This window comes from Haemaphysalis longicornis, unplaced genomic scaffold, assembly GCF_048455015.1.
Source record: "Haemaphysalis longicornis isolate Haplotype H1 unplaced genomic scaffold, Haemaphysalis longicornis Haplotype H1 scaffold_1, whole genome shotgun sequence".
NCBI classification, from domain to species: Eukaryota; Metazoa; Arthropoda; class Arachnida; order Ixodida; family Ixodidae; genus Haemaphysalis; species Haemaphysalis longicornis.
The window spans coordinates 371,071,605-371,143,693 of NW_027526203.1; the positions used below are offsets into that span (position 1 = coordinate 371,071,605).

General features: G+C 48.5%; 1 protein-coding gene and 1 pseudogene across 1 annotated transcript; one reads left to right on the forward strand and one right to left on the reverse strand.

Moving 5' to 3' along the window:
• Window positions 1-26,563: 26,563 nt before the first annotated feature.
• Window positions 26,564-43,251, reverse strand: LOC144155082 (uncharacterized). Its single transcript, XM_077686325.1, has 6 exons — window positions 42,693-43,251; window positions 33,991-34,094; window positions 32,903-33,003; window positions 31,647-31,778; window positions 28,584-28,684; window positions 26,564-27,637 (listed from the first exon to the last, which is right to left on the reverse strand). Exons 1-6 carry the CDS (start codon window positions 43,052-43,054, stop codon window positions 27,304-27,306), a joined length of 1,134 nt encoding a protein of 377 aa, XP_077542451.1. The 5' UTR covers window positions 43,055-43,251; the 3' UTR covers window positions 26,564-27,303.
• A 25,949-nt stretch (window positions 43,252-69,200) lies between these two features.
• Window positions 69,201-70,538, forward strand: LOC144171464 (uncharacterized; annotated as a pseudogene).
• The last annotated feature ends 1,551 nt before the right edge of the window (window positions 70,539-72,089 follow it).

Here is a 72,089-nt window from a genome sequence, read left to right on the forward strand (position 1 = left end):
TCCTCAACAAAGTAAATTTTATGAAGCAAGGCATGCTAAGTAAGGGCGTGAGATAACCAGTCGGAAAGATGAGACAAACAATATCGCATTAATGCAGACCAATGGAGACTAACAAAAGTGGAACGCTAGAATTGAGTAGAAAAATTCTAAGACACCTAAGCACTCCTTATGATGTAGTGAAAGCGAAAGCATTAGTGTGGAATTGTGGAACGTAGGTGCCTCTATTGTGAGTTCCGCCATGTTCAGCCGCTGCTGTTGATGTAGACGGTCCAGAGCCCGTCGCTGTGTTCGCCGCAGCGAATAAATTTGCGGTATGAGTGATGCGTGCAAGGCAGCGCGTTCATTTTATGCCCGGTAACGACGTGGGGACCAAAGTGGCGCGTGTCCAGCGGTACGTATGTGTTCTCTCATTGTCAATCATCCTTCTGAGAGGCTTGGCCAATCGCCCTTGTTAGCCCTGCATATAGGCTATTAGCGGAAGGTGCTTTGCTGATCATTTAGTCGCTACTTGTAGAATGGTCATGCTCGAATTTCTTTTGTCTAACGCTGAGTACATGTTCGTATAAGCACGTTGCAGCGTCAAAGGCCACAACCTATTCGCGAGGTTCACATCTATTCAGGTAGATGCACAGAGGTTTGGTGGCCCATGGGTTCCGTGCTTGCCTTGCATGCTGAAGGGTCCTGATTCGAATTCCACCCTGGGCCAGATTTACCCGACTTGCTTTTCGACGCAGTTATCAACCTATTACTCAGTTTATAGGAGCCCCCGTTAGAAATGAGGCGCCATTAGGAGCATTAATTGGCCCGTTTTCTATCCTATAAACAGTCGGCCATTTTGTGCACTGAGAAAGCCGGATTTTCGACCAACATAGGTAACGAATGCTTTTGCGTTAAGAGTAAGTGCTCATCTTTAAAACCGAAAGTTCGAGTTGACTCGTGGACTTATCCTATGCGTTATTCCCCTCCACCTACCAGGCAACACAATTCGTGTGGATTTACCCGTCTTTTTCACCCGCGCAGACACCTTTAGCGAGTCCTCATTCCTCGCACCATCTGCGGCATATTTACTTTGGTACAGTGCGCAACACCCTTGTCTATAACACCGAGTTCAACGCGAAGCTTTCTTCGTGCGAAATCAAATGGCGACGGTCAAATTCAAAGTCGCTGCGATCAAAAGTTCAAACTGCGTGCGAGTCAAAGTCAAAACTCAACGAGTCAAAGTTTAAACCATGGGCGAGTCGAAGTCCAAACTCAGACGACAACCAATCCCTCACAAGAAAGCTTCGTGTTCAACCATCGTTGTCATTAGACGGAGGGGTGCATGATTTTTTTTTTTTTTGCTTCGGTTCTGTTACTGAATAATTGTATAATTTCGTCTCATCTGTGATGCCTGCGCCATTTTTCTCGCTCCGGTTTGCGTTTGAATATAAAGTCTGCTGTTATACAAAAAGCAAACGCAAGAAAATTTAAAGGTCAGTATTGGACTCGAACGTCACAAGATAGCATCTTCTGGCAGTTTAACGGAGAGTTCTCGTCCTGCACTTGACATCGTTTCGATGATCACCATACCATCGAGGAAAAAAGTGTTACAAAAAATGCCCCGGGAACTCCAACTAGGGGACCATGAAACACAAGGTGGCTTCGTTGGCGCAGTGTAATCGTAATCGCTGACATCTTTGAGGCGGTCGAGTTCTTGACCTAACTATTGTAAGCTGGATAACGAATTCCCTAGGTCACTAACTAGGTTAAAACGCTTGCTGAGGTTATGTGTCAGGGCACGTTCGCTTTATAGAAAAGGCGAGGAATTGGAACATAAAGCTGGTTCTAAAAATGTGTCTTTTTATGCCGCTTCGCCATCCTGCAGCCAGCGTCCGGGTATCCAATCTATGGAGGAGTCGCGTCTTGGACCCATCTTTGTTCACCGTGACTTTCATATGGCCTGGGGCTGGCGACAACCAGACGATCCAAGACCTGCTGGAGCGCGCCGCCACGCCGCGCACACCGCTGCAAGCCTCCGAGGGCAGCGCCGGCCAAGAGAACGTATCGTCGGAGCCCGCTAGATTCGGGCTCCACGCCATCCTGGCGATTCCTGGCCGCGCCCCGTGGCGTCATTCCCTGGCGGGTATTTCACGGCGTCGCGAGCCGCCCACCACCAGCGTACTCAGCGTCCAGGACAGGGCCCTCCCGCAAGGCTCCCGCCCTCTCTGAAGACGCTCGCCACTTGCCATGAGCCGGACAGTCGCGGAGACGCCCCGCGCCAGACACGCTGCAGCTGCCCTCAGCTGGAATGGATGGGGCGCAACTGGGGGTTCGTCGAACCAGGGATTCTTACAGTGATCAACTGTTTGTGTGATATAGTGATTTTTTTAGCAGTAGTTCCCTACAACGGTATTGTTTTGCTTCTTATTCTATAGTCGTAAATATTTCTGTACTGAATTGTGCTCTATAAAACCCTAAAATCGGAATCCTGGTTTCTGGCGATGGTGGACATGGGTGGAGTGAGATGGGTGCGCGGAAGGCGGGATGAAACTGCTGATTTTGAGAAGTGAAAAAGCAAAGTAAAAAAATCCCGGGCCATCTCCGCTAACGTGAAACCTGGTGAGGAGCGAAGCATGCAGTATACAGGGTGTCCCAGCTATCATGCACCAAGATTTAAAAAAAGAGTTATGGCGTTACTCGACGAAAACCTAGTGCGTAATGTTTGCAGTACTGTGGAGAAGCGGATAGTAATTTTTTCGTTAATGATACTTAACTAATAATTGTAATTAATTATCTAACTCGAGAAGTACTGTCCTAATCACTGAAGTGTCAATGAGGCACTTGTAGGTACCCGCGTGGGGCATCTAACTGCGGTATTTTCAGCGACGAACTAATTGCGTACTGATTTATTCTGACTGATAAAGAAAACCCGCGAAATATGAAAAATACCACGTGACGGCGCTTCCGCGCGCTTTAGAGTTCCTGTATATAACTCCCCTAGGGGAGCAGAGCAGAGTTGCGCGTCCATCCGCCATCTTGAGTTCCAGGTCGTGCGGGAAAGCCACCCTTCGCGCGTGAGAAGGCTGCCGCCGGGCCGCCGCGCCAGTGGCGAGGAGGAGTGGCGAGGAGCGGCCGGGCAAGAACTGGTGCGCGATATTGGACCGCTTATCAGATGAGCGGCCGCCACTGCCGCCGCTTCCACAACCGCCGATGCCCAGTTGAGTAGAACGTGGTAGAACTGACTGTGCGCTGCACTGAAAGCGGGCTTTCTATCGAACTGGAACCCGCGGCATGTGGCAATCAGACGCGCAACTCTTGCGCTACGCGATATACAGGAACTCTAGCGCGCATTGTAAAGCAGCGTCCCCAAATAAGCTGATTGAAAGCAACTGCTTCGCCTGTCACCCACCCGAAGAGAAAGCGCATCACCTTGATAATGGCATGCCTGGAAGGAGCAGCAACAGCAAGGTTCGCGGGGCGGGTGTGCAGATAAGGCACAAACTCGGTCGCAATTTCTTCTTTGTTTCTTTTATTTCATTCCGGCTAACTCAGAGGCAGCCTGTTTGAGGGCATTGCTTTACGATGCGCGCTAATGCGCGCGGAGGCGCCGTCACGTGGTATTTTTCATATTTCGCGGGTTTTCTTTATCAGTCAAAATAAATGAGTACGCAATTAGTTCGTCACTGAAAATACCCCAGTTGGATGCCCCTCGTGGGTACCTACAAGTGTCTCATTCACAATTTAGTGATTAGGACAGTACTTCTCGAGTTAGATAATTAATTACAATTAATTAGTTAAGTCTCATTAACCAAAAAAAATGCTGATCGCTTCTCCCCAGTACTGCAAACATTATGCACTAGGTTTTCTTTGAGTTCCGCCATTACTCTTTTTTTAAATCTTGGTGCATAATAGCTGGGACATCCTGTATAAGTCTATTCTTGGCGCCTTGGCGTTTTTGTCAATGGAGATAAAACCGTTGTGGGGTAGAGGTGTACAGCTTTGCTGTAAAAGCCTCGTGTCTTTGAAGCAAGAGCTCTTTTGCGCGAGGCGTACATGAGTGTGCCAATGTTGTTGTTTTTTTAATATGCGTCACGAAGCGCTCCAGCGCGAGGCGTAAACGAGTGTCCCGGTGTTTTTTTTTTTTTTTTTTTTTAGTACGCGTTAAGTCCAGCGCGAGGCGCGAACCAGTTTCCCGGTGTTTTAGTACCATGACTACATGATACGACGACGACGACGAAGACGACGGGAGAGGCCAACATCCCCAGCCCCTCAAGGGCTTCGCCCCTCAAAAAAAGACTCCATTCCACTCTGACAGGCCTAGTACGAGCGGCCGCCTCCCCGAGCTGCCGCAGCCGCACACGCACGTGGACCTGCCATCTACCATGTCCCCTTCGCCATCCCGCAGCTGCGCTACGGCGCGTGACAGCACATGTATCGGCACCGACGCAAGACCAAGACAACACACCGTCACCGACGCAAGACCAAGACAACACATCATCGCCGGCGCAAGACCTTGTCAACAGAAACAGCGCAGACGGCCACATGGATTTCGACGCCTCGAAAGGAAGAACTGCTTTGACACCAAACCCATGGCGTCAAATCATAAACTCCCGCAGGAACAAGACCGTTGCTGAAAACCAGGTACGCCCCACAAACGCTACAACGCCTGCCGTCCCCGCACGAAAAATACCGCCTCCTTGCTTTCCGCCAAACTGTCATCCGACCTCATGACGGCCTTCGCGTCGGAGACTGGCCTTCTCGTGACCTGGTATGCAGCCTCGTCGCGGCAAGCGAGATCCTTCCTACTCCGCTGCTATTGCTGAACTTAAACAGCAGCCTCAACGTTTCCAGGCACTTTTCGCCTCTAACTGCCAGAATTGACACCCTATTAGCCTCCCCCTCCAAGCCCCGCCGCCCCCACCAGCACCCCTTCCTGAACAGATTCATGCACTCATTGACACGAAGATAGTGGAAGCCATAAAAGAACTGATAGCATCACAAACCGAGACTCTGGCCCCCATATGTAGTGGCATCCAGCAATAACTGAACGGAAAAACAAATTATAGAAGACCATCCAAGGCATACAGAACTCCCTGGCTTCGACTCACCAACCCAAGAAACTCAAACATCACCCTTACCATGACAATCCCCCGGATACCGACCTCGTCGTACTCCAGTGAAACTGCCGTTCCCTCAACAACAAACGACACCAGCTAGACTTGTTTACCAAACAAGATCCTCCGGATGTCATTGCCCTGCAAGAGAACAACACTCCTACCCCCGCCTACCACATTATACCGCCTTCACGCAAGACCCCCAGCATCGCACCGCCACTTTCGTACGTAACTCCCATCCGGGCCCAATCACATTGTCTTAATCAAACCGTACCTCATACCTTTGTAGAGCTCATCTCCACAAGGCCGACTGGTTCCAGCATCTTCATCCTCAATACCTACAGTCCCCCATCTGATAACCTCCACAACATTGAGGCACTGATTTACGAAGCCGCATCCCTGTCCAAGGACGCCCCTTTACTTCTCCTCGGAGATTTCAACGCCCCACATCCTGCATGGGGCTACCATTTTGCCTCCAAGAAAGGCACAGCCCTCCTACGCGCCACCCAGAAACACCAGTTGATCCTCCAAAACGACGTCACCTTCCCAACCCGCACCGGCAACAGTGTTACCAGAGACACCACACCTGATTTATCATTCATTAAAAACATCTCCAGGATCCAATGGTCCCGATGACCATCATCTCCTCTCTCTTCGCTTCCCAACCAAAAAAAAAAACGACCCGGACGGGCACCGCACGCCTGACTCACTGGTCTGCCTTCCGTGAAGATCCAACCCCTCTCCCTGCAATAATCCAAAATTTAAGTGACTGGACCCAGGCCCTCGATCAACGGGTTAAAAAGCACACCCAAGAAATCGCACTTACTGACAGCACTCCGGCAGTCGACCCCCACCTTATGCACTTTTGGGACGCGGGTCGTAGTCTTATTAAACGCTGGAAACGGCAGAAGCGTAACCGTAAACTTAAAAAGCGCATGGCCCTCATAACCCAGCAGGCGCAAGCATATGCCGCCGATCTCCAGAGACAAAATTGCCACTCTTTCTGCAATCAGCTCCAAGGCACTCTCCACACAAAGAAAACGTGGCATCTCCTCCATTCCCTTCTCGACAACACCAATACTAAGAGATACACAAACCACAGAATACATCAACTAATCCGCAACAGCGCTGTCCCCTCTCAAGAACTCCTGAAGTCGATCCGTGGCCATCTTTTTGGCGACCCTACTACCTACCCACCCATCCCTGACACATGCTATACGGGCCTAGCTAACAAAGCACTAGACGCCCCATTTACCTCCACTGAACTTCAAGCTGTCCTGGCCCGCCTCACCCACAACACCACCCCAGGAAAGGACCATATTACCTACCGCACTCTCCGCAATCTCGACGAGAACACACTCCAAGGCCTCCTCGAACTTTACAATTATCACTGGCAGGGGGGAACTCTACCTGAGCAGTGGCGGCACTCGGACATCATACTGATCCCAAAACTCAACAAGCCACTGACGCCGACTACTCTTCCACCAATCTCCCTGACATCATGCATCGGTAAACTCTTCGAACACCTAGTACATCAGCGCCTCACCGCATACCTGGAAGACCACAACCTCTACCCTTTCACAATGTTTGGTTTTCGGCAACCCCTATCTACTCAAGACGTCCTCCTGCAGCTCAAGGAACAGGTGGTCGATCACCTGAGCCGCACCTCTCCCAAAACAATCTTAACGCTCGACGTCAAAGGTGCATTTGACAACGTCACCCACGAAGCCATAATGAAAAACCTCAGTACAACGAACTGCGGCGTAAATACCTTTCGCTTTGTAAAAGCCTTCCTTGAGAAAAGAACAGCTACACTCCGACTCGGCCCTCTACTCTTGCCTACTTTTCACACCCCGGCAAAGGGCACACCACAAGGATCGGTTATTTCGCCTCTTCTCTTTAATATAGCTCTGCTTCACCTCCCTGACAAACTGCTAGCCATTCCCGGCCTACGCCACGCATTCTACGCTGATGATCTGACTCTCTGGACCACCCAAGGCTCTAGCGGTGAACAACAAGACATCCTTCAGCAAGCAGTCGACACCACTACTGCTTACCTTCAGCCCAGGGGATTGACCTGCGAGCCATCTGAGTCCGCCCTACTGGTCCTCCGCGCCCGCACAAGAGGCCACCCGGCTGCGCCCACCCCTGACCCACAGGTCACCATAAGTGGCTCTTTTATCCCCCAAGTTACCACGCTCAGGATATTAGGCGTTCCCTTCCACTGGGATGGTTCAGGCTCTTCCCTAGTCCCCCAACTGCACCGAACAGTCTCAGAGCTCATCCACCTTATACGCCGAATCCGGGGATCGGCATACGGTCTAAAAGAGCCAGACACTTGCCGTCTTCTCCAAGCCTTCATGGTCAGCCGTCTCACCTACGGAACCTGGTTTGTGAATCTCAGACCCCAAGAAACCAGCAAGCTGGACGCCCTACTCCGCAAAACTTACAAAGCTGCCTTGGGCCTCCCTACATTTACCTCTAATGACCGTCTACTCACACTTGGGCTGCATAATACCCTCAGCGAAATTCTGGAAGCCCAACGAACCTCACAGCTACAATGGTTGGCCCTTACTCCCACTGGCAGGAACGTGCTTCGCACCATTGGCTGACCCACCTCGTCTGCAACTCACGAACTTCAACGCATGCCTCTTCACATTCGCCAGCGGCTTAGGGTCGCCCCAATCGCAAAACATATGCATCCAACGTTCAATAGGGGAAGGCGAGAAGTTCGTGTCAGAACGCTCACAAGGCGATATGAAACCGACGCCCAAACGCGCCACACGGATATCGCCCATACTCCCAACGGTTCACACACCACCCTCGTCACCCTGGACTCTGCCTGCCATCTCGCCACTGCAGCCACCTACAAGCAGCTACCAGTTCCCACAGCAGAGGCACTCGCCGTCGCTCACGCGACCACCACCCACCAAAAACAGCCCTACCTAACCATCATCACCGATTCTCAGCAAGCATGCCGGTGGTATCAAGCTGGCCTGGCACCCCATCAAGCTCTTCCCATATTTCAATGTGCCCCCCGAAGGAATAGAGATAACAATAGTTTGGACCCCTGGCCACTCCGGTCTTGCTGGGAATGAAGCGGCCCATGCCGCAGCCCGTGCTCTCCACAACCGGGCACTCCCCTCTGCAAGGCTAGATACCACAGGACGTCCAGATTCCGCAAGCACCACCTTAACACCGCTAGACTCTACCTATAGCTCCATCATTTCCCACTACACAAACAACAGAAGAAGGTACCCTCCTCCACACCCATCCCTTACCCCCCCTGAAGCCTATGTCTATCGCCGCCTTCAGACAGAAACTTTCTATAATCACACGATTCTCTCACACATCTCCCCATCCCTCTTCCCCCATAACTGCCAAGAGTGTGAGACCTTCTTCTCCTGCCTTCTTCTCCTGCCCGCAGCACCCAACCCCCCTTCACTCCCACACCCTTGAGCAGTGCGAGTACGCTCAGCAACTCGCCCTGGTGAAACGAGCTCTGGAATCGGCGCGGGCTCGCGGCCTCCTGGACATGGGAGGCTGACCACTTCCCCTTCCCTCTCCCCTAAAGCTCAAATAAATGCTTTTACCACCACCTACATGCCTTTTTGAATTTACGTCATTTGCTCAAGTCACAGAGCAGACGGCATTGTGATTTTTCACTTTGATGTTGGCGACAAAAAAAAGTAAGTTTAAAGTGTTGCTACGCAATTCTGGCTAAAATCTGGAATGTCCGAGTTAAATTACCGTTTTAGTCGTTTATTGGTTGGTTGGTTGGATCCGGAACAAGAGTGGCGCGTACCCACTCTGGGGGATTGGCCAAGTCTTATTGTGATTTCACTGCTGAAGAAGCTTAGTAATTAGTTTCAAACGAAGGGAAAATAGGGTACAGTGATGCTAACAATTTTGGAACCAAAAGAAATTCAATACTACTGTACCAACAGGTATTTCAATAAACGATTAAAAATGGGTTGATGCTATTGATAACAAGGCAAGCGACCTGTTTCGGCAATAAATGAGTGAAGAGCGCGAAAAAAATCCCCGTTGCACCGACCAAGCCCGACTGCCCCAAATGACAATAAATTAGGCACCGACAAGGCGAGACCCAGGCGCCGGAGGGGAACCTCCAGGTAACGATTTCGGAGGGAAGAGAACCGCCGGCAAGACAACAGAAAGTGGTCAAGTGTTTCCTCTTCTTGACAGAAGCTGCAGATGGCCGATGGCGCTATGCGTGCACGGGGTAGATAAAAATTCAAATTAGGTGTTCGACATCGAAAGCAAGCCAGTGTGACCTCGCACAGCCGAGACTGCGCAAAGTCACACTTCCAAGAGTACCGGAGATGCTCAATGTCTGGGCAGCCAGCGATGCTGTCTGGTGGGAAGCTGTCCAGTGAACTGTACCTTCGAAACCTAGTTGCAACAACGTAGGGTATCGGGGGCACAGTATCAACCATAGGACCATTCAGTGCTACTCCTGCCTGGTAATCATCGGTTTCGTTAAGTAAGCACCTCTGTGGCCTGGGACCCACGCCAAACGGATTTCCCAGACATGTGCCGGTATAAGCATCGACAGCGATCGACGAAGTGGAGTAACGGTTGGAGAAGATAAAGCGGAGCAAACCGAAAAAGAATCCGTCACAATGATCACCTGGGAATGCTCTTCGCTGAGCTTTCGAAGGGCGAGCGCGATTCCCAAAAATTCTGCCAAATATATTGACGTGAAATTTGGAAGACGAAGAGGAAATGCCCAGTCAAGCGCAGGTGAAAAGATACCTACACCAGCTTTTTTGTCTCGAACAGAAGCATCTGTGGCTATAACCACATGTGTCGGGAACTCTTCTAGGTAGTTTGCTAAAAGGCCAGATATCGTTCTCTCCGGCAAGCATTTGGCATTGGAGGGGAAAATGTTGACGAAGTCAATGTCCACCATCGCAGTGCGATGGTCAAACGTAGGTACAGATAATATGTTGATATTTAAAGGGGCGAGCAAGGACTGGACGAACACTACCTGTGGACGCTTGTACATGGGCCATGATTGGGCAAAAAAGGACGCTGAGGAGTGTACAAAAACCATTTGTGATCGTGATATAGGCAATTCCATTGCACGAAGGTATGCTTCTACTGTCAACACCTTGAAACGAGATATCAGAGGAAGGATTCGAGCCTCCCAGTACAATACCCGAATGGGGACGTACCTTGGCAATCCCAAACACAATCGCAAAGCTTGCCTTTCTAATGTAATCAATGGTCGGAGCTTGTAGAACGGATAACTAGAAAAAAGAATACAGCCGAATTCCAGAATAGGGCGCACGTACATGCGATAGAGCATAAGGAGGACGTCTCTGCGCATACCCGATTTCTTATTACAATATTTCTTCAACACGGAAACCGCTCTCCCCCCTTTCACCGCAATGAAGTTAATATGAGGACGCCAATTCAGAGTGCTCTCATACAACACTCCTAGATATTTCAGAGAGGTAACCTGCGGTATTGATTTCTGTCTGTATGTCAGATCAATCGAAACTGGGTATTTCACTGGGAATGCCAAGAGTGCACACTTGTCGACATTTAAGGATAGGTAGAGGCCATCCAGCCATGACTCTAAAGTCGACATATAAAGCTGTAGTGACTGAAACAAGACATGTACATTACTTGAAGAGCTAAAAAACGCCAGATTGTCAGCATACAAGTACGACTGTACGCCCGCAATAACGGGAACCTCGCTGAGTAAGACATTAAATAAAACCGGAGAAAGAACGGATCCTTGAGGTAAGCCTCGCGTTTGATTGTAATGTGAGGAGGTAACGCCACTCTAAGCAATAAAGAATTTGCTACCGGTTAAAAACATCCTTACCCACGAAGTAATATATTCGGGAAAACATAATCGATAAATCTTTTCTAAAAGTATGCCATGTTCCACGCAATCATAAGCTTTGGCCACATCCAATGTCACAAGCGCTGCGGCCTCTTTGGAACGACGAGCCAGATGAAGGCGGCTCTCTAGGTCTATGTGCGCCGACCATATCGAGCAGCCTGGCCTGAAGCCCACCTGTTTATTAAGATTCGCTGAAGATATGAAGATTTCTTCCGCTTCGGGTAAGTATCCATGACTGGGATGATTGGCGAGTGCTTACTCCAGCCAAATATGTCTTGATGCGCCTGAAGTGCGAGTCTTCGAAAATATTACGTAGGCAAGGTAGAGGTATGTAGATTGATGATGGTGATGATGGTGATGATGATGATGCCCTCGTTATGGTTGGCGCGTACCCACAAGGGGGAAGTGCCAGGGTTAAAGCGTTGACTGTGCTCCGGTAAGAGATTATAGGCTTAAATGACTTTCTAAAAAAGAACATGAGGCCGTGTTGTGAAAAAAGTGCTCTGATAAGAAATGCTATACCCAGTAATTATTGATTGCCTTCCAATTAAATAAACCTGTTTGGAGAAAGGTAAGCTTGAATAAAATCACAATTACCTCCCTCTTTTCACATAACTCAGATTTGCGGCCCCATGGTCGGTGTCATCAACATCATCCACTATCGGGGTGTGGATACCGTCATCACGTTCCACCATCAGTGTCATGCTCAGTCACAGAACGTCAACTACGGCTACCGAACTTGCAGCTCTGAGGGTGGCTTTCGCTCATATTGTCAAGCAACCTGCACGAGAGTGGGCCATCTTTACAGACTCAAGGGCTGCCCTTCAATGTCTAGCGTCTTTTCCAAGAGACCAGCTTGTGTCTGACATACACGCTTTACATCTTCAAGCTCTACAAGCGCACCGTCACATTGCAGTTCAGTGGATTCCAGCCCATTGTGGGATAACTGGCAATGTGAAGGCGGACATTGCTGCATCCGTTGCGCATAACCATCGTGCATCGGCAATAGCTATACCATTTTCCAGGAAAGATGCATCTGTACTTGCATGCAGCGTGGAACCTTGGATGACGTATCACGTCATTACGCGCCGCTATCGTTCATCGATCCCAACTGAAAATTTAAAATGCCACCAGGACTTTCCAAGCGGGTAGAAGCAATTCTACATCGCATGCGGTTGAATGTCGCATACACGCACAACTTCCTCTTTAAGATAAAACAGGCTACGTCGCCACTCTGCCCACACTGTGATGTGCGAGAAACCCTGCAGCACCTGCTCTGTGAATGCGCTCGATTCAGTGCTCAAAGAGTGTCCCTCGCAGTGGCTTTGGGACTGCCGCTTTCCGTGGACATGCAGCTAAAGGACGTTTTAGGCCCATGGGCTTGTCCCAAACGTGCTTTACGAGCTACCTAAGCTATGATAGAGTATCTGCAACTTACAGGACTAGACCAGTCACTGTGAATAGCTCGCCGTCTCTGTGCGTATCAAGCTCTTGAACATCATCACCATCATCTTCATCACGTCATCAACTGGCGTAGCAAGTTAGGCATTTTAGCCCAGCTAACATCGCCAGACTTCATTAAAGATTGCTCTCTCTCTCTCTCTCTCTCTCTCTCTCTCTCTCTCTCTCTCTCTCTCTCTCTCTCTCTCTCTCTCTCTCTCTCTCTCTCTCTCTCTCTCTCTCTCTCTCTCTCTCTCCCCCCAGAGCGCAAAATAAGTCCGATAAGGTTAGCTTATACTGCAAACCGGTATCCACTCCGAACGCAACCTCCGTGCCACTCAGATATGGCGGAAGCAAAAAAAAACTGCTCAAGGGCCCAGCGCATACATAATTCAGTAGCCAAAATCCCTGATACGAATAAATTCAGCCTCGTCGTTGCGAAGCAGAACTTGGTGGTCGTACTTAATTTTGCCACGAAACAGAAAGGAGATTCTTCCAACCAAGAATAATCTCTGTCAGAAAAGCCGTATATGGATAAGTAGCGAATAGATACCGAAATCTGCTCCAACGCAAAAAATATTGTTGAATTTGAAGGAAAGCTCGGGTAGCTAGATCAGGAGGACTATGTGCCTTGACATTGCCCGTGAGACCCGTGAGCACAGGAACCAAGGTGAAACGTAACTTCTTCGTAGAAACAAAAAAGAAATGCTTGGTTGTGTGGAGAACATGAAGAGGCATTTAGTGCCGAAATGACCGTCATAGAATCGGAGTGTATATGATTATTTCAGGTATACATAGTATGACACTTTGTACAAAGAACGAACATTTGCTGGGAAGTCTGACGTAAAAATTGGTGTGCTGCACGGAAATAGTAAAAAAAAAATTACACCATCTTCCCGTAGGGGAGCCCTGAGCAGTATGCGAAGCAGCAATGGGGTCGACTGAAGTTCCCATTAGTTTTCAGTTCGTAGTTTCCGTTGACGTTCAGCTTCACGTGCCTTCGTTGCATCAGTAGCTTCTTGACGTAGTTTGAATGAGTGAAGGACATAAGGCGCGTTCGTAGCACATGCTCCCATCTCGGTTTGTAGCGCAGTGGGAAGAGCGCCCCGTACCTCCCGTTGCGGCCAGAGAGTCGTGGGATCGAAACCGGGCGCCGCCTAACTATTTCTCTTTATAGTGGACTGCGCTGTCGTCAGCCCAAACGCTGACGGGGCTGAAGAGACGCGCATGCGCAGTAGAGTGCGGACGGCGGACAACGACAACGAGGGAGGGAGGGAGGGACACAGCCCCGACCATGAGATGCTTCGCATCTAAAACAGGCATCTTCAGACACATAACGAAGCATAAACGCGTATATAAATAAATGCGTTATTTCAATTCCTGCATGCCACCACATGCTGTACAGCAGAACATCGGCCAATGTTATGGTCACGTTGCTGGAGTCGCAAAAAGTAAAGTATCTTGCAACAAACAGGTACTCACCCAATCCGCCCAGCATTTTCAGACTTTCTGAGTGAAAAATTCACATCAGCTTACTGTGGCTGTTCCCGCCTGAGCCTTCGTGCCTGACTTCCATATGCACACACCCTCCTACATAAGAGAAAAACTGGTTGAAAGGCTTAAGAAATTTCTTGTGGCACTTAAGTCTGCTAACATGCTTTTTAGTCGACGCTTGGCAATATTTATCAAAATCTTCTTCACAGCTACACAGTGTTTGCATCTCTTTCTTCACTTTGTTCCGTCGTGTTTTGGCCCGAAATTTTTTGACAGGCATGCAGACTGGTAAACCTTCATGTCACAGATCTGCCACAATCCGAGTTCTCACCGGGTGGAGTACACATATTCTACTCACTTCACAACGTCCACCCGTCACACGATATGACGTCAACACTACACGCACTGGGCTAACACTTGTTCCGCCACTGACGATGTCCTGACAAACCATGGTGGTACCACACTCGCCTCCTAGCTACTCTGGAAATGCGGGTTCGATACACATAGGAACTTAAAGAGGCCCTAAATAGGCTTTTGGAGGTCGCCATTTCAATCGCGCAATCGCTACAATACCCCTTCACAACAACGGATACCAAATATTGAACCAATACATTTAAACAGGGGCCGTACGAACACGCAGACAAGATATTTATATCCTTGTTAACGTACCGATTCTCGTCGCCACATTGCCGCGCTCTCACGTGCGGTAATGCTCTAACGCAGCCTCTATAGATATGAAGCACTGAACGGTACGGCGCCGCTATTGGTCGGTCCCTTTAAATGTTGTAGCCAATCAGCGTTCATAGCTCTGGGGGAAACGTGGGTGCGGCTCCGGCAAGCGGCGCTCCGGCACAAGCTTTACGGCGTATTATAGCAAGGACAAATGTAGATCGTCTCCATACATCACACGAGCTTAGCTGAGTTTGTAGATATAGTGCGTCGTTTACAAGGTACGATTAATGGAGAAAATGTGCTATTCGTACTTCTGTTTCGCGCGTTACGACAGAAACATCGGTTGATTTTGATTCTCCGTTTCATAGATGAAGTTGAGTAGCCCTTCTTCTGGGCGTAACTTACATTTTCTACAAGCGTGCCAGACGCGTACGCCTATGGAGCTTCGGTTAAGCGTAGTCAGCGAAGCGTCGCTTGCCACGACATACGGATAGCATACATAGTGTGAAGGTACGTTCGCTTCGTTGACCTTACGAAGTTTATTACGTTCTACGATCTAACAAAACAGAAACACATTCGTCGCGGCTCCAATTTACTCGGGTGTACTGGCCGCCTTGGTCAACAAGCCTGTCGGACTACGGAAACTTTCGGTCGGCCGGTGTGTTCGTATCGTCGTCGGAGTAATATGACAAGGCGCGATCTCTGGATTTGGCGTGCCAGCAGGTTATCGTCACTGGCGGTGTGAATGCCTGGTGTGACTGCGACGGAACGCAGACTGGGGCGTTCATGCATGGTGCCATGGCGGAGAGCTTCTATTTGTTCACTTTAGTTTCGGGGTTGGCGTGTGTCGATAGAAACAAAAATTTCCCCCTTCATGTTATGGTTTCGCCGACAGTTGCATCTGTAAAATGTACTGCAGTTTGTTTTCTCCATGGCACCGAACTCGGCCGCAGGCTTTCACTACACGGGCTCAGTTACAGCCGCAGACAGAAGTTGAATCACCGCGGAGCAGACCGGCCGGCCCCTGCCAGACTGTTTCCGGCCTCCTGCGCCAGGGCTATGCGCATGCGCCGTAGCATTGTAAAAGAGGCGGACTGTGTTTCGTGACGTCAGCGAAAATGTCCTCAGGGAAAGTACCTAACACGAAAGTTCGTATGCGGACTACAGTTGCTGCGAACGACGAACAGTCGTGTTGCCTTGTTTACGTTCGCCTTCATAGATGGCGCGACGATACCGCTCGAAGTAACGTGTCTGGAGGCTGTCCCTATCCGCACGCCTCGCGCGGATTATTTTTAAAACTGTCCGCACGCCTCGCGCGGATAATTTTTAAAACTGTCCGCACGCCTCGCGCGGATAACTTTCAAAACTGTCCGCACGCCTCGCGCGGATAACTTTTAAAATTGTCCGCACGCCTCGAGCCCGAATGCAGCGCCGTGTGCCAAGTTTCTTTTTCTTTGAGTTATTATGGACGCCCCAGTTTCTTCCTCTCTCAACTTGGATGCTACCCGCGTGTTACGTTGTTGTGGCCAGTTACTTAACCCAAGTGCAGCGTTGGTCTGCTAACGCTCAGCTTCACGTTGCGTGCTGTCCTGAGCCAGCTCACGGGTGAAGCCGGCGTGCCAAGCCTTCGTCGGACGACGAGAAACAGCGACCACGACGACACCGATCCATCTCCTGAAGAATCCAGGACGAAATTTGCCATCGTTCGTTCTGCACTTACTCTCCTACAAGTCGCGTTGCCATCAGCAATAACATGCAACAATGTGCCAGAGATCACCACACGAACAAATGCCGTGCTGTGATATGGCGGCGAATACAGTGAGGTGAATATGATTGTGTGCATCGGGGCGTAGAGCTCGACGTACTGCCACATTCGGCTTGTGATTGCGGTGACGGCGTAGTACATGGTAAATGCGCGAATGAGGTGTGTACGTGGTCCAGTGCAGGGTGTGTTCTCTGTGGTATCGCCCTTCATGTCGGCGCATTCGGCGGCTAAGTGCGATGCTTGCGCGGGCAGCGACATGGATCAGCGGGAAGCTTAAAGGGGCCATGCAGAAACGCAGGTTTGGTTCATTCGAAAGGTTGCCTCGTTAGATACATACTGACACCATTATTAACGTAACACGAGGGTACGTAGAATAATGCTCACAGCACAAAATAAAAACAACTCATGGAAAAGGAGAAGAAAGAAGCGCTGTTTGCTGTCATTTAATCTGCCCGTTATTTCTATTGTGAGCATTATGGTTTACCAAATAGCTCGCCCGTGATGTCCTAGCTATGCTAGATGTGGTGAGGTGCCAAAGACCCTTCCAAAACGCTGCGTACAAAAAATCAGTCTTAAAGTGGACTTCATGCCAAAAAATTTGGTTTTAATTACAACTGCTCCACTTTAAAGCACTCGCTTTCATGGAAACTGCTGTTATATGAAGCGAGTCTGATGCATTTCAACAACATGCAGCATTGCTACATTCTTTCTGAGTAGCGGCACATTGTATGCTCTGCGGTTATGAGCGCGTCGAAACATTATAAATGTAGTATTCATGCCTAGAGAGAGAGAAAAAACTACTTTCTAGGCATCCCTAGTCCAGGCTGGCTGGCTGTCTCTTAATCTTCATTAGGAGGCGGCCAGTCCGCAAATCTCCCAGAGTCCCTCACTAACCCAAAGGCAGTGGGCTGCCAGAAGTTCTTGCATCGACTTCTCGTCCATTATCTTATCCGCATTCAGCCAGTCTTTCCAGGAGGTGATGTGGTAGCTTAGGCAGGTATGGTGGATGGCACTCCCAGTAAAGGGGTCATACTCATGGGGTGTGAAGGGCAGTTGGGTGTAGGGCAAGTGGGGCAGGAGGATCCTATTTATATAGTGGACACAGGGCGGGAAAGAAGGAAAGGGGTTATGCATTTCAGACTTATAGATGCGGCTTCCCAGGGCAGGGTGGGGTGCAGGCTGGAGAACACTGCCTACTGGCACTAGCACATGCGCAATATGCGGCCTTGGATATACAAAGCTTCTCAACAAAATTGTACACAACTCAAGGTCTGCTATGATGCCAAAGAGGGCACTGGAAAGCATTTCATCACACGAGTACTGGCTGTGTCACATTTTTCTTTGTAGTTGTTCCAGCTACGCTGTTTTTTTCTCTTGTGCAGAACCAACACACTGCCACTGTTGTACACTTTGTCACATAATGTGATATGTGTTGACCCCTAGCCAAAAATTCTCCATTTGTCCAACCTGTGCCACCAATGTATACATTCACTCTTGAGAAGGGAGATTATATCATAGTCATCACAGTGTGCCTTTGAGAGTTCTTTCTAGAGAGGATGTATCCATTAATCTTTTGTATTATGCGTGCATAAACAGCACACATATTAAAAGAGAAGTTATTCACAATGTTCGTTTCTTCCTACGAGACTGAACTGGACATATCTCTTTAGACCATAGGCAGTGCAAGTGTCTCAAGATATGTACTCTCTCATGCTGTGGTGTTTATCAATTTCTTTTTCTTGGGTTGGTGTTCTTCCCTTTTTTGCACCGTTTACTTTGTATTTACTTTGTATTTTGATTCAGTTTACATTAATGATTTCCTTTAAAATGTACTTTTTACGCACTGGACTCTGCTAGCAGTATTTCCTTGTTTCTCGTTTTTAACGTTTCTTGTTTGTCTTCTCCCTGCTGTACCCCTAATGTCCAGCATTCACCACTCATTGTAGTATGGCATTGCAAGCCCATGTGGCGTAGCAAGCCTTGTCACTAGCAGGGCTGACCTCACCAGTTCACATTACAGAGCCCCCTTTATCTCTCTCTTGGTGACCATGGCGTACATCAGATGTCGCCTTTCGCATTTTGAATATGCGCAAAGATTGAAATTGTTTTATGAAACAGTAAAGTTCCAACTTCTGAAAGATTACATACACACAATAAGCTATTTGTACAGTTGCTCAAATTGGAAATTTAATGTCAGTAGTCCTTTAAGGGCAAAGGGTAAGCCAAATTTCTTAAAAAAGTGACTTTTTTTGTCTTTGCTATTAGGGAAGTACACCTTCTTATGCACATTTTCCAAGGTTGTATTTCTGGCTAAAAAACAGTTTTTCTGTGAGCAAGTAGAAAGTGACCATGTCCGATTTTAGAATGTGCTCCGTGTTTATTGTCATTTTTTCCATCAAGAACCTCCCAGCTCCAGATCAAAACACTTAGTTTGGAATGAGCTGTATTAAGAAGTTGCTTGGAAGCCATTGCATAGCTGATGTTTCATCCAAGGCAATCCAAAGATACTGTGCATCATGTTTTTACCACATTTGTGCTTCAAAGCCACGCACCAAAAAATGTCTTTGTTGGGCTTCACCCTCTCAGGATTGCAACATTGGGTGCTGGTCTTTCATTCAGTGATGGTAGCATTGCAAGAGCCAGCATTCGAAATAATTCGGAATGAACCCTGTGCGCAACAGCACCAACAAGTGGCTAAAAGAGGTTGACTCTGTTCGTAAAGATACTTTGTGAACAGAGCTGCACAACAGCCGACTAAATAGGCAAGGCAGGACAGACGACTGGCTGAAAAGCGAAAACATGATTTCGACGGTGATTATGAAGCTGGTGCTTACTAAATAAATGACTTGAGTGGTGTTTGTGGCAAAAAAGTGGTTTTTCGCCTCATTTCTTATTTTTTAACTCAATTATCTCAAAACTGTTTTTCACGTAGGTACCATTATTTCCTATATCTTCCAGGAGAACCGGCCGATACTTTTTTCCTGTCATCTACATGTTGTCACATCTACTGTGCCAGAATTGAAAATATGCACCCACTGGTTTTCTTGTTACAAAATTTTTAATATGTAAAGTAAGCCAAAATTTAGATACTGGCGGAAAGAAATTCGTGAACATTGTAATTTTAGTGTGATTTTAGTAATTCTGGTACAGTTAAAACAGCCCCAAATTTGAAAGAAAATCATGTACGCATTATGTAGATGCCTTTAGTAGATGCCGATAAAAGTGTACCTCGAAATGGCCAAAAATGCATAGGTAGTATAGGGCTTACCCTGTGACCTTAAATCGCCTTTATTTTTCACAGGGGCAAGTAAGATGAGAATAGAGGCGGTATTCTCGTAACTGTCCCTTTTGAAAACGTCCCTTTCATCGTGACGTAACTTCCGGTTAAGAGGTGGACATTGGCAGCATGGAAGAAGGTTGGCAGTAGGTTTGCCGCGCTTGCGTTACGTCACTTCTGGTTGTTGGCTTTTAGTCAATCAGGGCTCGCCAAAAGGGACACTTTTGAAAGGGATGCAAAAGGGACAAAACTCGAGAATACCTCCCCAGGGCTGTTTTCGACATAGGTGGCTTAGTAGCACCCACTCTTCACTCAGCACAAAGGAAAAATTAAACACAGTTTCGTTTCAGGCTGTTATAAAAGGACCATTAACTTGTTCATAATTTTGTAATGAGAAGGAAAATAGGTGACATCGGTGCCAGAGAAAGGTGCCCAGAGGTTGTTTTCATTCATGTCAAGTACAATTAGAATGCAGTAGTTTTTAGTGTTATTATGCAAAAGGAGGGGTAGTAATGTGGAGTGATATGCGATTGTTAAGGGCATGATTGTTGCATTTTATTGAGTGCAGGAATCATCACAGTTGAAACACCTTACATTATACAATTTCAATGTCGAGGCAGTGCTGTTGCTAAACTCGCCATACTTGCGATGTCAGCTTGTGAAATGAGAGCAGCCTTGTAAAACTTTACTGAAGGAAACGCCGAAGATAAACTAATCTCTGAAATCCGCTTTCACGCACTACTAACGTTTTTCTGCAAGAAGTTGAGCACAATAAGATTTTTTTAACAGCCTCATGTCGTTTTCAAATTTTTTTTGTGGATCATGCTCCTCACCTTCTCTTCCACAGATCTTAACTCCGGGTGGCTGCTGTTAGCCTGAACAGTAGTTTATGGCCTAGTTGTTAGATGAAGCTGTGCATACATTTAGACAGTGTTTTTTGGATGGAATCGGTGCAAACGAAACGAAGAGAGGAGAAGAAACATAAGGACGGCCGCTGGCCTAACAACTGATGTTACACATGCTGGATTTATCACGTAGCCATAGCTTTAGCCATGAAAACATTCTGGCTTTTGCATGCATTACAAACTGCCCCCTGCACTATAACTAATCTGAAGTTGATATTGGAAAGTGTTCGGTATCTTTCAGCAAGCTACTTGATCGAAAATGGTACACTGGAACCTGCCAGTGCAGAAGGAGCTAACATGGAGCCAAATGTGAAGAATATGAAGATTTTTCAAGTGACAAATATTCAGTCTCATCTATATGCATTAAGTTGACTTAATTCCTGAGCCATATACTGGGTCTTTACAGTGACATTTTACCTGTTGTCCACGGGTAGTCGCAAGATTCTCCACACCACAGGAATACATGCGAACAAGAAATGTCAGATTGCCTCTTGGGGAGTACGCAGAGAGTCCAGGACTGATAATTGAAAACCCCTGCCGTTGTCGCATAACGACTTCTGTTGAACACTATTTGGCTTCTAAGTTTTTTCTACTCCTCCTACCCATTTTTTTCTTCCTTCAGAAGTTGCCTTTTAGTGTAAAAACAGGGAGACCTAAAAGGGATTGAGAAGAAAGTGAGCAAAAGGGTAGAAATGGCGGTAAAGGAAAGGGCAGTGAACAGTAATGATAGCGGGAACGGTGGAGTATATGCAGTGCTATCAGCAGTCCCTCACACAGGCCAACAATCAATAGACTACCTTCACTGCACACACCGCCAAGAATGGCCTTGGTTCCACAGTGAAGGATCAGCATCCTCCCCAGCCATAGGTCGGCCGGTCTAGACTGCCTTTGTGTGGGAGAATCTTCCTCCTGCTGGAAACAGTACAAGGCAGGGAGCAGATGTAGCAGGACATTTAGAGGGCAGAGATTTTTGAGCTACAGAAGGCAACAGGACCTGATGACAGTTACTTGGCAAGGATTCACATAAGGCGAAGGGAAAGTGTGGTCGGCAAAGTGGTTACAAACATTCAGGCTGCGCTCTTGCAACTACTGTATAGAGATCTTGAACTGCGACCGTATATGCTGGCAGACTCGAAAGCATCATCCAGTTACCTCAAGCGCTTCACTGTGTTGACTGAACTAGCATAGACATTATCCTGTGTTGTACAGTGCTTACAGCATTGACAGCACAGCGTACGTCTTAGAGAATGAGTACAGGTGACTTCACGTCTGGATGGGTGAGGCTTGCAAAGGTGATTCACCCTCCTCTCAGTGGAATGGCTGCTTCTGTGTGCAACACAAAGTGGGCCAGAGAAATAGTAGCAATGGCTCTAAAACACCACAAGGGAAGGCGTGAGGAGGCTCGCCGTGAAAATGAATATAGCACCAAGGCCACTCGCAACTGGAGGACCATCGCTCTTTTTTGCTCTCATTTACAAAGTCCATGATAATGCTGAGCTGGGTGTGTTCCTGCACAAGGAAATAGACGGACACCAAAGCACTGCGACAGTGCGGATGGCTTATCTGTTAAAACGGTCATCTTGTGCCGTTACTGGGTGTAATTAGTCCAGGTAGGGCAGTCGCAGCTGCAGAAGGTGCACTTCTATGCAGACATGGTACAAGTTTATTTTATTCAAAAGATTTCACGTTTTATAGTGCCCCCAGTGCTTGTACGGAAGTAAGCGATGCTTTGTTCGCTGCAAAATAATCAATTTAAGTTAAAATTTTGATTCTCACATCAAACTGTGAGTTTTAATGACATCTGCAACGACAACATCAGAGTGGGTCTTCAAGCTAAACTTGGTGCGAAGCGGAGACTTGCTTACCGTTAATCAACCTAGATAGTAGCAGCATACCGTAGCGGGCCGTTTTCTGCCTTTGCTTTGTTTTTGACCATATTTGTATCTGGCTTGTTTTTGTTAAGGGAGAAAATAATCGTTCCGTGACACATGGTGCTCGCTCGACAAATATGGCCTGTAATACGCCGTTGCTTACACCAATCGGCCAATGTTGTCTGAGACAACCCCAAAGAGCCGCAGTGCAGTGCAGCTAAAACAAGCACAGTGCGTGCAGTACCAATAGCAGTACGCATCGGTACTTATACGTTTACATGTGCTTTCATAACTTCCACCGTTTATCCCACCATTCTTATTTCTATAAAAATAATGTGCCCCAAATTTGAGCGCAAATAACTTGTTCCCCAAACTTATAAGCTCTGCCTAATTTGTGCTTGTTTTTGCCGGCCTCAGCCAATCCCAGTGCTGGCGTGTATGACATCATGGGTTCTGCTGCGTGAAATGAGCTTGTGGGTCACACGGCCGTTCCCTTTTTTATAATTATATAGCTTATTTGAGTGACGTTTACGTTAATAATGGTGTCAGTATGTATCTAACGAGGCAACCTTTCGAATGAACCAAACCTGCGTTTCTGCATGGCCCCTTTAAGCTTCCCGCTGATCCATGTCGCTGCCCGCGCAAGCATCGCACTTAGCCGCCGAATGCGCCGACATGAAGGGCGATACCACAGAGAACACACCCTGCACTGGACCACGTACACACCTCATTCGCGCATTTACCATGTACTACGCCGTCACCGCAATCACAAGCCGAATGTGGCAGTACGTCGAGCTCTACGCCCCGATGCACACAATCATATTCACCTCACTGTATTCGCCGCCATATCACAGCACGGCATTTGTTCGTGTGGTGATCTCTGGCACATTGTTGCATGTTATTGCTGATGGCAACGCGACTTGTAGGAGAGTAAGTGCAGAACGAACGATGGCAAATTTCGTCCTGGATTCTTCAGGAGATGGATCGGTGTCGTCGTGGTCGCCGTTTCTCGTCGTCCGACGAAGGCTTGGCACGCCGGCTTCACCCGTGAGCTGGCTCAGGACAGCACGCAACGTGAAGCTGAGCGTTAGCAGACCAACGCTGCACTTGGGTTAAGTAACTGGCCACAACAACGTAACACGCGGGTAGCATCCAAGTTGAGAGAGGAAGAAACTGGGGCGTCCATAATAACTCAAAGAAAAAGAAACTTGGCACACGGCGCTGCATTCGGGCTCGAGGCGTGCGGACAATTTTAAAAGTTATCCGCGCGAGGCGTGCGGACAGTTTTGAAAGTTATCCGCGCGAGGCGTGCGGACAGTTTTAAAAATTATCCGCGCGAGGCGTGCGGACAGTTTTAAAAATAATCCGCGCGAGGCGTGCGGATAGGGACAGCCGTGTCTGGATGCGCGCGCATCCGCGCACCCTAGGAGGATAATGGAACTTCACCTTCATAAATCGTCTAAAGGACACTACGGACCAGGTGGCTCATATGCTGCGCTGAATAAATACGAACAGGCGCAGCTTTCGGGAGAATGCGGCGCAATTTCTTGTGCAGGCTTTCATTATTTCGCGCATCCCGTACGCAATTCCCATATACTCTACTCAACAAGCACGACGTAGAAAGCGCCAGTGCAATCATCCGAAGATCACACAAGCACGTACTTTGCTTCCCCACACACACGTCCACCATGTTATCCCTTCAACTCTGTGTCCGTAATACATTGTTTACTAGTTAAACATCTTTTACAATACCAATGGCTGTCTCTCGCCAACGCTGGGTCCTCCGAGAATCGTGAATCAATGCTCCGGACTACAACGGCCCACATCTAGAGCCCCTCCCCCGACCTACTCAAGAACTCATTAGTGTCAGACTTTTTCCATGTAACATACACCCTGAACACCACAGTGGACAGAAGAAGGGTAACGCGGAGGCCATTTCGCGACAGAACAGTCATGATGCTCGCGGGGTCACAAACGCAGCAGCACACCTCTCCCACCCAGCGTTCGCCTTGACAGTAACTCCGCTTGAAGAGGTCAGGCTGGCACTGCTTCTACCGAACACTGTCATTGGCAGAAGCTGAAGAGGAAGCAATCGCCCTTAGTATCTCTTCTACACTGGCTACTACTGTGGGGACGTATTTTGCCAGCAGTGAAGACGTTCACTCCTCAATTGCTGTCCGCACTTGAGCTGATTTGTACCAGGCTGGCTTTGTTACGATTGATTGTAATCATTCGTAAAAGATTGGTTATGCTGGACAAACAGGGTCTTGTAAGTGGCAATCTCGCTAATGCCAGTTGGGCAGTGTCGTAGTAGACAAGCACAGCGCGCCCGACGGCTGTGGAGCTTGGGCCGGCATAGTGTCCTCCGTATGAACTGGTTGCCTTTATCGTTACTGCTGTAAAAAGCAATAAATTTAAGCCCAACAATTGCGTTCAGCAAGCTTACAATGCGTGTTTAATTCGAGGTAGGTTTTGTCGGCCTCGGCCAATCGCAACGGACTTCCTATTATGCGTCATCAGATCAGTGCTGCAACGTAGCCAAGCTGTCGCAAGCCTATTCTGTTTTCTTGAAGGAGTACTGACACCAAATTTTGATACCTAAAAAATGATATAATTGGCTTCAGTAGTCTGTACAGATGCCTCACAGAAATTTTTGCAGCGATCCGAGGCCGGAATCACATCCAAAATCGATTTTGATTGTCCAGGCCGCGAGCTTCCACAAATCGGCAGCACTAGCGCAATCGCTTTCGGCGTGACGAAACATTGGCCTACGTGTCTGGCCGGTTCAGGGTGACGTCATATATTCGTTTTCAGAACCGGAAACGATATCATGCGCTGCTGTTGTCGGTGGTATTTGTTTGGGCAGGAGACGTGGGCGTAGCTGTGTGAGCAATGCTTGTAAACGTTGCGTGTTCGGCGTCTTTGCTCTTCAGTTCGTTGCCGGCGCATGGTGTTCGGCACTGGTGCCGAAAACGGCGTGGTGCGCGATGCCGACGGGCACCGCGGCGACGCGGCGGTGCGCGTCGCCGAGCTCGCCCAAGTTGTGCTATGGCAAGCTCGCGGTATGCGAAGTACTCCTCGTGGAAGCCTGCCCGAGCAAATCGACGACGACGCCAAGATGCGTTATTTTCCACGCGACGACATGCAGCGCTAAACGTGGACTTCGTGGAGTTCGTGCACGCCGGCGGCCGCAAGAACTGTCGCCCAAGCCAGCGGGCTCGGGGTTGCACGGGTCACCTTGGGTGTTGGTGGCTGTTGGGAGTCTGTACAACTGCGAATGACCATCCCTTACACAACTTTTCACCACCCTATCATCCCCTTTTTCGCATATGAAGCTTTATTTTGGCAATAATTTCCGTTTCTGCGATCGGTGACCAAGACATCTGCCGCGGCCTGTTTAGATTCTAGCGCGCAGGTGGCGCCATCTTTCGGCCGCTCGCCGCACCGTGGTGCCGACAGTGCTGGGTCGGAGCGCCGAACCTCCGCTTCCGGTCAGCGTAGGCTTACCATCGCGGCAAATATCTGAACGCCACTTTTAAATTCAGCGCTGATAACAAATCCTACCACAATTTTCAACACACTAACATCTAGTTTCTCGCATGTAGAGCTCTTTTTTCGTGATCAGATTGACTAGAAGAGTGGCGACAAGCTGTTGCTATCACGGTCTGCGCCGGTTCGAGCCGCAGTGATATTAAAAAAACGGACGACGGCAAAGACATCGCCGGCCTAATCGCCTGGCCAAATAAAGTTGTTCTGTCTGTCGGGTGGCAGTGACTCATCCGAGTTTGAAGAACGACATGTCGACTGCGCGGGCGAGTTGCGGACCATGTGCAATCGTAGCAGACGATGCGGCGAACGCATGGAGGAAAGAAAAACGTCCCTGACGTCACGGGTGAGACCGTGACGTAAGGCTGCCCGCTTACAGGCTGGCCTTCGAAGGGCCATTTTCCCGCGCGGCGACCAAATTTGAAATTGGTTGCAATAAACGTGCTATAATTAATTCTGTGTTGGCGGCTGACGGCGTTCGGTTCAATTTTCGTAATTACTGGGCCAATAGGTATTCTTTACAGCATAAAAACTGAAAGCGAGAAATTTCGAGTCAGTACTCCTTTAATTATGGTGCTTACAGAGACATTGTTAAAATTTGGTTCTTTTTCTTTTCCAATGAACCAAACTGTCTTTACTGCCTCGACACCTTTCAAGCACCACATGCAGCACCCTGGTTCGTTTCTGGTAGATTAAATCACCCTGTGTCGTCCAAATTGCCAAACTTTGGCGTAACAAATCCCGTGCATATCGGTATCTCTTATTGGGATTCCCCATGGCCAGGTCGCTCTCGGATTATTGCCGCAAAATGTGGCAAGTGTTGGGAGGAATGCACGAAGCTTGGAGGGTGCAGCACATGGGTGGAATGGGGTGCAGGTACAAACAGAGCGTGAAAATGCTCTGAAAGAGGTTGCAGTTTGGACGTAGTTACGTGTTCCTGTATATGGAGGGGTAGTTATGCGATTCGCTCCGAGGGGATAGGAAGACGGCCCCCAGTCCCACCCCCACCCTTCTGGATACGTGGGCGTCGCACACTACATGCATAGCATCTGTACCTTATGATGAATGGTTAAATTGAACGAGTCCTTTTTTTCTAGTTTATTGGAAAGAACAATTGATGCTTTTCGCGTACCTCACTAAGAAGATGTGCAGTGGGGACAAATTAAAAAGCAAGCTCCATGTGTATATAAGTATTAAATGTAACACAACGCGTTCGTATTAAAACAAGTAAACTAAAATCTTGCAAATAGAAAAACGAACAACTTAAAAACAAAGCAGGTTTAAGTAACCTTGTGCATTTACTAAAACGCCAGCTGCTTCAAGTAAATCCCGTCTGGCCACAGAAGGGTCCCCGTGGTGGAATTAGTGCGGGTCCTCCCAGTGGCGCGGGACTTCAAAACGACCGCATTGTGGGTCGTTCAACTCGCGCAGCTGGATCTTGGTCAAGGCCAGCTCCACTTCCGAGTCCAGATCACGAAAGAATGTTGTGCTGCTGCTTTGCAGGTGGCGGTCGCCGACGTCGCAGTCGCCGTGTTCAGAGGGAGGGCAACAGTTGCAGACGCTGGAGTAGCACGATGCGTCCGCTGCACGCGCCATTCCGCTGCCTATGTCACCCCAGCAGCTCCCCGTCTGCACTAGACCGTGGCTTAGCCCGGGCGGATTGGGTACGTGGGCGGCCACTGTCGAGAAGCTGGTCCTGGAAGCAAGAAAATAGGGAGCAAAACATTGAAAACGAAAATAGCAGTTGCGCTAGTTTTTATCACGAAGCCAGGAAGTTGCCAACTTGATCAGCACTGTCAATACCACGTTGCTGAAGGCTTAGTTGGGTGTTTTATAGTGCCCTCGGCACTTGCGCGGCAGCAAATGATGCTTTATTAACTGAGAAATTATTCAATTTGAATTTTCATTCCCCGTCCCCACTATCGCGTTTCATGATGTCTTCCATGACGTAACAAGGGCGGATCTTCAAGTGCGCTGTTCAGTGCGCAGGAGACTGCGGAGCCTTTCTTACCGTCGATCCTCCTAGAAGGTGCCACCATACGGCGCCGCACAGCTGTCTGCCTTTGATTCGTTTTTGACCGTATTTGCAACTGTATGGTTTTGTTACGGCAGGTAGTAACATGTGGTATGCTCGACAAACAGCCACGAAAGACAATGTTGCTTACGGCAATCGACCATGTCATGTGAGACAATGCAAAAGAGCCGCACTTCTGTGCAGCTATAACAAGCATAGGCGCGCGGTACCAACAGCAGTACGCATTGGTACTTCTATGTATACGAGCACTTTCGTAACTTTCATTGTTTACCCCACCATTCTTGCTGCTTTAAAATGAATATGCATTACACCTAAGCGAAAATAGTTGGTTCTTGCAAGATTATAAGCCCTGCCTAACTTGCGTTTGCAGGCCTCAGCCAATCGCATGGCTGTGCATATTACGGCATATGTTCAAGTGCGGGAAATTAGCTAGCGAGTCGCATGTCCATTCCCTTTTTATTAATTATTTAGCTTATTTGAGCGAGGTTTTCTTGAAAGGGGTGTCAGTATGATTCTGACGAGGCAATCATGCAAACAAACCAAACTTCTGTTTTGTCTGCATGGCCCCTTTTAAGACCACGAGGAACTCTGGCGATGTAATACGAACCTGATGGCAAATGACTTGTTGATCTCATGTGCAAAGTTGTCCAACCCTTCAGGTCCACTCCGAAGGGTCTCTGGTGTCCATGGATCCACTTCGCCCGTTTTCTAAAAAAGGCAAGAAACTAACACGTTACAAAGATGAACGAGTTTCTCTTAACTTCAACATCCTTGGCTAACTGCATGTGCCTGCCATGGGTTGAAGTTTTTGGCTGACTACGTGTTGTGGCCGCCGTGAAAATGTAGATCCTTGAACGTTGCCAGGAGAAGGCGCATCTCCAGACATGCGGAGAGTATTGAGCGCACCGTATTTATAAATAGTTCGTGTTGAGCACAATAGAACGCTGAATAGAGACCCTTTCCCCTTGGTTACAGAAGATCGAACGATTGTTTGCACTCTTTCTTGTGCGTGCAATACTTACACATGCACGCCTTTCAATTAGGCTGCTTTTTGTTTCTTGTTCAGTTCTGCGAAACAAAGGCCGCTGTTCGATTTAAATGATGCACTCAGGGCTTGTAAACGCGACCGTGAGAATTACCGGGGATTCTTAGAATTTCTATAAATGGGGAAGAAAGACTACTTTAACCGTTGTTGATCTGGTGTTTGAGCTCACCACTAAAGTGTCAATACGTGAACAGTTCGATGCAGTGGCCGCGTTCTGTTAAGTACAAATAAATTTAGTGCCGAAGAAAAGGCACCCACGCTTACCGCAATTCGCAGTCAATGCGGAGACACAAACAACTGACTGAACAGAAGCGTCATCGAAGCCAACTAAAAAAATGGAAATGGTAGGCTTGCCCTCAGCGAATTCAGCTATCATGCGGCGAGTGTAACACGACTACTGTTTCGATAGATAGAGAGAGAGATAGAGAGAGAGAGAGAGATAGAGAGAGATAGAGATAGAGAGATAGAGATAGATAGATAGAGAGATAGAGATAGATAGAGAGATAGAGAAAAGAAAACGAGAAAGCGAAGTGAGAAAAGCGGTAAGGGAAAAGAGAAAGAGAAAGAGACAAAATTTAACACGTCATGAAAATTCCGCAGCGCCACATTTGTAGGTGGCGCTGCATAAATTTCGGGGACTAACACGCCACCCGCCTCGCGGTTCTGCACATTCGTTACCACTTGCAATGGAAGACGTATAGCGAACGAGAACTTCGAATTTCAAACTGGTGTCGCTTTTCAGAATTATCGTTGCATCGCGAGATTATCTAATAAGGATTTAAACAGCTATCGCATTACGCGCCACTCGCCCCAGGGAGCGGAAAAGTTATTTAAGGCAACACAGCAGTCATCCAAGAGGGACAAGAGAAGGCAATTACTCTGAGAAGTTCGACGCATACGCAAACTCTTTCGGGTACGAAACTGCATCTGCGAGAAAACAACCCGCTCCCTCAGTACAAGACGCGTGAAACGCTTTCGATTGCTGGTATCGGCGATTTTTCCGAGGGAGTCATTAACAGCCTTTAAAACTTTCCCATGCATAAGTAATAACATGCTCAGCATTCCCTGCTAATTTTAACTAGTTCACATTCATTTATTTTATGACAGTGGGCAATCATTGAAGCACTTGCACTTCCTGATCAACTACATCGACATCTACACAGACTCAACACAGTCTACGCGAAAGATACGGCGTGTACACAACACGTTGGACACTACAGGCGATGTGCACCGAAAACTGAAAGCATTCCCGTGCCCTGTTCGCATCGTCTGGACCCGCCGTAGCACGCCCACCTACGTCGAGGCCGACTTGGCTGCTCATCCTCCGCAAGTTATGTACCCGTTCCCTTTTCTGCAGCTGTCCCTACAGGACCTTCTAATCAAAAAAGAGCATCTTCGGCGCTCCACGCGTGCCCTTGTTCCTCCGCGTGGGACTGACCTTCCTGGCGGGTTAACCTGCCGCGAGGAGGTCACGCTCAGGAGAATTCGCCTGGGCGTTGCACTGACGCCGGCTGTTCGTGCAACATGGATTTCTAGCCTTGCAGTGACTTGTGCAACTTGCCCGACTGCCCTGCTTACGTTGAGGAAGCGACATTGGAACACCTCCTGGTGACATGTCCAGGACTCCGACCAGCCAGAATCCGGCACATAGTAAGCTCCAGGACACCGCCAAGAACGTCCACCCGATATTCATCGGTGGACAAATGGTCCTCTTTACAAGGAGCAGTTGGTCTTTATGGCTGAGACTGGTCTATACGGCATCCTGTAGTGCATGAAGCCCGTTGCATCCAGTCACTTCCTTTTTTTTTTATCTTTCCATTCCTTTGATGCCCCGTGGCAAAGTAGCGCAATAAAAAAAAACTTGTCTAAAAGTCCAGCCGTTACAGAGCATCCTTCCGGCTTAATCTCGGTTCATTTTGTCGTCCTCCCATGACACTGGAGAACATGCGCCCAACGCTTTCGAATGCGTATATTGGAGCTTAATAGGGCTTGCTCATTTTCGTACTGAGAGTATGCAGACCCGTATACGTACATCAATACTGAATATATCCGGTGCAGAAAAAGTCATTTATTCTGAACCGGTGATCACCGCAAAGTGATCGCACACTGGTTGAGGGTTTGGCTCATTTTTATTGAGACAGGTCGCAGACTTGGCCCGTTTTTAATCGATATAACCCTTTTGACTTCGGTTTTCTCCGTGTATTTGGCTCATTTCTTTTTGAACGGGTCTTCAGTATTGGGTTCAGCATTTGGCTCATTTTGAAAATAAAAGCAAGAAGAGAGCGGAGTGGATCAGGGAACAAACGCCTGCTAAGGACATTTTAGTAGAAATTAAGAAGAAGAAATTGGCATTGGTCGTTAAGGGGAACAGTGGATCCCTATAGAAGGCAAGCGTGGTACGGGGCGGCAGAAAGTATGGTGGGCAGATGAGAGCAAGAAGACTGGGGATAAATTGGTCGCAATTAGCACAGCACCGGTACAATTGGAGATCTACTGGAGAGGCCTTTGCCCTGCAGTGGGAGTAGACAGGCTTCTGCTGCTGATAATGATGAAAAACAAAACTCCTTAATTGCAGAACAAAACTCCAACTTGTTCACGATTAACAAAAAAACCACCTAGCCTGACCTGAGGGTGGCACCAGTCCCTGCAGTTCTCTTCCCTCAGACAGAGCAGAACTGGGTCGGGTCCCGCTGGCCAGCACTCGTCGGTCAGCTGGACGACACGCATGGTCAGTCTGTAGGCGCGGCCTTCAGAAGACTGTACAAAATACATTAAACAAAAATACAGTCGTTCACTTGACTACACGTTCACACGTACACGGCTGCGTTGCATTACAGTAAGAGAAGATTACAACACAGCCTACCTTTCAGTTGTCTTGAAACAGAGCGTTCAAAAAATTCACCTCTAAGTGACATGGGCAATCCGCGGCAATCGTTACCGTTTACAGGGTAATAAACTATTTAGCTCAATCTGACGGCGTGAAGGCTTTCTTGCCCCCTAGCGCAACTCTAACCAACGAGATGCGCAGCAGAAAAAACATTGAAGGTGGAGTAGGAAGCGCAGACAATTTAAACATGCGTGCTCCACATCAAGGACTAATCCTCCAATATATTAGATATGCAATGTGACCTCGTTCAACTGAGCCTAAAAAATATTTAGTAAAGCTTTGAAATTTGTTTAAGCTTTGTAAAGCTTTGAAATTTGTTTTTTTTTTTTTTTTAAGAGAAAAAAATTTGAGGCTGTCGCTTAAGCGGCTGTTCAAATTGTTTATCGGGGGTCCACTGGCGACAGCCCTTGCCACAAATTAGAACCAGTTCTCCACTGCGTAGCAGAAAGAGCCGTTTTTGCCGCACCGCCATTGTGGGCTCTGTCAAATCGTGGAAAAATTTACCGCCGGTGAGGGAGTTCATTTCATGCGCCAAAAAGGGGCTGAGTTTCACAAAAGTAAATTCACCGATTATAACATGCGCGTAGCTGCGTTCAGCTCCACAGTGAACAAAGTATGAATCACATACAAGGTTTAACAACTGTAGTGCTGCCCCACAAACGCACAGTGAACAAAGTGTAAATCGCATACAAGTTTTAACAACTGGAGTGCTGCCCCACAACCGCGGAAACTTATGACGGCGCTATAATTCACGTAGCCGAAGTAGTCCCGTGACTGTCGCCGCTAGCTCCACGTTGACGATACAGCGAGGCTGACGGATGAAATCGTAAGAAATTACACTCCCCTAATGTTGAACTATGCGCACCTGGAGGTGTGGAGGCGGAGGAGAGATCACCGCGACACCACTAAATTACCATCGCAGTTACGAAACATGCGTGGGCGCTGAACGCAACAAACGAATGTATTGCCCCGACAGAAAGAGCGATGCACTCACGCCATGCCTTCCTCGCAAAAGTGACGCCACGTTGATGGTAAATTCGAACTGGAACCACTGAAATCCATCCAGGTGGTTGGGCTCCGGCATGAGGTAGTAGTCTGCAATCAGGAGAACAAAAATTACGGAGGTCTAGACATTCCATTCAGCGCCCATGCGCTAACAACTGAAAGGTAGCAGACGTCTCGCTTCTTAAGGGTTCTCCATGCGAAAACAATTGTGTCCAATGGACCGCTTGAGACGCTTTGCTTACGTCCGCGTTCACGAATGGCTTCCTTCGTTGGCCCCTTTAGACAGTTTACTTCAGCAAACGCTTCGACTTTAGTACGCGTTAAAATGGCTTCGATCTGCGTCCTGCTGAGGTACGTTTCGGCTGCTATTTCGGCCACAGATTACAATGGCTGATATTGCTGCCCGTCTGTCCGCTGGCTTGGCTGTGTTCTTCCACTCACGTCAACTGCGGTGTACGGCCACCTTCCGCCACTGCCGAGTTGCAGCGTGCGCTATGGAACGCTTCGAAGGCAGGTGGTCAAATAGCCGTTTCGCTCTCCCAGACGACGACTTGTTCGCTCAATGGTATACATTTATTAGTTTAGCAATAAATAAGTTGCGCTGTATGGCTTGACGTGTTCCTTCAGTGACCTCAAAGGAAAGCAAGATTAGGGAAATGTAAAATATACAATGCTTACATTTCCTTTCCGTAACCCTTACTTATCCTTAGTATACACGCGTAATCCTTAGTTTTTTTTTTTTTTTTGTTGCCCTGAGTGCTGGTCTTACGTTTTTCCATTTTGCCTTGCCTTGCACAGCGCTACTCAAAAAATGGATAGCGGCTATATGGCGTACCCGCACTACAACCGAACGAGTACAAACATTCGCAGACAAAGGAAGGAAACAGTGAGTCGTATGTGCCATTCTCGTAGCTTGCTTAGCCCAAATCCATCATGCACCTTACGGCGCTATGGTCAGGTGCTTTAGGATTCACATATTCAGGAGCACTACAATTTTCCTCGCGCGAACCACTTACGGAAATCACATGAATGCCTGTCATAATTTAGACATCATCGCCATTTGGAACAGCATCGTACCGACATCGTCTCTGCGGTCTTCACCATCCACTTCCAAGTCCAAGGAGATGAAGTAGCGCCGTAGGAGGTCCAGCCGTCGAAGTTTCACGTGAAGACATTGGGAACTGGGCAACAACAAAAGCGACATTTAGAGAGTCAAGTTGGGCTAGTTGCCGCTTCTGAACCTAGTCATTGACAATATTTACCGGCAGAAGCCATGTTAGATGAAAACAAAAATGTCAGCGGATTTATCCATTTGTAAGTACAGTGCGCGCCAGGCTTGCCTAGGGCAGCGAATGCGTGACTCCACAGCATGCTGTCGACATCTTCTGGTGGCTGCTGGGTCAGAGATGGCTGGCCATTGCGCGTGCGCGGGTCTCGTACATGATCGGGCCGATCGTCGTTTCACGTGGGCCCGCCTAATGTGCAGACGTCACCTCTCACGAGAGGGAGAAGAAGAAGAAGAAGCAGAAGGAAGGTTCTGTTCCTTGAGCTCTCTTGTTTTTTCGCAAGTTTTCCTCTCTAAAAACTGCTTTCTCGACACGATATTTTCAAGGATGGGGGATAATGAACCCCCTCCTCCCCCCGACCCTGCACAGCGGTCGGCGTCGTCTCCGCTGCCGGGAGCCGACAACTTGGATTCCCCTGGCTGCCACGAATCCTCAGAAGGCTCCATGACTGAGGAAATGGACTCGGACAGCGAATTCACCGTCGTCACAGGGCGTCGTTTGAAGAGGAAACTCCGCCGCACCTCAACGACAAGTGAGACGATGGCCGGAATGCCCACTGGTCCGAAGGTCTTCACGGTTGGTTATGTGCCCGTCAAGAAGACCGATAACCTAAATACGTTGAACCGTCAGAAACTGACAGAGTACTTTCGCCGGGTTGCGGTTAACCAGGTCAAGGAAATCCGGATCAATGCCCGATTGAACGTGCTAATGGTTGATGTGACCACCGACGGCATCATAGACACTTTGAAGGCCATCACAGGGTTAGGAAACATCCAGGTGCGTTCGTTCTTGGCTCACGGAAAGGAAACAACGACTGGTGTCATCTCTGATGTAGACCCGGAGATCAACGACAGTGACCTAGTGCAGCTCCTTTCGTCAACGGTCCGCATCCTGGACATTCATCGCATCGGTCGCTCGCGGTGCGTGAAGGTAGTATTTCAGTGCGATTCGCTTCCAGCGTCTGTGAAAGTAGGCTACGTGCGACATCGTGTGCGTCCGTATGTGCCACGGCCCCTTCAATGCTATAAGTGTCAGAAGCTAGGTCATGTCAGTGCTGCTTGTAAGAATGCCGTAGCATGCAAGCGGTGTGGTGATGCTCATGACCATGCTAACTGCAAAGGCACGCTGAAATGTGCAAATTGTTCGGGTCCTCACGAGGCAACCTCTAATGAATGCCCAAAAATGATGCATGAGCGTCGAGTTCTGCGCACGATGGTCAGAGATAACTCTACGCACAGAGAGGCTGCAGCGTCCGTTCGGAGACGTCGTCGAAGCTCCCGTCGCAGACGTCGACAGTCACGCAGTAAATCTCGCCCAAGGGATTTGCAAACCACAGCGGCGCCACCGTTGGCGCCACTCCCACAGGTGTTGACACAGGAAGAACCACGACCTCCTCCGGTTCCTCCTCGTCGAACAAATATTGCGTCTGGAACTGTATCCGCCGACGACTGGCCTCTCTTGTCGCAAACGGTTTCTGCTGCAAACAAGTCAGCCATTGTAGTGAAAGGCCCTTATGAAAAGCACAGCAATGAAGAGAGGATCGCCGATGAGAAGGTGTTACGCATGCTCAAACAGCTGCTAAACACTATGCGAAAACTCATCGCAGGTCTGAAAAGTCAATCTGCGAAAACTGTGGTGCAGGTTCTAGATGCGTTGGAGCCGCTCATTGAGGCACTCCAGTGATTTATTATGGCGCAAAAAACCGGCATAACTTTACTGGAAGAGAGACTTCACAATTCTTTCGTGATGCAATGGAACGCAAGAGGACTGCGAGGGCGGATGTCAGATTTTCGGCAGCGCATGTTTAAATACAAGTTCCCAGTCGTGGTTATATGTGAGCCAAACATATCTGCCCCGTTTCGTCTCTCCGGTTACGTTCTCCTGTTGTCACAGAAGGAAGGAATACTCAGCAAGGTATTATTATGCGTACGAAAGGACATACCTTACGTCAGACATGCGCTTTCTGCTCATGCTTCAAATGAATATATTTGCGTGACGTTAACGCACAAGCGTCGAGTCATTTCGGTCATCGGGGCTTACATACCTCCACGCGCGGACCTTGACTTCACGTACCTGAGCTCTGTGGTGCACGCTTGTTCCCGTCCACACATCATCGTCGGTGATTTTAATGCCCACCACCCCCTGTGGGGCAGTGCGGCTACGAACAAGAAAGGAAATGACCTTGCAGACTTTATTCACGACGAAAGCTTTGTGGTTATTAACGACGGTTCCCCTACCTTTCTTCGTGGGCTCTCGTACAGTAGTTGCTTGGACCTTGCAATCGTATCAAAGACTGTCAACATCTGCAACTTGGTGTTGTGATGTTGAGTCACATGGGAGTGATCACATTCCGACCTACGTACAACTGCGCTGGTTCCACACGTCTGACGTCCCTAGGATCCGTTGTACTGATTGGCGAAAGTTTACGTTGATGGTTGAGGAGTCATGCGCAACTATTACGTCGGAGTCCGATGTAGAAAGCGCCATACTGTCTGCTATGGAGTGCACCACGAAGTACGTTAGCACTACCAAACATCGAACACCCATAGATGCCGTGTACGAAGAACTCCGTGCCATAAGACGCCGCGCAGAGAGGAGGTATAGAAGAACCCGGGCTGCAGCAGATCTAACAGAATGTCGCCGCGTGCAACGGAAAATACGACGCCATTTAGAAAAGCTTGGAAGAGAGCAGTGGAGGCGATTTTGCTCTTCATTAGATCCGCGCAAGCCCCTTTCAAGAATTTGGCAAGTGGTGCGAAGTCTCCAGTACCACCCGAAGCAACTGTACCCTTTTCGGGCTTTGGCTCTAAGCACAGGAAAAAGCGAAGTAGAGGTAGCTGAAGCATATTGCAAAATGCTTGTTGATGGATCCCACGCCCTGCTTTCCCGTACACAAAGGCGTACACCGCAGACCACAGACGACCGCCTCAACGTTCGATTCTCGATGCAAGAGCTGGATGCCGCTCTTTCAGCCTCCTGCCGTTCATCTGCTCCAGGACCTGATGGCGTACGGTACTGCGTACTGCGAAACCTTGGCAGCGAAGGTCGGAAAGCTCTTTTATCATGGTTCAATGCAACGTGGATCTCCAGCTCTGTCCCCAACCACTGGAAATGCAGTCGTGTGGTTGCTCTACTGAAGCCAGGAAAATCCCCCTTGGAGCTGTCCTCATACAGACCCATCGCATTGGCAAGCTGCATCGGAAAGGTTATGGAGAGAATGGTGCTGGCCCGACTCGAATGGTTTCTTGAGAAAAACAACATTTACCCGGATGTCATGACAGGATTCCGAAGAGGACGATCCTCTATAGACAGTGTCATCGATCTGGTGTCTTCAGTGGAGCAAGAAAGAAACCGTCGCCGAATCGCGGGCGCATTGTTTTTCGACATCAAAGGCGCCTATGACAACGTGCTCCACAGTGCGATTATGGATGCTCTAGAGATTGTGGGAGTAGGCGGCCGACTCTATGAGTGGATTTCCAGTTACCTTACTGGTCGGACAATCTTCATGTCCACGTCTGCCGGTGACACAGGACTCCACCAGGTTAATCGTGGTGTTCCACAAGGAGGAGTACTGAGCCCCACCCTCTTTAATATTGCCCTAATCGGTCTCGTGGACGAAATGCCTGAAGTCGTCAGAGTCACTATGTACGCTGACGATATCTGCATCTGGACTTCTGGTGTAACTCGACCGCAGCTGCGAGCCCGTTTACAGCGAGCCGCAACAACGACGTCTCGGTACTTGTGCCGTCAAGGCCTGAGTTTAGCGCCAGAAAAATGCGCCGTTCTTGCATTCACCAGAAAGTCGATGCTCCGGTATCCTATCATTATTGAGGGGACACTGATACCTTACGTCACGCACCACAGATTTTTGGGAGTGACTGTAGACCGCGGTCTGTCGTGGACGAAACACATAGCCTCGTTGAAAACTAAACTTGCAAGCCTAGTACATGTTCTTCGCTTCGTGGCGGGGATGAGATGGGGTCCATCTGAGAGCGTTCTTCTCCAGTTGTACCGAAGCCTGTTTTTGGGGCATCTTCGTTACAGCCTGCCAGCCATTTCAAACCTGCGAACTTCTTCCCGGCGCACATTGGAAGGTTTGCAAGCACAAGCCCTCAGAATATGCTTGGGGCTACCACGATGTACCTCTACTGTGGGCACAATTGCCGAGGCACGTGTTTTTCCAATGGATGCACTTCTTTTGGGCGAACCCCTTCGAGTCTACCTTAGATGCTTCACAAGGCATGAACACCATCCATTATCGGCTCTTCCTACTACGTGTTCGAGAAGTAGTTTTGCGGCAGCCATTTTGCAACACCAACATAAGATCCCATCAGGTTTCGCCCCAATGGTGGTTTCCCAGAATCCTCTGTGGGTACTATCAAAACCATCAATTTACCTTTCCATCCCGGGAATTGGGAAGAAGTCCTCTTTGCCATCAATAGCCCTCAAACAGTTGACTCTAGCGTTCTTGACAGACAAGTACGCCGGAACTGTACATGTATATACTGATGGCTCTGTGACTGCATCCCGGTCCACCGCGGCTGTGGTAATTCCAAGCTTATGCGTTACCCAAGGATTCACACTAGACCACAAGACAACTTCTACTGCCACTGAGTTGGCTGCCATACGGGAGGCGATTCGTTTAGTCTCCCGTGAATCACCTCAAGCTTGGACCCTGTTTTGTGATTCCAAGCCAGCACTCCAGGTCCTCAACAGAGTTATGAGGCAAGGACCCTATTATGCCCTTGCTGCGGAAGTACTCGAATTATGCTCATTGGCACTGCAACAAGGACATGTCCTCACCATTCAGTGGGTACCAGGCCATTGCGGGCTAGCTGGTAACGACTGGGCTGACCAGGAGGCAAAGAAGGTTTCTGCAAATGCAGATGTTGCACGTCTGCCCTTCGCAAGGACGGACACGACCGCCCTTCTGTTTACCATTCTCCGCCACGCCTCGGCGAATCACTGGTCCCACCCTGACAATCGTCATAGAAGATTACACCGCCTGGACCCCGACTGCAAGTTTCGGTTACCTCCTGGTATTCAGCGAAACTACGCCAAGCTGTTTCACCGACTACGGCTTGGCGTAGCCTTTACCCGTCGCTACAAGCACCTCATTGGCTTTACGAGTGACCCCGACTGTGAGACATGCCATGTACCAGAGACTATTTCGCATGTTCTCTGCCACTGTCCACGCTATGCGCAACCTCGAGAACAATTAGTGCGAACATTGGCCCGTTTGGACTGTCGTGTGGTGTCGGAGGAAGCGCTGCTGGGACCTTGGCCAGACGCGAAGCGTTCCTACAGTGCATTTAAAGCTGTGCTGACATTTCTGCGCAGCAGCGGCCTCTCAGAGATATTGTAGTTGAGGCCCGTCCGGCTTAACTTTAACGCATACACCGTATCGGTATAGGCATCTTCTATACATAGCCCTTCATTTATTTCTCCGCCATCTTCATCTCTCTCGTCCTCTATCCACACTCTTTCCTCCACTTTCCCTTCCCACACACAGAATAGCTGGCCAGATATACTACCGTCAGGCCGACCTTTCTGTGTTTATTTCATTTCAATAAAATTCCTCTCTCTCTCTCACGAGAGGGGCTTTCTTCCGCAGTGCCCGCTGTAAGCGGACGCGGGTGATACGAGCGTGACGCCGTGCAGTGAAAATCGCACAAATTTACTAGCCCCATTCCTCTAAACCTTATAGGCGCAGGGAAGGAAATGTAGATTTAGGAATGGCATCCAGCGCTTTTCTTAGAACCATTCGTGCGATTACATAACTTCCCGTGGTGATACTGCCCAGGATCACACGACGAGCTTATCAGTTATCACACGTGGGCCATCGCTGACGGCTGACACTGCAGGAAAGAAACGCCCCTTGTGCATGGCGGCGTCTGCAAATGATACCGCCCCGCGTGAAACGACGATCGGCTCGACCCTATACGAGACCCGCGCACGCGCAATGGCAAGAGTCTCCAACCCAGCAGCCACCAGCAGCTATCGCCAGCATTCTCCGAAACCACAAGCTTTCTTGACCTGGACAAGCCTGACACGCACCGTACTATCGGCCAAAAAAGTGCTGCCATTACATTCTGTGAAGACGAATGACCTGCGAATCTGTACGCAGTCGACGGAGTGCACGAAACAAACCACGTTTGTTTGTAATTTGCGATTGAGCATACTTTCTAGCCATTTAGCTGAATGAAACTTAGGACTTGAGCTTTATTCTAGCTAACAAACATGGGGTGGCCGCAACGTCGGCATCTTGCTGTCGAACACAACCTTATCCCCTCTACCAATGAAGACAAAAGACAGGTCGCATTCGGCTGTTTGGCGTCCACGCGTAAGCCTCCCACCAGCACAACAGACGTCTTATTAGTGAGGGCATGAAACCCATAGCTTCGGCTGCTCCCCCTCCCATCCTCCCTCCACTCTTTGCACGTGCACGCTTAAACCGGCAAACGCTTTTGTGCGCAGGCCCACACGCGAGACACCGGCAAATAACAGTTGTGAAAGAGGGGTCGGTTGCGGCGAAAAGGAACGCCGGAGCGGCGCGAGTAGAGGAGCGGCTTCGCCGAAATGGAAACGGGGGGTGGGATGGGGTTTAGACATACTGCTTCGCAGTAAAAAGTAAATGGACCACGGCGCAGAAAGCCCGAGCAGCGGAGGTCCGCACCGCCGCCCTGCTGTCACGCTCCGCGCGCTCACGCCTACAGTGCTCCGAGTGATGCCAAACTTCACCCTCACTCTCACGCGAATGCCTGCCGTGCTTGATGAACTATTATGCTTGATCTGGTGCAGCGCTCGGTCACTCTGCTGCTGTCGTTCGCGATGAAGGGAATCGTGCATCGCCGTTACTCGAGCACGTGGCGCAGTAGCGGGCGGCAGCAAAGCGTCAAACAGCGTTGCTGTAAAGACCTGCTCTGTTTCACAGAGCAGCTCTCTATGGCTAGGATACAGCACATCTCCGACTACAGAGCGACGTAGACAATAGCACGAGCACGTAGAACCCCCTTAGAAATTATACAGAAACGTGTACAATCGGCCACGTATTCTGATGCTACGGCGCATATTTCCCCTAAAAATGTCTTGCCTGTAATGCATATAGGTTTAGAGGTGAAGCCTACTTTAAAGGAATTGGTAAAAGCTTGATTTTTGTGGGAATGCTTTCTCACAGTAAGTGTTGCATTGCAAAGCGAAGCATGTTCATTTACGGAGGGAGTGGGATTGGAGAAAACAGCTTTGACTCCTGCTTTATTAAAACTATCCAGAAACAAATCATAAGACAATTAGCCGCCAAGACGACTAACATTGCGCTGAGTTTCATTAATTATACTTCCGAGTGAAGTTGTAAATATTGCGGAATTCTCGTCTGCTGTATTACATGCGCTTCCCAAGAGGGAAACGGACAGCCCCGTGTTTGTCAGCTGTAACAAACCTCTAGTCGATTCAAGTTTCGTTCAGCTAATTAACTAGAAGTATGTTGAATCGCTAATTACAAACCAGCGCGTTTTTCTTCGTGCCCTCCGACTACGCCCTGCTCAAAGCATACTGTCACTCACAATGAGGCTCGGTACCACAACTCCGCTTGTCATCCTTCAGAGGGTGGAAGGGTACTGCATCTTCCTGTTGCATATTACTATCTGCCGCCTGCGTCCATCGCTTCTCGATTTTAGACCGCCCACGTCTCTCCCGCGTCCTATGCATCATACCGTCTGTGTAACGCCACCCCAAACCGCTAGACCACGGAGGGCAGCGGACAGGTCTCATTGCGCAGTAAGACGTCCACGTTTAAATCTCGCGCCGGCACAACGGCAATGCCATCGGCGAGCGCGTGCAGCCTGACGTGCGTTCCATTCTGTCACAGCTACCAAATCGACTGTTAGCAAGCTATGCAGACGAAATGCTGCCAACAACGGAGACAAAAATCACTTCCACTTGGGCTTCATATTTCCTGCTTTTGCATTCTGCGTGCGAGATAAGCCAAAGCATCACCCACTGCTGCCACCGAGCATTCTCTGGTCGGTAATTCGTCCACTCAGTTTGGCAAAGCCGAGCGTCTAGGCGATACAGAAGACACCGCGGAACTTTTACTTTAATGGGCACATTTTCCAACGAGAAAAAGAAAGGGGCGATACCGCGTGCTTACTAAAACTAAGGCCCGACGTCGCGAGGCGGTGTGGGAAGAGCACCGCCGATAACACGCACGGGAGAACCTTATCACAGCACACAAGCTGGCCGTGCTTCGGTGCTAGGTGCAGTCAGACACGTGCGCTCCCGCGAAACATACAGAGGCTATTTTGCATGCGTGCCTGGTGCCCTACACTTCTCTAGAAAACAGTGTCGCCAATGAACAGCCCCACCCCAGATTTGCTAAAGTTGATGCTTTCAGCTTTTCGATAATTCCCCAATTTCCGGTAAAAACCCACTAAAACTTCACACAATCATGGCGTCCATGAAATATGGAATGAAGTGCGAGAAAGAGAACCTCACCTGCCATAAACGGTCGCTGCCACCTTGCCGTCGCTGCCGATCACGTTGGCGACTGCTGAGACGTAACTTTTCGAGGGGCAAGAGCACGCCGCCAGAGTAGGTGGCTGCTTCGAACGAGCGGCGCTGACCATACCAGAGACGGCACGCAGTACGTAGCTCTCATACCGGACAGCAGAGTGACGGTCGGCGTCCCCGCATCTGGCCCACTGCGGCTCCCTGTCGCGGAAACTGCCGCCCGACCAGAACACGCCGTATTTCGCACCCGCTTTGAAACCGCTGGGACCGCCGGAAGATGATGTCAGAAGGGCAGTCCACGGCATTCTTCTTGAATACGCCTCACCGTCTTGCCCGGTAGCATCCATGAAAAAGACACGCGACTGCTTGCAGCCGTTGACTGTCTGCAGACTTCGACACCACCACTGCCTTCTGGGGAAGGATTGTGGCCGATTGCTACTTACACCCGAATACCGATATACTTCCCTCTCACCCAACCCTTCTTTTTTCTTCTTGTTGAAGGCAGTGGATTGAGGGAGCGTTAACGGCTTGACACGTTATCTGCGAGTGAGTGCGTGAACGCACGTTTAGCAGATCCCGCAGAACGAAGCAACTGAACTTGTGCCGCAACAGCGCAGGCGTGTTCACTGTATCCATCCTATTCCTGGATGAAAGAAAACACACTAAACGCCTTGAACTGCTTCCCACAAAGCGTTATCGCTAATGGCGCACGTTGCACGGAAATAATGTGGGACGCTCTGATGCAGATTCGTTCAAAGAGCTCAAGCACGACGAAAATTGTTCATTTACGTCAGAAAGCGGAACTAAATGATTTTGTTTGCTGTTTGTGGCGTGCCTGAATAAGACTCACCATCAATTCCTGATTTTGGATTTTTCTAATATTTCGCGCTCTATTGTATAGTAGTGACGGCTCAGGCCGAATTTCGACAGGCGCAGAGCCCACTCTTTCCCGCAAGTCGCCTTTATCGTTATTTTTATTTTTTATAGCATGAGTTCTTTCTCGTACACATCTTTCCACTGAGCCAGATGGGCGGGTGGCTTTTAGGATGCACAATTTGTTGGGGAGGAGGAAGGGGAGGAACAATCAACAGTCAAGCCCAAAAAGTCTTTCCGGTGAATATTAACACCCGCAGTATAATCAACAAAAGTTCGGAATTAGAGAGTGTCATTTTAGCTTATAAACCTCACGTTTTAATTATGACGGAAACTTAGCTACATCCGGATATTTCTGATTCTGAAATCTTTCCTCTAGGCTATAATATTATCAGAAGAGATAGAAACCGTCATGGGGTGGTGTAGCCATTATTTTTAAAAACACCTTGCGGTTGGCGAGATTACCAGACATAACAGGAATTGAAAGCGTAGTTGCTAAAAATTTTCTAGATGAACAGAACATGGTAATCGGCGCTTTCTACCGCCCTCCTAACAGTGACAGTGCATTCGTCGAGAAGGTTAATGAATGTCTATGTACGTACAGAAATCATTCCTCTAATCTTGTGCTGGCGGGTAATTTCAATTTTCCATAGGTTAATTAGCTGGGAACACGATATCCCTAAGGTTATCTCACCTTCATCAGAATCTTTTGTTGACCTAGTGGTTTTACATGATCTATCTCAACTTGTCAAGCTTCCCACACGAGTTCAAAACGGCGCGGAATCTACCCTTGATCTTTTTATTGTTAACGGTGGCATACGTAAGCGAAACCCGAAAGTGCAAGTTTTTGAAGTCGTATCAGACCATAAAATAGTATGTTTAACCCTTGAAACCAACTCCGCAGTACCGCCGGGGGAAAAAAAGAAACCGTCGTTCCTGTTTTCGCGCGTCCTAGTGACGTTGACGTGCTAGATGCACGATACTCTTGAGAGTTCTTTTTCGTCTTTTTTTAGTCTCTGCCAATCTGACGCATGCTCAGTTGACCAGGCGTGGTGCTACTTTAAAAATGTTGTATTTAGGTGTATTAATGCGCTTATTCCGTTCAAAACGAAAGTGCATCGGAACTCAAATCCATGGTTAAATAAGGAAATGTACGCACCTCACGCAAACTGAAGAATGCAAGAAAACAATTTAAACGATCGTCAACAACTTCCAATAGCAACAAAATTTGTAGCCTCCGCATGCTTTAAACGAGAGTATTAAGAAAGCTAAAGAACACCACCAACGGGTCACATTACCAGAATTTTTAACTTCCTCCCCTGCAAAGTTTTGGCGGCATTTCTCAACAAAACAAAGGGCTGTGTCAAATTTTTGCGTGAACAATATTCCAATCAGAGATAGGCAGCGCATTTGTGAAACCTTAAATGATTACTTCTGTACAGTGCTCACCATTGACGATAATGTTGCACCGGGATGATGTGTATATTCATGAAAAAGGCATCTTTTCACTTCTTCTTAACTTGGACACAAAGAAGACGCCTGGAATTGGCGCAATTCCTAATGCATTTCTGGTCAGATATGCCGAGTGGTGCTCTAAATATCTCTGTTTACTTTTTAATAAATCTATTTCATGCGCGGAACTGCCGAAAGACTGGAAGTATGCAAAAATCACCCCTATTCCTAAAAAACAAAATGAATCGCTACCCAGTTCCTACCGGCCTATATCATTGCTGTGTACTTGCGCCAAAGTCCTAGAGCATATTATTTTCAAGCACATCGCCGTTTACCTAGAATACAATAATATGTTTGACAACCGACAGCATGGCTCCCGCAAGAACTTTTCCACGGTAACACAGCTGCTGGAAACCGTTCATGACCTCGCATCAGCCATAGACAGGCAACGGCAAGTTGATATCATTTACCTCGATTTTGAAAAGGCATTTGATCGTGTTTCGCATCCTAAACTTCTTTTGAAATTAAAACCCATTCTACAAAACGATTCATTACTTTCGTGGTTGAAGCAAATCTCTCATATCGGGAACAAGGCGTTTATATTGACGACGTAACTTCCAAATCTGCAGTAGTTCAATCTGGAGTCCCTTAAGGATCCGTGTTGAGGCCTCTTTTCTTTCTAGCTTTCATTAACGATATCGCTAGCAACATACCAATAAAAGTAAAGTTTTTTGCCGATGACTGTGTGCTATAGCATGAAATCGAATCTGCTAACGATCAAGAAATTTTAAACATGTCACTGAACAATATACAGGAATGGTGCCTGAAGTGGCAAATGTCTATTAATCTAAAAAAACTGTTTCAATGACTATAACCCGTAAAAAAACACCCACTGAATTTTCGATATCATGTCGGTAATTGCTAATTAGACGCAGTGTCCAGTTACAAATATTTAGGTGTTGTTTTTACTTCTGATTTACGGTGAAATGAGCATACGACGTATATCACAAATAAGGCAATGAAAAAGCTCGGCAATTTAAGACGAACATTGGGAAATTCAACGAAGGAAGTGAAATTACTAGCCTACAAAACATACATTAGACCCGTACTAGAATATGCCGCGCCGGTATGGGACCCGTATACGGGAACGAACATCTACAAACTAGAAATAGTACAGAAAAAAGCCGTCAGATTTATTTTTAATTCTTATAGCTTGCGCGTATCCCCATCGAGTCTCCTTCAGGCCGCAAACAGAAAAATTAGAAACGTGACGTCACCGGGACAGGCTAAAGTTGTTCTATTTAATATACCGTGATAAACTTGGCATAGACAAAGCAAACTACCTCACAATGACCGATTTCCGCCCGACGCGTTCATATCACACGAAAGAAATTACAGATTTTTCTCGTCGCACAGACGTATTTAAACGTTCCTTCTTTCCTCAAACAGTCGCTAGTTGGAATTCCCTACCTCAGAGTACGGTCGAATGCCCTACTGTGGAAATATTCATGACAAACCTACCTATTTAAGTAGCTGTCTCATTGTTCTCGTCTAACTTCTTCCTTAAGGGTATATTTAATACTGCTGTGGGCTAATCGCTGCTTCTGACTCTCATGTTCTTTGTGCCGTAGTGGTTTCTTGTCTGTAAACGGTGCCTTTCAAAACAGTTGTGCGCGTACGTATCGTGTTCTCTCTTGTGTAAACATTGTTGCCGTTTTTTTTTCGTTTTTTTTTTGTTTTTTTTCTCCCTCAGCGATGTGTAAACGTTTTTCTCCGAGTACATTTTCCTTTTTTTAAGTTATTCCTTGTATAGCAATTTTTGTCATCGTGCTGTGTTTTTCTAATTGAAAATAGTTGTTATCGGCTCACTCTTCTGCAGTGGCGCGTTAAGAGTCACGCGCGTAACATTTCTGTGCAGGTATGCGCTTTCGCTGTTGTGTTTTCTTTTGTTTTCTTTTGTTTTCTTTTATTCTTTGACAAATGTTGTCAATGTGTGTCGTGTTATTTTTTATGTGTTGTATTAATATGTACCCAGTTAACTATTGCGTCCTTGTGAATGTAAACATGTAATCCCACCCTGCCCAAGGCCTAGCTCTCAGGCTGGCAGTATTCAATAAATAATAAATAAATAAATAAATAATCGTTTATTTTACATATTTAGAGCACATGGGCGGCCGCCTTAGTCCAGGTAGCCGTGTGCTGCTGCTCGGGTGGCCAGCTGGATCAGGTTTTGCTGGTCCTGCAGGTCCGAGCTGGTCAGAGCGCTTTCCCACTGCTCGGGAGTAGGTGAGGGGAGTGGGAAGGGGAAAAATGAATCATTGCTAATGTAAAATGCAACCCGCCGAATGGCCCGATTCAGCGTCGTCCTTCTACGCCGCTGGACAGGGGTCATGGTACAGGGAGTACCTTCCGCGAGTGGAGCCGCGCACATGGTATTCTTTTTAGTTCTAGACATTGATAGATGATACTTCCGTGACTAAGGTCCTGATGTCCACGTGGGTATACAACAGAACATTAAGGCCATAAGGTACTATCAAGGCAATGCACTTGTGTTAAAGAGAAAGTCACTCAGTTTTGCAGTGTTCTTGCGCAGGTTACTGAAGAACTGGCGTCAGACCGTTTACTCCATTATCTATTAGCGACAAGTGCTCACACAATTTTTCTTTCATCTAAAATAGATCGAAGGTTTTCACCTATCCATTTATTTATTGATTAAAGCGTTCGTGGTCGCCACTAAATGAACCGAGGTTTTCCGGGAACGTAGCGATCAGGCTAGGATAAACGCTTACCAAGGAACTCATAAAGAGGAGGGAAGCTATACCCACATGGTAATGCTGTTTATTATCGCCAGTATTTGTTCGCAAATTGAGGTCACCATCGTGTCTATGCCAGTGATTTAGCAAAACAAATGTGGCTTTTTGTCGTAAGGCTACGACTGTGCGTTCATTGCTCTAAACAAAATTTATGGGGTATAGAAGGCAAGGCCCTGCCCAGCTTTCTAATTGTTACGCTGCTTTTAATATTCTCAGTGAATAATTGCTGCCCGGTTTTCTCGCCGTAATCACAGTTTCTTGGCGCTACTGGGCGGTATGATTCTAGCCGTGGTCTTTATGGTGGCAATCATAATGATAAGCCACCGCAATCCCGTGGCCCGACACACTGCGCCTATGCCCCCGTGCACCGATACTTCCCCCGAGCCGGAGGCGCACCTCTAGTCCGTGGCCTCAACGCTGAGGGGCCCATTCTCCCACAACCGCCACCTGCGAGAATTACGGGGCATTCCACATTAGAGGTGTGCGCGGGCTCGGGAATTACCCAAAAGCCGGGCCCGGCCCGGCCCGCGGGCCGAGCTCGGGCCACCCGACTTACTTTTCACCCGGGCCCGGGCCGGACTCGGGCCGAGATGTAAATGCTTCGGACGGGCCGGGCCGTCCTGACGTACGTTAGAGAACGTTAGAGAACGTACCTGTATTTTTCTTTTTGATTAGGGTAGTGGCGCTGGCTGTGTGAATACGTAATGACACTTGGAAGGACTAGAGTTTTATCCTAACAGACAAATATTGGGCTCTGTTTCCATCCCGTAAAAGTCCGTGTATTGACAGCAGACACGAATTCCACAAACTTTGCAACTTCACTGTAAACTACCTAATTATGGGGATCTGATTGATTGATTGATTGATTTATTGATTGATTGATTGATCGATCGGTCGATTAATTGATTGATTGATTGATTGATTGACTCATTGATTGATTGATTGATTGATTGATTGATTGATTGATTGATTGATTGATTGATTGATTGATTGATTGATTGATTGATTGATTGATTGATTGATTGATTGATTGATTGATTGATTGATTGATTGATTGATTGATTGTGGGGTTTAACGCGCCGACGCTGCACAGGCTATGAGGCGCCGTAGTGGAGGGCTCCGGATTAATTTTGACCACCTGGGGTTGTTTAACGTGCGCCGAAATCTCGTACACGCGCGTTTTCGCTTTTAGCCTTCACCAGAAAAACTGCCGCCGCGGCCGGGAATCGAACACGCGTCCTCGTGCTCAGCAGCATAACGCCTTAGCCACTGCGCCACAGCGCGCGCGGGTAATTATGATAAGTAAATTATGAATTTTTACACGCCCCACACACTAGGAATTTTTTTTTTCTGCCTGGTGCGGTAGAAAAAAAAAATACCAGTTAACAGTGAGGCCAAACGAGATGGGTGCAACCACACTAGGAACTTTCTGCCTCCAGAACAGGATTTAGCTATCCTGGAGTAGAAGTCGGCTGAAACCTCTCGTATCGGGAGAGGCCTCCTGCAGTCGACGTAAATGGGCTAATGCGCTTCGAAAAACTAAGACTTTGCGGTAGGAGACCACCTTTGTCAAGGTTCTTAAGTCACCTGCTGTGAGACTGCCCTCACAACGCTACGCCAGAGGCTGGCTTGCTGTTGAGACAAGTCTCTACGAACAACTATAGATTGGTTGTGGGGTTTAACACTCCGAGGCTACAGCTGGGTAATGGGGCGCGCCGTAGTGGATGGCTCCGGATTAATTTTAACCACCTGGGGATCTTTAACGTGCGCCTGCAGCGAGAACTGGTGGCCCGCATCACCAGGGCCCTCAGCGGCTGCCTGAACCAAGGCTGCCGATTGATCCCCACCACCCACCAACCATGCAGTGCCGGATTAAGGTGGGGGCCATGGGGGCTGCAGCCCCGGGCCCCACAGCTACCAGGACCCCCCGCATGCGGGCCCCGTTCGACCATTTGTAAAAAGAAATTTCGATGAGCATGCTCCGTTGAGGGGCTCGGTTGAGATCCCGGCCGTCGGATTTCTATCCGACGGCCGGGATCTCAACGTCAACTTCACACGGATGCTGACTAATCCGTGACACGTAGGGACGAGCCGGCGCAGCCCCGAACCTTATGGTTGACAGCACTGGCGTTCATTTCAATGCAATTTCTTTGCTCAGACGATCTTCACAAAGCTTCCCGGATTAAAAAAAAAATGAAGGAAGCTCACACTAATGCGTAATACTTGAAGGCAGCGAAGCTGTACGCAACCATCACGACCATTGCCGCGGCGGCCGCTTTTCCGATGGAGGAGAAAAGCAAAAACGCCCGCGTGTACGAGATTTCGGCGCACGTTAAAGATCCCCAGGTGGTCAAAATTAATCCGCAGTCCTCCACTACGGCGCGCCTCATCGTCTGCGTTGCGTCGGCGCGTTAAACCCCACAATCAATCAATCAAGTTCGCGATTGCAGCCTATTTGCTTCTTCTTCGCTGCCGCAACGACCTTTACTCCATCTTTGTTGCTATAACAGCGCAGAAGAAACAAATCGAAGAAGCAGAATGAACTAACGGGACGCGCGCACTTAGACTAGGCGCCCGCAGGTGCAACGTGCACCCTATCACGTTTTCTCTGTCAAACCAGGTGGGGTGATTCCCCCCCCCCCCTCCCCCAGTTACAGCCGAGTGAGTAAGCCGTTACTAACTCGCGGCTGGCCGGGTCATAGCGCGGGCGGTCTGCTCAAAATGTTACAGCAAGAAAAATGCGTTTATCATAATGTTTCTATTACTCCAAGGTTATTATTAAACTTTTTTGTAACAAACTGCGAGAGCGAACACCCCTTTTTCAAAACTGCTTTTAATTAAAAACTGCTTACACAATGCTATCTGCAAGAAGAATCGAAGTTTTTAGCAGTCATGTTGATCGTAAGGGAACTGCTGAAAGATATCCCTTTTGATGAACCAATGTGAATTTGCGAGTGTGAAAAGCTATAACGTGCCGTTTCAAATTTTCTACTCGTTCATGTTTTATCTTAGTGCTAGTTTGACCCATTTGTTTGTCTTTTACCAGTGTACAGTGTGAAGGAAGTCGTTCTTTGTTCCCATTTTGTCGCGAGTGATGGAGTGAGGCGTGGCTGCTTTTCTTAAATGTATTGAATGTATTTATTTAGAAGCGAAGTCATTTTACATGATTCGTATGGCTATTTCAATGTTCAAAGGCAGCGAGTATGCTAACGTTTTGTTGAATTTTATGCGTTTATAAGAAGGCTTAAAATGTTCCTTTGGAATAAAATGCTCTCACGTTCTTTGGCCTGTCATGTGTGCCGATAAGAATTTTGATTATTGTAAATTTGTGGTGGACTGGCGAATATACCACACTGACGTGCACATCAGGTAATAACCGCTAAGTAATATTACGAAGGACGCCAAAAAATCAGTTTCCGGAAACCATTAAAATGATGTATATTTTTTTCACTGATCAGGGAGCGTAACACGTGTGAGTCGAAGATTGCAACGCCTTAATCCAGTCACCATTATCGTCATTAGGGCCCCACGGTTACCTCAATGGGCCCCAAGAAGGTAGGTAGCCCCGAACCCCAAAATTTCCTAATCCGGCACTGCCACCATCCCATCAATATTTCAATTAATACCTCAAGTCATGCCCGATAACGCACCTGTATACCCGCAGAGAATGGGAGTAGCAAGGGGCATCAAGAAAAGGCATATACTTTTTTATGTATGTATTTATGTATTGTACCCCTCAGGGCCAAAGGCAATTTCAAAGGGGGAGTGGGTTACAAAGCAAAAAAATAATAATACAGTGCAGTGAGTATCATAACAACAAAAACTTTAGATTATTCCTAAATATACAATATTAGCTAAATTCTAGCGAAAATTCAGGTTATCATTAATATTAACAATGTCACGGGGAAGGTGGTTCCATTTGCGGGATGTGCGGGGGAGAAATGAATTACAGAAGGTTTTTGTGTTGCACGATTCAAGACCAACTTTGTGAGAATGATCAATGCGATGGGAAGTGTAGTGGGGTGGTGGAATTAATTTACAGAGTTCGGGGTGGTGATACAATTTATGGAACACGGTTAGACGAAAAAGATTTCGACGAGAAGACAACGTAGGTGTCTGTCTCTGGACGTGATTCGACTCCAGGAGACTGTGCGAATACATCTGTGACATCGGCTGCACGCCAAGAGCCGTATGCTAACACGCATGGTTGAAGATGGTAATTCGAGCTTCGGGCAAACACTCAGGACATTAAATCTTTTTGTTCCCTCCCAGGCACCAAAAGCAATGCCGTCTAATTTTCCACCCTGGACCCTTTCGCCCCTTCTTATCAGATGCAGCATCCCGGGAATCGACTCCAAAAAGAGCATGCCTCAAAGCGTACTCCTACAATTAACACTTCCCCATATCAGCTGGCTGTACTCTGACGCAAACCACATCTTCACAGATGGCTCCTGCACACCTGAGCGCAGTTCCTCCGGAATATTTATTCCCTCTACTGGCCAGACGTTCTCCTATCGCCTCGAGCGTGCGACATCATCGATGACCGCCGAGCTTCACGCCATCAAGGAAGCTATACGCTACATTTTACGCCAGCAGCCAAAGCAATGGACTGTTTTCACAGACTCGAAGGCGGCTCTTCAAAACCTGCGACGCAACGACTGCTTCACCCTACATGAACATGCCTCTCGCAACATCACATACCTGCACCACCTTACCAACGACGCTGGACACCGTATAACGTTTCAGTGGCTTCCCGGTCACTGTGGTGTTTTAGGAAATGAGAAGGCGGACGAAGCTGCTCGCAGGGGCCTGGAAATGCGAAATGTGAGGAAGATTTTTTTTCACTAAGCGTGATGCCACAACTATGGCGAAGGCGCTCGTTTTAATGGAACGGAACCACCTCTGGTCCCTTCCAGATCACCACCATGCCTTCCTACGCTACACAGACCCTGAGCTCAGGATGAGGCTGCCAGAGGTACTTCCGCGCCGATTAGAGATATATCACCGACTTCGTCTCAACGCAGCGCTTACGAAGGCATACCTTTTAAATGCCGAGCATTTCAGTAACTCACGATGTCACCTGCGTTGTTCCGTCGTAGTCCGCACCGTCATTGTCCGCACCCCTCCCCCTACACTATATAAAGGAAAATACTATCCGGCGCCTGGTTTCGATCCCTCGACCCTGCGGGCGGAACACAATGTACATGGTGCTCTACCCACTGCGCCACAAAGCCGACACAGAATGGGACGCTACGAACGCGCCTTATATCGTTGACTCATTCAAATTACTGCTGACGAGCGCTCTCTCGTCAGCAGTTGCCACAAGTGCAACAACATTAACGTAACGCAAACTACTTAACGTCGTGCGCCCCCGGAAATGCTCTGCATTTGATCGTGCCCCTCGCGAGGGGGATGTTTTCAGCAGCATGAGGCCGCCATCCGTCAGTCAGCGCTCCGAGCCCAGGCCATTCTACGCCGCCGCTGTTTGTGGGGCTGTAGCAGGTATGTGATGGTGCGCGACCTGTGGAAGCTGGTCCACGTGCCGGCCCTCACCTTTGGAAACGCAGTGGTTTGCCTCTCAGCGTGCACCCGAGAGTGGTTGGAGTGTCGCCAAAGGGAGGTCGGGCGCACGGCCGTGGGGTGCCATGGGGCGGTGGCCAAGGAGCTATCCAGGGAGACCTTGGCTGGTCAAGCTTCGAGGCACGCGAGGCGTCAAGCAAACTGGCATACCGGGGTAGGTTGCAATTCATGAGCCGTGAGAGGTGGGCCAGGCGTGTATTCAACCACCTGTCGGCCAGTTGCCTCCGCACCAAGTGGACCAGGCGCCTATACAACTTCGAAAAGAAGTATGGGTTCTTTCGCACTCCTCTACGCGCGGAGTCTGAGACAGCGTGGAAACGGCAGGCAGGCCTACAGATCAAAGAGGAAGAGGAGGCAGAGTGGCGTAGAAGCAGTGCGGACAAATCGACGCTTGCCACATACTGTGAACACAAGTCTTCCATAGGAGTGGAGCGGATCTACGACAACAGTCCTGGGAGCGCGCTGCTGTTTGAGGCCCGAGCAGGAGCACTGCGCACGCTCGTTTACAGACGTCGTTTTGACGGTGACGACCAAGTGCGGGCAGCGCTGTGCAGAGCCTGCGGTGCTTGGGTGCCACCGAGGAAACGATGGAGCACATCGTGATGCTGTGTCCGGGTGTCTCTCCACCCCCAGTGGAGGGCGCCACCCTACCACAGGCACTTGGGTTTCAACCACCACAGCCCAGAGACGACGCCACCGACAGTGCCATGTGTACAAGTGCGGACGCTGTAGTAACCACGACGAAGCGCCGCCTAACGCACTGGTGGACAATGGTACGCAGCTGTCCGAGAATATAGGACTCTGTCGTGTGATCGGACTTCTGCTTGTTCGTTTTTAAATGCAGAGCATTTCCGTAACTCACGATGTCACCCGCGTTGTCCCGTCGTAGTCCGCACCATCGTCCGCACCCCTCCCCCTACACTATATAAGAGAAAATACTATCCGGCGCCAGGTTTCGATCCCTCGACCCTGCGGGCGGAACGCCATGTACATGGTGCTCTACCCACTGCGCCACAATGCCGACACAGAATGGGACGCTACGAACGCGCCTTATATTGTTGACTCATTCAAATTTCTGCTGACGAGCGCTCTCTCGTCAGCAGTTGCCACAAGTGCAACAACATTAACGTAACGCAAACTACTTAACGTCGTGCGCCCCCGGAAATGCTCTGCATTTGATCGTGCCCCTCGCGAGGGGGATGTTTCACTGCGTCGCTATGCGAACAGTTTGCCACGCTTTAGTTTCAGTTCTTTCTTTGCTGGGGTGCCGACGAGCGGCGCCACCTCCTCGCACTTCGTCGCGGGAGGAACCGCGGCGGGGGCGAGAGATGGCGCTGGCGTCTCCGCGGCCGCGTCTGCGGCCTCCGCGGGCACCGGCGCCGGCGCGGGGTCATCGCCCTTCTTTACAAGTTTAGTTCGCACGCCACGCAGGTTTTTTTTGTTCGCCTTTTTGCTCAATCTTTGTCGTCTGTATCGGCTCTGCCCAGCCGTGCTCCCTTGCTCATGGCCTTGGCGGCTGCTGTGGGGCAGCGCTTGGCAGCGAAAACCGCGGGAATGGGAAACATTGAACGAGTCGCCGGGGTGGGAGGAGGGGGGGGGGGGGAGGGCGGGGTGAAATGTGAGGCGGCGCGAAGGCGACATGTGCCTGCATGAGCCCAAAGCCATACACATGGAGGAACATTACGTTGTTATAGGATGAAACGGATGGGTGGAGATGGGTATGAGAGGGGAAAGCAAGGGGGGTGAACAGGTGCCTTTGGGAGGGGGGGGGGCGGCCGGCCCCCAGGGCCCCCCCTCTGGATCCGCCACTGGTTCGTACGCGCACACCAAGGAGGTTAATACTTTCTAAGAAAAGGGGCAAAGACGTTTGAAGCTGACCACGCTGCCAGCACATGGCTACCAGTGAGGGAGTAATGAAAATGAAAAAAAAAACAGAAAAGGGGCGCTTCGAACACTGCAGATTAGTCACGAGAACGTGCGCCTGCTTTCATGAAATTCATGTGAAAGGTAGGGGTGACGGGTGAGTGCGGGAGAGACTGCAGGGCCAGGATATTTCGACTTGGTGTCACCACAAACCCTTACTGCGACAACTGCGGGTCGCCGGAAACCGTGAAGCATTTGCTGCTGGAATGCTCTGCATACATACACGCAAGATGCAGTCTTGCGCAGAAACTAGAGCGCCTCAGCCCAGGTCCAATGACCTTGAAAGTACTTCTTGGTCCATGGTCATCTCCAGAGAGAGAGAGAGACTCTTTATTACAGAGAAAACAGAGAGGTTTGCCAGCATGAATTCGCTGACATGCTACTCTGCGGGGAAGGGGGGAGAAGGAAACAAAGGAAGAAGGGGGAAGAAGAAGAGTAGGAGGCAAAAGATAAGAATAAAAAAAAAGAATAAAAATTAAAAATGAATAGAGTCCTGTTTAAGGGAGTAAAAAACTTGACTGCACATGCTATGGAGATGGCTAGTGTTGTAGCGACGCCAATGTCCTCGAGGTACTCAAATAATGCAGACAGGGCTTTGCGCTGGGAGGATGGAGAGTGGAATGGTCCAAGCATCAATCTTAGTGTTATTGGCCCAGGTTGGAGACATTCAATTCTTTGCTGTAAACGGGCCCTTGATTCAGCATAAGCAGAGCACTCTAGTAGTATATGTTCGATGGTTTCGGGTGAGCCACAGTTGTCACAGTATGGGTTGGAAGTCTGGCCTATACGATGAAGGAACGAATTTGTAAACGCTGCATTAAGGCGCAGTCGATGGTACAGTGTCTCCAGTCGGCGAGGTAGTCGTTCCGGCAGCCTCATTCTCATGTACGGGTCTATGCAATATAGAAAGGCCTGATGAAACTCCGGAAGGGACCATAAGCGGTTTCTCTCAGCCAAAACTACTGCCTTAGTCATAGCTGAGGCATCATTTTTCGTGAAAAAAATCCTTCTCCGTGTTCTCAATTCTAGGCCCCTGCGGGCAGCCTCATCCGCTTTCTGGTTACCCAATATGCCACAGTGGCCTGGGAGCCACTGTAGTGTCACACGATGTCCAGAGACGAATGCGAGATGGTGGAGATACTTCACTTCTCGCTGGGCACGTTCATGAAGGCTGAAACAGCTAGCGCGTTGCAGGGTCTGAAGAGCTGCCTTCGAATCGCAAAAAATGGTCCACTGTGTCGACGGCTGGCGAAGAATGTATCGGATGGCTTCTTTTATCCCATGAAGCTCAGCCGACGTGGACGAAGTCGGTCGCTCAAGGCGGTATGACAGGGCTTTCCCAGCTGATGGAATAAAAATTCCTGATGAACTGCACTCAGATGTTGCCGACCCATCAGTAAAAATGTGAGTTGTTGCTGTGTAAAATTTGTTAATGTGTGCGAGTGTCATCTGAAGTAGGCTGATTTGAGGCATTTGCTTTTTTGAATCAATTCCAGGTATAAATGTTTGTATCCGAAGGGGCGACAGAGTCCAGGGCGGGAATCCCAGGGGCATTGTCTGCGGTGCTTGAGTTGGAATTTGAACTTTAATAGCCCTGATTGCTTGCCCAAAGCTGGAATTGCTTCGATCTGCGATATGAGCCAACGAATGCGTTCTTGTATGTAACCTGTGCCTCAAATGAATTCGTAGTGTTTCTTGAAGTCGTAACACGTCTAAGGGCAGGCAGCCGGCTTCAGCAATTGTCCCAGAACGCGAAGATCCTTTAGGGAGGCCGAGGCACTTCCTGAGACAGTTATTCCTCGCCGCTTCAAGCTGTCTTTTGCTTGTAGGGGACAGCTGCTGCAGGACAGGGAGGCTGTAGCGCAACACGCCGTCAACATACGCCTTGAAGAGAAGCACCATGGAACGACAATCGCTGCCCCAGCGTGTGCCAGCAAGATATCCAATAATTTGGGATGCCGTGGAAATTCGCATACGTAGTCTCTTTACTTCAGGAGCCCAGGAGAGGTTTCTGTCGATTGTAACACCAAGATACCTTTGGGTACGGACGTATTTCAAGGGCCGGCCACCGAGGATTAAAGGATATCTATCCATGCTCTTACGGGTGAAGGCCATAGCGCTGCTTTTTTCTGGGGAGAGATGAAGTCCTTTAGGCTGTAGGTGTTCTGATATTTTTGTAAGTGACGTCTGGAGCTTCTGTTGCGTAACTCCACCAGCTCAACGCAAAGTACTAGAAGCGTTGTTCGACTATCTGGACGAGATTGGCGTCACTGCAGTGATTTGGAGTTTAGAAGACAGACTTTGTAATCTCACTACTCCCAAACTGAGTGTCATTTTCTTGTTATTTTTGTCTTCTTTTGTTTCTTCTCTTTCTTCCTCTTTCTTCTGCCCTGTAGTCTATGGGGCCTTTTCTTTCCCCCTCCCGCTTCCCCCGCCGAGTAGCATGTCGGTGTCGCAATTCCGGCAAACATCTCGGCCTTCTTTTCTAATAAAGAGCCTTCTCTCTCTCTCTTAGTATTTCGTGAGTGGTATCTCATATCGGCGCGGCGTACTCCAATTTTGAACGTACTAGTGTTGTAAAAAGCAACAGTTTAAGTTCGGACGGGGCGTTAAAGGAGCCAAGAAGAGAAAATACAACTTCGTGTAATTGGAAAGAACTAGGATTCAGTATCTCGCTCAGCTCCATTACAGCCACAAAAGATGTTTTTTTTTTACGAAAAAAAAGCAAGAAGTATTTAAAAACTGTCAAATTTCGCGCCCCAGTGACGTGTTATGAGCAAGAATGACGTCATACGGGCCAACAATAAAACACAATTTTCAGTGCGTTAACTGCACGTTAGCATTCAAGTGATGCGGTCAAATGGAACTAGAGGCCCCATTACAGACGTCCAGTCATGTGTCGTAGCGACAGCTCAGTTAGGCGGCCGCCAATCGCACAAACCAGGTTCCGTGACGTCATAGAAAAGTTGCGGGAAATTGCCTAGGGGGTCGCCACGGCTTCACACGTTTTCTTCAATATCTCCGTTATTTTTTCGAAGATTGCGATGATATTGGTATCATTGTTATCGGGACTAAGCAGTCTATCTAATAAACCTTACTTGTATTTTGTCTTCATGGCTCCTTTAAAGAAGTTTCGCCTTATATATCCCAGCATACGGTTAGCATTGTTAATAACGTATTCGATGTGAAGGGACCAGGACAAGTTTGATGTGATGTGAACGCCAAGGTACTTATATGAGACAACAAATTCTAAAGCGGAATTATTAAGAAAATAAAGTGGCGGAGTGGTGTTTGTACGGGATACTCGCAGGACTTTGCATTTCTTAGTGTTGAGCTCCATTCGCCATTCATGACACCAGTTAGCGATACTAGTAAGATCAGACTGAAGAGCAATCGTTGTCGGTGTTAATTTCTCGGAAAATGACACAATCATCAGCAAAAAGATGGATTTTAGAAGTTGCCAGGGAGGAGAGATTGTTAATGTAAATTAAGAATAAGAGCGGTCCCAGCACTGACCCCTGAGGTACACCGGAGTGTACGTCTCGTAGGGGTGAGTTGTAGCCGTTTGCTGCAACGAATTGCGAACGATTAGTAAGAAAACATTCAATCCATTTTAGAAGATTATCATCGCTATGTAGTTGGCGTAGTTTATGAAGCAGGAGTTTATGAGAGACCTTGTCAAAAGCCTTGCTGAAGTCCAAAAATATACAATATGCATCAGACGAACAATCAAGAATACGGTGAAGACTGTGTGTAAATGTTACCAGTTGAGTTTCGCAAGAGTATGATTTCCGGAAGCCGTGCTGTGCCGACGTGAAAAATGAGTTAGATTCAAGAAAATTAACCAGATTAGAAAAAATAACATGTTCGAGCATTTTACAACATGTGCTGGTGAGTGAAATTTGGCGGTAATTAGCGGGATCAGATTTATTTCCAGTTTTGTACAGAGGAACCACCTTCCCGATTTTCCACGCGGCGGGTAACGTAAATGTGTTTAGTGATTGTTGTAAAATTTTGTTAGTAGAATAGAACAATAAGCACTTGTATTTTTCAGAAACTTAGCAGTAATTAGGTCAAAACCAGGGGACGAATGAGCCTGTAAACCGTCAATTAATTTGGAAATGCCAAGAACATCGACAATCAGATGAGACATGGCAATATATTCGAAATGTTGAACAGCCGGAAGCTTATCGACAGTAGTGTTGGAAAAGTTTTTTTACGAAAGTGTCGTTTAAGATAGACGCACACATATTAAAAGACACTAGATTGTTAAAGTCGTCCTCGAGGCCAATATCATCATAAGCGGGTGGATTAATGACGCGCAAAAATGTCTTAATGTTAGCCTTTAGCATAGACGGCAGTACTGTATATAAGAAAGATTTTTTAGGAATTTTATTGCATGGACGTAAGCTTCAGAAGCGACGCGATAAGTATCCCAGCGGGAACTGGTGAGGGACTTTTGGGCTAATCGGTAAAAGCGCTTCTTACGGTTAGACAGGCGCTTGATATGCGAGTTGTGCCATGGTGCGTGGGGATAAGATGTAACTACACGATTCGGAATGTATTTATCTATTAGTTGGTGAATTTTACTCCAGATTAAATCCCAATTACATTGAACATACCGGTTATCAAAGTGCAGCAAGAATGAGTCGGTAAAGGCTGAAAGTTCGTTGTTAATAGCTTCGAAGTTAGCGTTCTTGTAGTCACGAATATATTTTTTTCTCTTTTGCTTTTCTTGGAGGGGTTGCGTTAATGTGAAACGTCAACAACAAATGATCACTCAATCCAAGGGAATAAGTGACAGATGAAGCAAAATCAGGTCGGTTCGTTAAGATAAGGTCTAAAGTACTTGCTGTATTATTTAGTGTTCTAGTCGGTTGTGTTATCAATTGGCTTAAAGAAAATACCGAGCACAAATCTTAAAAATTTCTTGCTTCAGTCGAAAATGGCGATAAGTGAGGCGGTTGCGTACTCCAACAAATGTTAGGAAAGTTAAAGTCACCCAGAAGAAAAAGGCACGAGGAAGGATAGCGTGTAGAAATTGCGTTGATTGCGTCATGTAGCTCATTCATAAACGTAATTGAGGAAGAGGGAGGTCGATAGCAAACACCGAAGACTATATTTTGATGGTGAACCGTCATAGAGGCCCAAATTATTTCTAAATGACTGTTAGTATGTACGCACTCGGATGGGATATCTTTTGATATGGCTAAAAGAACGCCTCCGCCTCGACGTTGAGTACGGTCGCAACGATAAATGGAAAAGTGAGAGGCATTGCAAAAAAATTTCCGTGTCGCGCACATGTGTGGAAAGCCATGTCTCTGTTAGTGCAATAATGTGGGCGGAACATGTGTCAATCGCCGATGACAACGACTCATGTTTGTTAAGTACACTTCTTACATTGCAAAAAAGAATGGAAATTTCAGGTGAAGAAAACGATGAACAAAGACGGCCACTCCCCTCGTTTTCCTACGATAAGGCAGGCAGGAGAGGCGGCATTGGTAGTACGGTTGAAGCAGGAACTTGGTATTTATAACACACTTTTCCTGTTTGAAGCAGTAATTTGTATTTATAACACACTTTTGTTCCATGCTAATTCGTAATATTATGATTGAAAAGCTTTGGTGGTCTGCCTAACGGCATAGTATTTTCGTTGAGGGGCTCACTGTTCCCGATACGGCCTATAAGGCGGCACTAATAGCGCGAGTTCAGTCCCTTTTGCCGCTGGCGTGATGGTGAAATAGATCTAACAGGGGGCCTAAGTCGTTTGCTGGCGAGAGCCGAGTATACGCGTATATCCCTCAGTTTGCCTCGCGTTCCTCGCTCGATGAGGCCTCGGGGAGGATTCCGGGCGACGAAGCAGCCCCGCAAATGGGATCATCTATCCGTGAAAAGGAGAAGCAGTTTCCACTCGAGCCTGGTAAAAGGCCCGACGCCCGCCCCGAGGCTAACGGGATGAAAGTCGGCGAGACAGCGATTGTTACTTTATTGACATTCCTTCGGGGACAATAAGCCGCCGCCGGAACCAACCGAGCTCGAAGGGGATCTCCAGTGAACGACAGCTCGTGGAAGCGTCGCTGTTGTTGGCTTCGTATCCCGAAAGCAGCCCCTCCTTACCACAAGGCCATACGGGGGCTAAAATGTAGAAGCAGAGGTTCGGCCCGTTTGATGAACGCCTCAACGCCGCGATGTACTGCGCTATCCCTGACCACGATGGAAACACTTTTTTACGGTGAAGCTGTCTATGGCTACGGTTCTTTTTCTTTCCTCTTCAACCAAAATAAACTGCGCCCTCTGTTTGAAGAAGGAGGCGTCATTAGACAGCATTGGCTCCCTCGAATCGTCAGAGCAAGCTCTGTAGGTCAGTATCATGTTTCAAACAGGCTATGATTTCGATGGTGACTGGCAGTTACAGCACACACCGGGATGGTCGTTTTATTAAACTGAAGGAGGTGAGACTTACCCCCGTATTCTGAGTCCCTCCTCCACTCGAGCCTCCGCTCGAAAGGACCCTTGAAAGCGAGTTTTGGTTTCATAAACTAACCTCCACTCGAGTGTCTCCTCCAACGGAGGAGCCGCTCGGCGATTTGGAGGAGCCGCTCACGATTTGGAGGAGCAACTCCAAGGTGTCGTCTGTGCTACCTTGAAGCAGCCCTCCAGTACTATTTTCATGGCCGCCTACGGTCCTCTCGGTTCGAGCCGGCTGTGCTCGCTGCCTCTTTTCCGGAGCATGTATCCCGCATTGACGAGGCATATAATGAAGATTCAGGGGATTTCCGCACCGTGAATTTGCCATGTCAGCGCATAAGGTACTGGCTGAATACGCTTGAGCACTTCAGCAAGGGCGAATTCGTGTCGCGGTGCCTCTTTACCAAATCGGTCACTGCTGGAGCTGCCGAGGTGGCTGCCGAGCCAAACGCCGAGCTGCCGAGCCAAACGCCAGCAACCGCGGCCACCCACTGCTCCCTGCGTTCCGGCTGCTGGTTACGTTGCGATGTTATGGCGCCGGGACATTTCCATTTGTGATGGGTGCCTTCGTCAACGTTTCGCCGCCGACAATACGCGTCGTCAGGCGTTGGTTGGAACTCGTAATTCGAAGCGTCGTGATGTTTTCTGCGACGGTGGGCGAGCTCAGAGATATCTGTGCGGACTTGTCTTTATCCTCGCAATGACAAGGTTGTCGCTGTCATGTACCGAAAGTCATCGCTCTGTAATGAAGGTGTCACACTAACCTATGACACGGCTACCGTAAGCTGCTTACAGTGCGTATGAAGCAGACGATCGCCGTATGGAAGCGAGCGAGCGTGTCGTCTGCTCCAAAGCCCAGTTTTCTTTTTTTATTTTTTCTTCGAGCCGCCTGCGCTGCGAGGCTCCGCCCCTCTCCAAGTGCCCGTCGCTTTGTGCTCGCCTGCTACCTCGCGCTTGCGTGCTGTCGAAGGGGGACATTTCTACCGGGTTCACCGTAGTGCCTGTAAAATTACACACGCACTACTTTGTAATTTGAACGTTATGTCGGCTTTGAGCTGCCGATAGTGTCGTGAACCGAAAAGAACAAATAATTAGGCGCTCACTGTGTCGGCAATTCCGGTCTATGATATGCGCTCGTCACGCATGGAAGCAAACCGCCCTATACCTTCAGCCCTTCCGCTGACATATCGTTATCTTGGCTGTCATCCGGAGGGGGGGGGCCTGAAACTTATAGTAATCGATAGGATCAGAAAGGACAGGAGACACAAAGGGATACGTGGAGACATGGAGCAGCGTGCACAAAAACAAAACAGATTTATCGTCTGCTACCGAAGTGTGTGTGCAGTGTGGCCAGACCAGAAAACAGTTATTTCTAGTTGTGTCCACCTGGTTCATGTTATTTTCGTGCTCCTCTCAACCATACAAACTAATATTCCTTAAAATAGCTGTATAATTACTTAACAAAAAATAAAAACATTAAAAAGGTATATTTCTTAGGCGTACTTTCATGTCTTGAATAAAAAAATTGCCATAACCTCGCCCCCAGATGCCTTTCGCTGCTCCTCCGAAACTGCGATCTCGAGGGTCCCTCCAAACGAAGGATTTCCTCGGAGGGTCGGTGTCACCACGTTTATGAAATGCCTGGAGACCTCGAGTGGAGGTGTTGCCCTATCCTCCACTCAACGGAGTGGAGGAAGCACTTTGAGTGGAGGAGGGATTCAGAATACGGGGGTTAGGCTCGAGCGCAGCATACGCCGGAACACGTCGAGAGAGAGAGAGAGAGAGAGAGAATAAACTTCTTTATTAGAAAAAAAAATGTGGAGTGGTGTCCTCATTTCAGGACCCCGAAGCACTTCTTTCAACGATTACAGTTAACATGATGAAGTGGTCCGATTCGGGATGGACATAGGCTATGGTTCCGTGCTCTTTTTTTTTTTGTGTGTGTGTGTGTGTGTGTGCAAAAATTTCTTGCGGCAAAGCCAACTTTATCGCAAACGCTGAGCAAGTTTATAAAAACCTTCCTGTAAACAGTTATATTACAATTGGCCCCTAAGCGACTATACCATTACGACGAATTTCATTTAGTTTTCATAATTACGTAGTTCACAGCGAAGTTGAGATTCGCGAAGGTTGTAGAATTCCCATCGGCTGTCACTACATGGGCTGCTACGGGAGAGAAACTGACGGTCCCACCTGTCCGCTAGAATGAAACACTAATCCCTCCAATTTTCGTTGAATAACCACACAGCCATAGTCACTAATACTACCAAATGATGAGAAAACTACATATGTGTGTACGTTCCCTCATCACGTGGGAATGTGCATTTTATGCAGCTTCTCAGGTCATCCGCCTTCACAGAGTGGAAAGGCTCTTTTTTTTTCGACCATTCCTCCTTCGCTATTCGTAATACTTCTGGTGACAGAGTGGTATAACGAGGTTAATGCATCGAATCACTCAACAGTAAGATATTAATCTGTTGTATACTACTCTAGAATTGATGTTCTTAATTTTAATTTTTTTAGAGTAGAAAGATAATTGCTGGAGTAAACACTCCTTTCGGTAGTTCTCTTAGCTTTACGCTAATTGTGACGTTTATAATTTATACCTAAAAAATGGTGCTAACGTTGACTTGTGTGCCCGCAGTGAATTAAGAGACGACACATGAACGAGACAATAACACATTTTTTGTTTTGTTTGTACCCAATTTTTTCAGTAAGAACATCAAGGCTGAAAAACGTCAGAACAGTTATTCGACACATCCGCTTTTTTTATGGTTGCTAATAACGATAATGTAAAATTACTGCAAAATCAAGCTTATAGCTGAGAAAGTAAAACACCCGTTTAGCTTTTCATCCCTCTTTCAATTATTTCTTGTCCTTCATTCTGGAGACCTGGAGGCAGAAAGACGAACGCTAAACATTTATAAAGACAGCTTCCAAGTTTCCGTTCCTGCGGTGAGTGGCTTGCTTACGTATTCGTTGATCTTGATCTTGATTGTGGGGTTTAACGCGCCGACGCAACGCAGGCGATGAGGCGCGCCGTAGTGGAGGGCTCCGGATTAATTTTGACCACCTGGGGATCTTTATCGTGCGCCGAAATCTCGTACACACGGGCGTTTTTGCTTTTCGCCTCCATCAGAAAAGCGGCCGCCGCGGCCGGGAATCGAACCCGCGACCTCGTGCTCAGCAGCGCAACGCCTTAGCCACTGAGCCACCGCGGCGGGTGCTTACGTATTCGTATTCGTGAGCGGAATGGGTTCAATGCAAGTGCAGTGGTGGAGCTTGAACTGTAGTCTCAACAGCCTGTAGCCTTCAACGCTACCTGTTAGACATTCACAGAGGCGACCGTCAAAATAAATCCATAAAAAGCATCCAGTCATTAAATTATGTGGCCAATAAGTGCGCTAGCCTAGTTTTATGGCCCTTTGCTGAACAGGCAACTCGAAAACTCGACCTAATATTGTTGCTCATTTGCCTGTGCTGTGTGAAATTCGGCTGATTTTTTATCCCTGTTGTTTTTTTACCTGCGTAATGCCTGATCACGTAGAATATTGCTGACATTGGGCGACCTTTTTTTCAGTTCCAGAGACAAGAGTGCATATTTTTTGACTGGTTTTATGGGCAGTGTAGCAAGAACAAAGCATATATTTATAAAATCTGACTGGCGTACCTGCTGGGCTGAACCAGTCCCGAAGGAAGTTTGTGCGGCAATGGCTTTAGTTTTTAGTCTTTCCAGTCACTTTTCAGGCCCCTTGTCATGACTTGCGGCTTCGTGGCCGATGTAGACTGGGATTGGCGTCGTGCCGAAGCGGGCAACAGGACACGTTGATGAAAGAAAGACTTTATGCAAGTATGTACATATTTCAATGAACTTTACAGGCGACTGCGGTTCTGTGCGGGTGCGCGGCAATAAATAACCAGATTCGAGTTCCTTCACGGGGTGGCCAGGACAGCCCCAGTCAGAAAAATCATGGCAGAGTAAAGTCATAACTGACAAGCATGCACTGGCACCGAGAGGACGCCTTCCCTATCTCACGGGTGCAGGTCTTGTTGACCTGGGTGGCGCAGTCCACTCGATGTCGGCATCGCCGAAGCTGAGCCTCCAGCAGCCGGGGATCCATCTGGTATCCCTTTTCTTGTTTATGAGTTCGACTACTTGTTGGACCCGCGAGTTCCTAATTTCCTCGGCCTCTGCCACCTCAAAGGGAGATGGTAGCACGATGCGCTATTGTCACTCCGCTGGGTCTTTTCCTGTCGTTGAGGGAGGAATTCGGTCGGCAAAGGGCTTGGGTGGTTGAGGCGTATTGCGCGCGAAAGTGGTGTTGCAACGTGCTTTAATGCACATGAAAATACTCGCGAAAGCCCATAAGTCGCACTTCTGGATAGCGGCAGAATATTTTAATTAGCGATCACAAGTCATGCAGTCACACGCATGCATTCAGAAAATGTCGCAACTGAAATACAGACGGAGATGACACACACTCCGTGTAAGTCTATAGTGCTCTCAGTAGATTTATTAAAGCGAAGCTTTAGTGCTGTCACTGATGGCATCTGTAACGCGAAAACGCCGAAATGAAAGCTAAGCTAAGCTAAGATGTTGTGGGGGGAGGGGGGGGGGGCGGGTGATAGAAAAAAAAACGCTTCTGGTGGCCAGAGTAGAACCTGGTTACCTGGGTCCCTCGCGTCACGAAGCCGGCGTCTATTCGATTGCTCCTTTCGACATGGTCGAAGCGGTTTGGAACACTTAGACGACAACGAAAGAATTCGTCACGAAAAAGCTTCGCGTGCAACCATCATCATTCTACATTTTACGGAGGGGTACATGATTTTTTTCATTCTATGGTCGTAAAGTGTTGTTTTGTGCCGCGGACTTAGCCTTGCATGAAATTTCCGGAAATCGCTCCGCCTAAGCGACACCATACCGTATCAAAAACTATGGAAAGTCACCCCTCATCACTAAGCCTTATGGCCCGCAAAAACTTCAGCAAAAAAAACAAGACCCGTCTATTTAAAAAAAAATCAGTCACCCCTTGGAAAAAGTGTCCTCCATTTGTTTCAGCACGTCGCGCTCATAGTCTCCCGAGATCCAGAAATATCTGCAGAAATTCAGAGAATTCTCTATTTATGCGTAGCATTCTCAAGCCGCTTGTCTACATTGTGAATTCTTTGCAGCCAGATTACGCTATGAATAGCCAAAGACGTTGGCTTTTGTTTTAAGGTTTCCCTTGTTTCTTTTCTCCAATAACGTAAATTTGTACCGTTGTAGCTATTATTATTACCTTTATTTCGCCAATTATGAATTTTGCCGCAGATTCGAGGCGTAGTGCAGGGTTGGTCCGTCATCGCTACTTTTTGACCGTGTTTCCAATGTCTTCTGCGCTTTTTGTTTGGTATTAGTTTTTTGGAGATGTTGATTGATTGATTGATTAATTGATTGATTGATTGATTGATTGATTGATTGATTGATTGATTGATTGATTGATTGATTGATTGATTGATTGATTGATTGATTGATTGATTGATTGATTGATTGATTGATTGATTGATTGGTTGTAGGGTTTAACGCGCCGACGTAACGCAGGCGATAAGGCGCGCCGTAATGGAGGGCTCCGGTTTAATTTTGACCGCCTGGGGATCTTTAACGTGCGCCGAAATCTCGTACACACGGGCGTTTTCGCTTTTCGCCTCCACCAGAAAAGCCGCCGCCGCGGCTGGAAATCGAACCCGCGTCCTCGTGCTTGGCAGCACAACCCCTAAGCCACTGACCCATCGCGGCGGGTTTTTTGGAGATGTATAAGATGCATATTGTTACCTGGCGGCAAGGGAAAGATGAGACCAACCGCGATTACAAATGATGAACCATCTAATTACACCATTTACATGGCGGCCATGACAGGGCCCGTGCTGGCTGCGCGCACACACAGATCGTCTTCTCCAACGACCGAGAAGACAGCGGTATGTTCTACGGCCATATCTTCTTTGTCTTCTCAGGACAATGTTTTTGATTTCGTCAATTCATAATGTAATTTTTTTTTCTTTTTTTCTCATTTGTCTTGGTTTTTCGAAATTCTGTTCGACCAATTATCTCAATTTACGCTATTACCCCACCTTACCACTACACCCAGCTACACCATCGCACCAAACATATGTTCGCACGTCTAAGACCGTCCAAAGAGGCGCTCTCAACCAGCAGGCTGCGTGTGCCCAACAAGCACAGAGGCTCTCCGATCGAGCAGCCTAGCTACTGCGAGGGACTTTCTAGTCAAGGGATGCGTGTGCGCAAAAGCAACATGGGCACGCCTGGGCCAAATTTCGAAATAACCAACTGTGACGCCGGTACGCACATGTGTGTAGAGTCTTACTTTGGATTTCGATACGAGGCGCCATAGGGCCTTCCGAAAAATTCCCATGGCCGACGTTATTTCACGTCTACCGAGCGGGGTATCGGGTAAACATTTTACTATTTCATGCGCTTCAACATTACGCTTAAAAAAGGTGAAATTTAAAGAGAATTTATTATGAACCACATATCAGGGCGCAGTTAAAAAACAGAAAAACCCAATCAGTTTCCAAATAATCTGGGCATTCACCACACTGCACAACAGATATCTAGGATGTGGAAACAATCAATTCACAGATAGTTCCCGTGGTCAAAGAGAGAGTTCATAAATTAGTTGAAACTCAATACCGCTCTAGAGAGATGTTCCGGATGTTGTTTCTTACCACAATGAAGCGCATGGACCAGCGTAATAGAAAGGCTTCTTCGCCAGAGCTGCCAACTCGTGTTCCAAGTGACTCTTAAGAATCGACCGTACACCCCACAGCAGCGGGAACATCGCCCATTGCGGTCGGGCTCAAAGACACACAGCACCACGAATTCGCCGTAATACAAAAGCGCCAGCCCACACCAAAAAGTTCACGCAATACATCATTTGAAAGTGTTGCCGCAAGCCATGTATGGGTTTGTTCACTTATTGTTTGTTTCTACTGCCGGGCCACGCCCGGCTGTGTTATCTGCGTTCCAAACGAAGGGCGTCTTCCTTTCTTTACTTTTATGCCGCAGAAGCTATCACATTCAGATAAGCAGACTGTTTCGCCCTAACGTCACTAGCCCAGAATAATTTTCTGTGATCTACAATGTTCTGGATGTGAATCGACGGTTCCAGAAATATTTGCGCCGAAAGATAAAAGCCTGCAGAGCAGAAGCCGCGGCATTCGATCTCCGACGCTCGCTTGCGTACGATCACTTTGCTGACTGCTGCTTCACCGCCCGTGTATTATTTTAGTTGTTAGGGGAGCACAAGTTCGCTCAAATTAACTTGTTTTTCTTGAAGACAACTGCGTCGTCTTTGGCAACGTGAAATCTGGTGGAGGTGCTGGGTACATGCACCCTCAACCCTCTTCAAATCGTCAAGCAAGCCCAACTCGTTCCAGCCGCCGACAGCAAGGCCTAGAGCCGAAGTTTGGACTACTGCCAGATAAATTGAAGGCGGAAGACGTCACGACCGTTTCCATGGACAACGCATCCACGATGACCAACGCATCGAGCCATCCTGTAGTTCTGCAGCAACCCCGGGAACCATCATCATTTCATGGATCACCCACGGAAGATCCTGAGGACTGATTGGAGAAAGTGGAGCGTGTTCGCATCTTTAACAGGTGGGATGACGTAAAAATGTTTCGGCGTGTCTTCTTCTATTTGGAGGATGCAGCTCGAACTTGGTTCGAGAACCATGAAAGCACTTTGACTGATTGGACTCTCTTCAAGAGCGAGTTCCGTAAAACATTCGCCACCGTCGTGCGAAAGGAACGAGCCGCACTTTTGCTAGAAACGCGCACGCAACACCCCAACGAAGGGGTAGTGATCTTTGTTGAGGAGATGAAGAGGTTGTTTCGACGTGCGGATCTGGAGATGACAGAAGAAAAGAAACTAAGGTTTCTCATGCGAAGGGTAAAGCAGGAGCTTTTTGCTTGCCTTGTCCGCAACCCTCCCAAGACGGTGGCCGAATTTGCGTCTGAGGCGGCCGCGATGGAGAAGACGCTGGAAGTTCGAACGAGGCAGTACGATCGCCCGGTCAACGCGCTGGTTTCCGAGACGATCGGTGCCGGGGCTACAAGCTCCGACACACTGCGCGAGACCATCCGAGCAGTGGTCAGGGAGGACCTTCGTAAGCTTTTTCCAACGACGCCGCAATCTCAAGTAGCTTCCCTGACTGACGTCATCCGCGAAGAGGTTCAACACGCTTTGGGCACTTCTATGCCATCCGAGGCACCCCGCGAGCCACAGGCGATGACCTGCTCTGCGGCTGTTCGTCGACCCCGCCCTGCTCCAACCCGTCTACAAGAAGCTCCGCCGTACCGCCGCCCACTCTCGCCGCCGTCCATTGTACCGCCGTCCACAGCCCAAAACCAGACGCCGAGGAAGACCGACGTTTAGCGAACCGCCGATAATCGTCCGCTGTACTACCACTGCGGAGAGGCCGATCACATCTATCGTCGTTGCCCATACAAGAGACTCGGACTGCGTGGTTTCTCCGTCCACGCACCTCGCCCTCTCCCTGGGCAACGACCACGTGAGATCGACGACTACCTATCTCAAACCAGCCGTGGCACAGCTCGTTTCAACCGTTCGCCGTCGTCCTACCCATACCAATCTCCGAGCCACCGCAGCAATGCTGACTTCTCACGTGGAAGGTCCCCCAGCCCACGCAGGGGAAACTAAAAAATTACGCCCACGTCCCCTCGCGGGAACCCTGGTGCGATTGGACGCTGAAGGGGGTTTCATTGTACGTTTCCATTGGGTCGATTACTCGAATTGCGTGAGCAATCGTCGGGTAATGCGAGAGAGAGAGAGAGAGAGAGAGAGAGAGAGAGAGAGAGAGAGAGAGAGAGAGAGAGAGAGAGAGAGAGAGAGCAAGCGTAGCGCGGACGACCATCGACTGAGAGACCGGCCGGAGCGCTGCGCGCCCGAAGGAGAGGAGACCGCGGAGAGAGAGGGCGCTGCACATGCGCACAGCGCGTTTGCACCGCGCGCAGCGCCGCCCAGCGGTGGAGTGGGAGAGCGCGCCGCACTGCACGCGCCACAGATGTTGGGGGAGAGGGCGCGCTATCACGGCGAGAGGGGGAGGGGCGCAGCGGTGCGGACAACAACAACGACGGACGCACGCAGGAAGGACAGGGCCGCCGACAAGAGATGCTCTCAGCGTCGCATCTAAAAGCAGCAACTTCGGGAGGTAAAGTTGCACAACGGCGGAAAAATGAAAACCCTGCAACGACGCAGCGACTCGCTGAAGACCATGATTCACGACATGCCCGACGCCGACGACCCAATCTAACCCCGACGTGACTCCCGACCACGACGACAGCAAAACAGCGCGACGCGTACCCGACATGACCGAACCTGCTGATGAGAATACAACGAATATCACGACGCACAGTGCCCGACCGTCAACACGCAGAAGCCGAGATACGACGCACCCGGAACTCGAAGAAAGCAGCGTCCGACGTTCAGCTGTCCATCGACGGCTTTGAAGTAGTCGCCCTCATAGACACGGGAGCCGACTACTTAGTCATGAGCGGACCTTTTGCGTCTAAGCTGAAGAAAGTTATGACCAGATGGGACGGTCCGCACATTCGCACAGCAGGAGGCCACCTCGTGACACCAAGTGGAACGTGCACATCGCGCGTCACCATAGACGGCACAATGTACGGCCCTGCGGCGTTCGTCATTTTGCCTAACTGCGCCCGCGACGTAATTCTTGGAATGGACTTTTTGACGGACCACAGTGCAATGATTAATCTACAGACCAAGTCCATAACTTTTTCCTCCGATCACTCCGACGCCGGAACCGAACGCCGTGCTGCCTTAAGGATCGCCGATGATCATGTCACACTGCCACCCCGTGCAAGCTTGATGATCACCGTCTACTGTGAAGATGCTGTTCCTGACGTCGACGCTATCGTAGAGAGTGACCAAAGGTTGCTCCTCGACCGCGGTGTCTCCATTGCAAGAGGCATTGCGCGCTTTACGCAACGCCAATCCCAAGTTTTGGTCACTAATTTCAGCGAGGAATACCAGCATTTAAACAGGGGCGCTGCAATTGCGTTCCTCGAAGAAACGCAAGAAGCAAGTGACGTGATCGCGGTTGCTGACTTTGAACGCGCACCCGAAGATACCTTCAAGCTCCCGAATCCCTCCGACGTGAATCCGGTGTTACCGCAAGAAGAACGGAAGAAATTATTGTATTTGCTGCATCGCTACAGACAGTGTTTT

Excerpts from the sequence above, each read along its gene's own strand:
- LOC144155082 (XM_077686325.1), bottom strand. The coding sequence starts at position 43,054 with ATGGATGCTACCGGGCAAGACGGTGAGGCGTATTCAAGAAGAATGCCG. Across the intron at positions 31,779-32,902 it reads TTTTGCGAGGAAGGCATGGC|TCTTCTGAAGGCCGCGCCTA; the intron begins GTGAGTGCATCG and ends TATTTTGTACAG. Across the intron at positions 27,638-28,583 it reads AACAAGTCATTTGCCATCAG|GACCAGCTTCTCGACAGTGG; the intron begins GTTCGTATTACA and ends TCTTGCTTCCAG.